Genomic DNA, 72,089 nt, shown 5'->3' with positions numbered 1-72,089 from the left:
AGCCTTTAGCTCCTCGGTTCCAAAGCTCAAATCCCTTAATTTCCATCCAAAGTTCAAGTTTAGAAATCAATCTCATCAAAACTCAAAAATCTCAAAAACAACCTCAAAGCTTACCTTAATTTGATAATTAATTCCAGCTAACCCTCTTCAATTACTTCAAGGATCAAAGTTCCAAGACTTAGCTTAGACTCTCTCTGAGTTTAAAGCTGAAAATTCCACAAGAAATGGTGAGGAAGACAACCATTCGTGAGAGAGAATGAGATATAGGTCAGGAACTCTGTTTTTCCTTCTTTCTTTCTTCCTTTTCTTTCCTTCACCTTCTAACACATTCTACAAATTCCACTAAGTCTAAAATGGCAGAAAGACCCTTAACCTTTTTTTAACCATCAAATGGCCATTTTTCCGTCCCATTAAAACCTAAGCCTTTAAACATTTTAAGGGCATTTTGGTCATTTGGTCCCAATTCCCGCTAATTCCTCAAGTGTTCCTAGTATTTACCACTTAATTCCTGTCACCTAATTAATCACCAATTATTTTCTCCAATGTCAAATAATCTCCAATATATTTCCCAAATTCCCAGAAATGCCCCAGGCTCCCCCGAGTCGGGTATAAATCCGCACCGTGACTATTTCGCTAAATCGCTCACTAGGATCACCTCGAGTCACCAGCTGCAAATATATCCACATAATAATGTGGTCTCAACAATTTATCACAAATAATTACATTTATTCCATCAACGTGCCAAAATTACAAATATGCCCCTATAAGCTAAGCAAGGCCTACACACATACTAATACTCATAATCATGCATCTCATATATCCATATAATCATATAAGCATGCTCATCACATAATCATGTATTTAACAATTTAAATCACACATAAACCAATTATGCCCTCCCGACACACTAATCAAGGCCCTTAAGCCTTATTAGTAATTTTGGGTCATTACAACTGTCCCCTCCTAATGAGAATTTCGTCATCGAAATTTACCTGAATAATTTGGGATATTGATCCCGTATCACTGACTCAAGCTCCCAGGTCTCCTCCTCGACCCTACTATTCCTCCATAATACCTTAACCAGAGGAAACGTCTTATTCCATAGAACCTTATCCTTCTGATCTAAAATCTGAACCGATCGTTCTTCATTAGAAAAATATGTCTGCAATTTCAGGTCTTCATACTTCAACACATGTGTCGTATCTGAGACGTACTTCCGGAGCATAGAAACACTGAATACGTCATGAACTCCCTAAAACGACGATGGCAAAGCTAACATGTAAGCCACTTGTCTGATCCTTTCCAGGATCTCAAAAGGTCCAATGAATCTAGGGCTCAGCTTGCTCTTCTTCCCAAATCTTCTCACCCCTAAAACTCGCAGAAACACATGGTCCCCAACCTGGAACTCCATGTCTATACGCTTGGGATCAACGTAGCTTTTCTGTCTGCTTTGTGAGGCGACCATTCAAGCTAAGATCTTCTCAATAGCCTTACTGGTCTTCTGAACCATGTCTGGCCCCAAATACTTCCTCTCACCCATCTCATCCCAATGAATGGGTGATCTACATCTCCTCCCAGATAACATCTCATAGGAAGCCACTCCAATCGTTGACTGGTAAATGTTGTTGTATGAAAACTCAATCAACGGGAGATACTTACTCCACGATCCCTCAAAATCTTTCACACACGCTCTAAGCATATCCTCCAACACCTAAATCATCCTCTTAGACTGTCCATTAATCTGAGGATGGAAGGTTGTGCTGAACTTCAACTGACTCCCCATAGCCTTTTACAAACTACCCTAAAACTTGGAGGTAAAGATAGGATCCCAATCTCACACTATGGACTTAGGAACCCCGTGGAGACGTACGATCTTCCTCACATATAACTCTACAACTGATCCACTATATATGTCGTCGTCACTGGAAGAAAATGAGCTGACTTGGTGTATCTATCCACTATCACCCACACCGAGTCATGAAGCCCTACAGTCCTGGGTAAACCTCCCACAAAGTCCATCGTAATATCCTCCCATTTCCACTCGGGAATACCCAAAGGCTGAAGCAACCTTGCTGGTTGTTGATGCTTAGCTTTCACCTGCTGACAGGTTAAACATCTGGGCACATGTTCCACCACATATTTATTCATCCTAGGCCACCAATATAACATTTGTAGATCTTCATACATCTTCGTGGTACTCAGAAGAAGTGAGTATGGCGTAGTATGCGATTCATCCAATATCTCTTGTCTAATTTCCGCATCAGTCGAAACACAAATCTGACCCTGATACTGTAGCAGACCAACCTCAGAAATGGAATAGTCCTTAGCTACTCCCGCTAAGACATTTTCTCTAAACTCCTATAACTAAGCATCTACCAACTGACCTCCCTCAATCCGCTCTAGCAGGGTCGACTGCAAAGTAATGTTGGCCAACTGGCCCACCACCAATTCTATCCCTGCTCTGGCCATCTCATCAGCTAACTCTCTCGAAATCTGGGTGGAACTATATAACTGACCCGGGCCCCTCCGGCTCAATGCATCTGTCACTACATTGGCTTTCCCTAGGTGATAAAGAATATCATAGTCATAGCCTTTTACCAACTCCAGCCAACATCTCTGCCTCATGTTTAGGTCCTTCTGTGTGTAGAAGTACTTCAAACTCTTGTGATCGGTGTATATCTCACACTTCTCCCAGTACAGATAATGCCGCCAAACCTTCAGTGTGAATACCACCGCTGCTAACTCCAAATCATGGGTAGGGTAACACTGCTCATACTCCTTCAACTGCCGTGATGCATAAGCTATAACCTTCTCGTTCTGGATCAACACACAGCCCAAACCCAACCTTGATGCATCGCAATAGACTAAAAACTTTCCTTCCTCCGAAGGAAGACTCAGCACAAGTGCAGTATTAAGTCGCCGCTTCAATTCTTGAAAATTGTTCTCACACTTGTATGACCAGACGAACTTCAAATTCTTCCGTGTCAATTCTTTCATCGGTGCCGCAATCTTTGAGAAGCCTTCCACAAACCATCTGTAGTAACCCTCTAAACCAAGAAAGCTCCAAACCTTCGAGGCATTCCTTGGCTTCGGCCAATCTCTAACTGCCTCCACCTTAGATGGATCCACCTTAATCCCATCTTCACCAACAATATGTCCAAGGAATGTCACTTCTGGTAGCCAAAACTCACACTTCTTAAACTTGGCGTACAACTGGTGCTCTCTTAACATCTGCAACACCTGTCGAAGATGTAACTCATGCTTTGCCTCTAATCTAGAGTATACTAAAATGTCATCGATGAAGACAATAATGAACTGATCCAAAAGTCCTTGAACACCCTGTTCATTAGGTCCATGAAGGCTGCTGGGGCATTGGTCAAACCAAACGACATGACCAGAAATTCATAGTGTCCATACCTCGTTCGGAAGGCCATCTTTGGTATGTCCTCATCCTTGATCCTCAGCTGGTGATAACCAGATTGAAGATAAATCTTTGAGAATACCGTCTTTCCCTGCAGCTAATCGAACAAGTCGTCAATCCTTGGTAGCGGATACTTATTCTTGATAGTTAACTTGTTCAATTCCCTATAGTCTATACACATCCTCAGAGTCCTATCCTTCTTCTTCACAAACAAAACTAGAGCACCCCATGGCGAGTAGCTAGGCCTAATAAACCCCAAATCCAGAAGCTCATGTAATTGTATCTTTAATTCCTTCAGTTCTACCGGTGCCATTCTATATGGTGCCCTCGACATTAGCTCTGTCCCTGGTGCTAACTCGATTACAAATTGAATCTCCCTATGCGGCGGCAACTCTGGTAAATCCTCAGGGAATACATCCAAGAACTCACAAACCAATCTAGTCTCCCCCGACATTGTTGGCAAAACCCTAGTGGTATCCACCACACTAGCCAGAAAGCCCATACATCCTCCTTGTTAGGAGTATGTCCTAAAAGCATGTAAAAGACATTTATTATTTCAATGAAGAAATAAATACAATGGTCTATTATTGTTATATTTATATTATTAAATTATTGTTTGACTAATTTTTTTTAAATATCAGAAAAATTCCATATTTATTATTGAGAATGTGATCTTGTATTAGTACGAGAGAATTAAGATCACATGAATGAATAAAAACAGTCAACAACAAATTGAAGTTATGGAATTCTTTAATTAGGGTTGTAAGTACGGTTTACTGAGTATCATGTTGATACAAATAATCTAGATTTAGATTATTATTGTGGTAAGACATCTCGGTAAAGGTGCTTTATATAATATGATTATATATGACAGGGACCAGTATGAATAAAAGTCTTTATCCAAAAACCATTTAATAATAAAGATTTGTAATTCATATCATAACTGATCATCATTTATAGATCAACCTAAATCCTGAGTGTTCATGAAATCCTGTTTATTTTTATTAAATCTTTTGATTCATTCGTTAAGGTCTCTTCATAGATTGAGGCTAATGACTTTTGTTTTGGAGATTTAATATCATGGATGGCTAGGAACATGTATCAACAATACAGAATCTAATCTTTCCTAATGGATCGTATATTGGTTCCCTTAAGGGTTAATTCTAGAACTGAATGATTTTGAGCTCAAATCTATTATTAGATTATAGATTCATTATTCACTAGTGATTTAATGATACTTAAGGAATAAGAAGTAAATTAGAAAGGTAAAATGGTAATTCTTCCATTCTAACTTATGAACTAATTAATTAGAGGGTTGAACTATTGTAAGATGGTTATATCAATGGACAACTTAAAATAAGATTTCTGTAAAAGTATATCTATAACATAAAGAGTTCAATTCTAAATTTATAGTGGAGAAATATCATAATTAATAAATTAACTATTATGATTAAAGAGTTTAATTATTTTGTTTTAATTTATTGGAGCTTAATGTTATAGGTCCATGGTCCCCGAAATGGCTCAAACAAACACTGACAAAGATAAATACAAAAATGGGCAAAAGGACTTATTTGATAAGTAAAATATTTTTCTACGCACTAAACATAATTATTGTATAATTATGTATAATTAATTAATTGAGAATTAGTTAATTATTTGATTTAACACAAATATAATTAATTTTGAATTAATTTATTTTTGGGATTTTTGGTATTTAAATAATGATGAAAATTGGGAAAATCACATGCCCTCCCTGGCATGGATTAGGCGTGTAGAACAGTGCACAGACACTGTGCTACAAACACAAGAAGATTCTAGAAGAATCTTGGTTCAAAAATTTTAGTTATTTAAATATTAATTAAGTAATTAGATATTTTAATATAATTAAAATATTATTATTTAAACAAAAAATATAATAACTAATTAGTTATTTTTTTAATTGTTTAAAATAACTAATATCATTTATTTTAATATATATTGGATATATTAAATAAAGGAGATCAAGTTTTTCAGAGCGATACTTTTCAGATATAGAAAATATATCGTGAAATCTCCCTGAGAGAAATAGAACAGTGCTACAAGCATAGGTCACTGTTCTTCACAAATTTAGGTCCAAACTTTATCAGATCTCATGTGTTGAGAACATCTGATAAATAGATCTTGCCTATTGTTTTATATAACAAGCCCACACTCATTCTTTGTGTGTTGAGAATATTTTGGAAGATCTTGGTGTGAGATCTCAAGGATTTTGCCGTACAAAAAGATAGCAGCAAGGAAGGACTTGAGGTAATTTTCTATTTGTCTTTTTTATTCAATATATATATATATATATGTGAAGAAGTAGATCTAGAAATCTTGTGGTATTAAATTAACAATTTTGATTGTTGTTCTGCTGCGTATAATCTCTGATTTGATCTATAAAAATCAACACTCCCTGTAATAAATCTCTGGCTTTCACTACTGATATCATGGGTACGAGAGGTCCACATACCGTACCCATGAAAATAAAGGGATCCTCGCCCTCCGGCTCAAAGGTCACCATCTTCTTCCTACAATCAATAGTAGCTCCATATCTGACCAGCCAATCCATCCCCAAAATCATGTCAAAGTCCTCCATACCCAACTCAATCAAGTCTACTGATAATTCCCTACCATCAACTATTACTGGCGGTGCTCTAATCCACCTCCTAGAAACTACTAGTTCCCCTGTAGGCAATATAGTCCCGAACCCTGCAGTATAATACTCACTAGGTCCACACAGTCTATCAATCACCTTAATTGAAACAAATGAATGTGTAGCACCAGAGTCAATCAATACAGTAAAAGGAGAGCTAGCGCTAGAAAGCTGACCTGTCACCACCAAGGGACTAGACTCAGCCTCAGCCTCAGCCTCAGCCTCTGCCTGCGTCAGGGTGAACACTCGAGTTGGAGTCAAGCTGTCCACCTTCTCTGCTTCCCCTTCTTCATTGTTAGGCAGTCTTTCTTGAGGTTTCCTACCACCCCGCACACGTAACAGGCCTTAGCCTAACATTCGCCTGGATGGCATCTTCTACACCTCGTGCACTCAAGATAGCTCCTCCATGAATCACCGCCTCCCTAATGCCAACCCTGAGTACCCCGGCCTCTCCTATCAGGACCAGGAGCGGTCGAAGCATCAAGGGTCTTCCTCTTCAGATCACTGGGGCCTCTGCCCCTACCAGATCCAGAGTGTGGAGGCACCGCCCTGCGGCCCTCCTGCCTTGCCGCACTCTCCCTCCAAATCTTGTTCTCTGCTACCTCAATAGTAAAATCCTTCTCAACAGCATGGACATAAGTTGTCCCCCTAGGAACTGTTGTAATCCTCACATCTCGGGCTATCATAGCATTAAGCCCTTTGATAAATCTGTCTTGCCTAGTTGCATCAGTAGGCACAAGATCTGGTGCAAACTTCACAAGTTTGTCAAACTTCAGGGCTTATTATGTAACTGTCATATTACCCTAAACCAATCTCACAAATTCATTAACCTTCGCTACCCTGATGGCAACATTGTAATACTTCTGGCTGAACAAATCCTTAAATCCTTCCCAACTCAAAGTAGTAACATCCCTGGTCTGTGATGCCACTTCCCACCAGATGCAAGCATCCTCTCTCAACATATATGCAGCACAGGCCACTCTGTCATGACCGTCTACCTTCATAAAGTCCAAGATAGCAGTGATCATACTCATCCACTATTCAGCTTTCAATGGATCTGGTCCCCCTTCAAAAGTTGGAGGATGTTGTCTCCTGAACCGCTCATAAAATGGCTCCCATCTGTTCCCAACCTCTACTGGTTGTACTATTGGTACACATGTAGGTGGAACAATAGGGGCAGCACTCCCTGACGGAGCCTGCTATCTCAAAAGTCATAATCTGCTGCCAGTTCTCAGGGACTGGCGGAGGGGTCTAGCCCTGGTCATCATCCCTTGCCTCAGACCTACTGCCGATAAGTCGTACAGATCATCTTGGACGCATAGTTATCCAAGTTAATCTGCAATCAACGACTCAGCAGTCAGACTATGATGACAGGGTAATAATCCTTCCATAATCAACCATTGGAACTCAATCATTCACAAGCAATCAAGATATAACAGTTTATTCAAGTATTCATTCACATACACGACAATGCTAATAAGCATGCCTCGATATCATCACACAGCAGTCAAGGGCCAGGCCCTATCAGTGTCTCATGCTCCCTATTAATTAATTAGATATCAACATTCATATTTCATTCCATTCATTTAAGCATATAAACATGTATACATAATTACCAAACCTTGAGTTGAGCTTGTCGTTACCAGCGAATGTACATATCCAGCCAGTCTTCAGGAACCCTTAAACCTAGGAGGCTCTGATACCAAATTGTAACGCCCTGGGTAGCCAAGGTTGTTACACTGTGTGTTTATAAGGTGCAAGACTTGTTAATCAAGTCATTTAGTTAGAAACGTGTTACTGAAGCTATAATTGAACTAGGGTTAAAAGATTTTGGTCATAAAAGATACAGTTCATTTAAATAAACATTTCATACATGGGATCCCAAAAGAAATAGAGTTTAAGGACAGTTTACAAAATTCCAGGAAATATACAACTACTGGCCATTATAAGGGCAAAATAGACATTTTAGGTTCTCCTGTCCCTACACCAATCCTCGTCCGTGGCGGCCGTTCAGCTGACTATGTACATTCAACCCCAAAGCTCTCCAACTCACGACTGGTCCACCTTGCCCTTGCCTTTACCTGCACCACGTAGCACCCGTGAGCTAAGGCCTAGCATGAAAACTATAATGCATAGCATAAGCGACAACCAACAAACAGATAATTCACAAATCATCAATCAGATATAGAACGGGTCATATTGCTCACATAAACAATGATACCAACCTACAAGCCAATAATCAGTTATTCAAATAAAAAACTCGTCACAATCATTAGTTTAAACAACAATAAACATATCACACCAAAATCCAGGGTCGACGCCTTTAGGCCGCACCCTCTGATTATCCCACTGACTCCAGCTCGCTTAGGTCGAGCTCAGTGATTATGTACTTAACCTCAGCTACCAGTGGCCGAGTCGCGCCCTGTGCACAAATATTGATTTCGGCACTCTTAGGCCATTTATCACATGTTCCCATGGAATAACACCATCTTATGATGTCACATACAAATATAGGGAACTCTTAGTCCCAGCATAATCATATAACCGGGTGCAATTTCTTACCTTTGATTCTGAGCACTTTTGTTAATTGAAACGATCTTCGAGCACGATCCCTTCTGAGCCCTAGCGTGCACCTAGTCACAAGCATAACATAGAACCCTCATTAACATTCAATTTTGTAACCTAACCTTCGGACCAATCTCGAGCCCTCGGGAAGCCCCAATTCCACCAAACGGGGTGGTGGAATCAAACCCCGAGTCCCCGAGTGAAAACCCTAAGAAAATACCTAAAAATCCATTTCTGAAGCCAGGGTAGCGCTACAGCATCACAAGGTGGGCGCTACAGCACTACAAGCAAAGGAAAAATCCCCCAGAAAACCCAGGCATAGCGCTGTAGCACTCTACTGCTAGCGCTACAGACAGTACCAAAAATCCCCTGAGTTTTTCCTTCGAATTTCCCTGAGCTAAATCTCCCTAAAATCCCTCCAAACCTCAACCACACTTCAAATTAAGCCTTCCATCCACTACATCTCATCCCATATGGCCCAACAACATCAAACTTCTCCACATGCATCATTAAACACAGAAAAATAAGAATTGAGTTTGAAACTCAAGAACTCATCAGAAAAACCAGAAACAACCCAGAAACTCAAATGATTAAGTCCAGAATTGTTACCTTTAATGGAGAATTCGACCCTAGGTTGCCCTCTATGCCCTTCTAGCCTTTACCTCCTCAGTTCCCAAAGCTCAAATACCTTAATTTCCATCCAAAGTTCAAGTTTAGAAATCAATCTCATCAAAACTCGGAAATCTCATAAACAACCTCAAAACTTACCTTAATTTGATAATTAATTCCAGCTAACCCTCTTCAACTACTTCGAGGATCAAAGTTCCAAGACTTATCTTAGACTCTCTTTGAGTTTACAGCTTCAAATTCCACAAGAAATGGTGAGGAAGACAACCATTCGTGAGAGAGAATGAGATATAGGTCAGGAACTCTGTTTTTCCTTCTTTCTTTCTTCCTTTTCTTTCCTTCACCTTCTAACACATTCTACAAATTCCACTACGTCTAAAATGGTAGAAAGACCCTTATCCACTTTTTAACCATCAAATGACCATTTTTCCCTCCCATTAAAACCTAAGCCTTTAAACATTTTAAGGGCATTTTGGTCATTTGTTCCCCATTCCCGCTAATTCCTCAAGTGTTCCCAATATTTACCACTTAATTTTGTCACCTAATTAATCACCAATTATTTTCCCCAATGTCAAATAGTCTCCGATATATTTCCCAAATTCCCATAAATACCCCCAGGCTCCCCCAAGCCGGGTATAAATCCCCACCATGACTATTTCGCTAAACCGCTCACTAGGATCGCCTCGAGCCACTAGCTGCAAATATATCCACATAATAATGTGGTCTCAACAATTTATCACAAATAATTATATTTATGCCCTCAACAAGAAAAAATTACAAATATGCCCCTATATGCTAAGTAGGGCCTACACGCATACTAATACTCATAATCATGCATCTCATATATCCATATAATCATGTAAGCATGATCATCACATAATCATGCATTTAATCATTTAAATCACACATAAACCATTTATGCCCTCCCGGCACACTAATAAAGACCCTTAAGCCTTATTAGTAATTTTGGGTCGTTACAGTAAAGATCTGGAGTGACTTAATCCTACCTCACCACTAAATACACAAGATAAGAAGTATAGGGGTAAATCAAATTGTATTGATGTATTCCAAGCAAGAAGTGAGGGTCGCAATTATGAGGTCGAGTACAATCCTTTTGGTCGAGCGACGGGAAAAGGGGGGATCAAGATGAACAACACCATCGGTCTTCTATCACGCACAACCCTTCCTTTAGATATCGACAATTGGAAACAAATGCCAAAGGATAAAAAGGAGACTTTATGGGGTCAAATACAGGTAAGCTATAATATTAACTATTAAATTTATCATAACAAATTAATATATTGAAAAAAGTTTAATATTTTTGGGTTCGTTTGTACAGACTACGTTCAAACTTCCAAAATCTTCTAAAATAGACGTCATCAAAGAAGCGGGAAAAATATGGAGAAACTGGAAAACAAGACTAACAAAAAATCTTATTTATGTATATAAGAATTTAGCTCCTGAGCTTCTTGCCAAGGCGCCATCAGACTACATCAAGTATTACAAACCTGAAGATTGGAAAAAATTTGTTGCGAAAAGACTAACCCCAGATTGGGAAGAGATGAGAAAAAAAAACAAGATGCTCGGGCTCAGAACAAGTATCCACATCACTCAGGGCATGGTGGTTATGCACTGGTAGAGCAACAAATTGAAGAGGAATTGGGTCATGTGATGACCGAACATGACAGAGCTGAGATGTGGACATGGGCACGAATGAACAAGAAAGGAGAAGTTATTGATGAAGAAGCTCGAGAGGTGGTGAAGAAGATTGTAAGTGTTCTTCAATTTTTTAAAATAATTTTAATGATTAATGTGTGTGTTAAATTCTAATTTATTTATTTACTATGTATATAAGCGGAATACAGGCAAAACGTAGCAGAAGGCTAGTTGGTGGAAGAAGGTTCAAATGATATACTAGCAATGGCATTAGGCACTCCAGAGCATGGGGGACGTGTTAGGGGGATCAATGCACATGTCGCTCCCTGTCAATTTTTTCATGTCCCACCGCCAAAAAGACTCAATCACAAACAAAAAGGTGTGGAAGATGCTCGTTATAAAGACCTTGAAGAGAAATGGCATCAATCTGAAGAAAGGGCACGTCAACAGAGGAAACGTTAAACCAGTTGATGGCGCATATTGCATCTCAACAGAGCGGTGCATTTGGATCATCAAATGCATCTAGTTTGGGTGTAGGAGGAGCCTCAAACACACCACACGCACCATATTCCCCTCTACCACCGACATAGGCACAATATGCTCCCCCACCGCCGACATGGACATCATATGCTCACCGACCACCCTCACAGCTACCATATGCTCCTCCACCACCGACACAGGCACCATGTGCTCCCCCACCACCACAGTAAAATTTTCCTGATGAGGTAATAGTTTCTTATTAATTCATTATTTCCTATATTTGATACAGTATAAATAAATTAGTTTATCAAAAAAATCTAACAGATTAAATGTAAGTTGTGTCTTTGTTCGACACAAAATAAAGTTGCAGAGGGAAACTTTTAAGTACCCGTTGCACAGAAATAAATAGTGTTCAACTGCCTCCTGGAAATTATCGTGTGAGAGTTGAGGTAGCCATTCAAGAGAACGCTAGTTTACCATATCCGCTTACAATGGAAGGTTATACATTGGTTGGACAAGCAGTCGGGTATGATGTTCGATGGCCACAACATTGGGTTCTTACTAATCAATAACCGAAAGAGCCACTTGCGCCCTCTACTCAACAACCAAGACAATCAAAGAAAAGAATAGAGGCATTGACACAGGAGCCTACAGAAGTTCCTATTACAAGAATTTTGAAGTGTTTGTTGAAGTTTATTGATAAATGGAAAGCTGATCGCGTGGTAGAAATTCCAATTGTTGAAAGAGTATTTGGATTCCAAACTATCACTCTGCTAGCGAAAGATGATATCCTCCACTTTTGCAACTATGAGACGATTGGACAAACTGAGCTAGCATTATATATGTGGTACAATGGTGTTTATAATCCTTTAGTTTATTTAGTTTAACTTGAAATTTAATAGTTTATTGACTTTTTTAATTATATGTAGCTTCCTCGATGATTTAGAGCAAATGAAGGGGATGAACCACATGTACACTTTCATGCATCCCTCTTTAGTGTCCACTAATGCAAGAACCAATGAAATGCGTGCTAAAAATATCTTCGATCGGTTTCTACATATGGAGCTAGAGACACAGTTTCTAATTTGTCCTTGGAACAACAAGTAAGTCAACTTAATTTTATATTCATATATTTTGTTTATTGATAAATATCTTACACAATTTTTTTTAATGTAGCTATCATTGGATGTTAGTATTAATTCATAAACACAGTCATTCGGTAGCTTTTTTGGATCCTGTAAACTCACATTTTCGTCCGGAAATCAAGAAGATAATTATCATGTAAGTTATACATATTACTTAATTAATTTATGATTTCATTTCAAACTCATATATGGGTAAATATTAATATTGTGTGCAGGGCATTGGATCAATATGATACACACCGAAGACAAAAAGAGTCAATCAATCTAAAAGTTTGTGTTCCTAAGGTAATTAAATAATATTACTTATTGTATTAAAGTTTTTGACATATATTTATTACAATAACTTGATAAATATAATACTTAAATTTGGATAACTATGTTGTAATAGTGTCGAAACCTGACTGGGTCAACCGAGTGTGGCTTTTACATTATGAAGTTTGCTAGAGAGTTGATTTCACAGCCTTGACCAAAGACCTACTTGAAAAATGAGGTATTGTTTTACCTTTTAATTTTCATTTAAACTATCGTTCATGATTTTATTTGGATGATTTCTAACTTATTATTTTAACTATTTTCTAATTAGTTTACGAATACGACACCATATTCGGCTGATAAAATCAATGAGATACAGGATGAGTGGACTGAATCAATTATGGCGTATCTCAGTTAGGAAATGAGAAAGTTGGTGAGGAAATTTTAGTTTAAGTAGGTTTAATACTTAAAAATTTAGAACACAAAAGTACCTATATATATTAACTTTGAAATCTGAATAACTTTTGTAGTTTTGATCACAAATGTTAACTTTAGATAAATGTTTAAAAAAATTTATATTGTTGTTTTTCTGTTTATACTGTTGTTTTTCTGTTTCTGCTGCTGTTTTTTAATCAAAATAGGCCAGGGAAATTGGCATAAACATTTGCAATTTACCTGGTTAATAATTTATGTGACAGTTCCCAACTGACGCAAAAAAAATCATTTTTAACATTTGTGGCAGTGCCCCACTGACACAAATGCCAGTGTGGTTTGCGTCATTAGATTCCGCGTCACATATAAAACTGACACAAACACTCAATTGTGGCAGTTATAAACTGACGCGAATGACCTTTTTTGTTGTAGTGAATGGTACTTAAAGATCAAGAGGTAATTATAAAGGTAAAACGGTAATCTTGACCAACTCTAATTAACGAACCAATAAATGGATGACAAAACTACATTTATTGATTATAGCAATGGACTGCAAGAGACAACTCTGTAAATATAATTCTATAAATACTTAGAGTGCAATTCCATATTTATAGTGGAGTAATCATCGAATTAATAAATAAAATTATTAGATTAAAGTGTTTAATTAATAATCTGGTTTATCGGAACTTCGTATTATAGGTCCATGGTCCCAGATCACCTCTGTCCTACACTGTCAAGGGTAAGGATGTCAAAAGAAATATTTGTAGACAGAAGGACGTAATTACAAAGGAATTAATTAATTATTTAACTTTATAGTTTTTCAAAATAAAAACTATATATTAAAATAAATATTAATCATTTTTGAATTAATATAAAGAGAGAGAATAATAATTATGTTATTTATAATAAGATATTTATTTATTTATAAAAAACTGGTATTTTAAGACAAAGTTAATTTTGAATTAACATATATTTATTTTGGAAAAAATATATTGTCTGAAATGTTGATTAAACAAACAAATGAGAAAATTAGGGAGAGCCCTAATAGTGTGGTGCGACACACTCACTGCAAAATAAGTGTGGCGCCACACATAAAGATATTTGTATCCCTGGGATTTGAATTTTGAATTTTAAAATTATTTGTTCAATCAGTTATTTAATTATTCTTTTTAAATATGATTTAAATTAAATAATTAAATAGGTTATAACTGATTATTTTTATTTTAATAAAATAAATATTAATTAATTAATTTAATTATCTTTATAAAACTGAAAGAGCGATACTTTCAGAAAGAAGTTGTTTTAAGCGATTAAAAAGTTTAGTCTGTCAGACTCTCTCTCAGAAAGAAAGTGTTATGCTTTGGGATGAATGCTAAGGAAATAGCGATACTTTTAGAAAGAAGTTGTTCAATCTCAGAAACAAGAATGCTACGGATGCATATGGTGGAATTTGGCCTGAGATTGGAAAGTTCCCCATCATGGACTGGATCGTATTCATGTCCAAGTTAACATTTTAAAATTGTGGGACAAGAGTGTTTGGGTTGAAACACTACTACAAAAATTACACGATAAGTCAGTTCTGTAAAAACCGACTTATGAATGTGTGTTAAGTCAGTTTAAGCAGAACCGACCTCTCATGGCCGATGGCTGATGTCCAAATTGTAGTAGTGAAAGTTTGCATAAATTGTTGCAGTTGGAAAAATTTGTTGTTCTGGGTCATGATGTTGAAGTGTTGAACCATTGTCTGGAAAGCCTCAGCTGGTACCATTGCAGGGCCGACTGTGGTCGACGGAAATGGTGATTCCTCTGAGTGAGAGGAGGCCTTGGTGGCAAGAGAACTAGTTCTCTTCAACTTGCGTCCAACACCTCGGTTGTGGCCACGGCATTAATCAAGTACCTTTGTGACAACTTCCGTCTCATCGATAGAGACACTTCTTGCTGAAGATGAGGATTGGGATTGCGTCTAACTTTCTTTCTGCAAGGCCTTCTGCAATATAGAAACAATACAATTAGTATATAATAAAACACTTAACAAACATATATACAAAACTTAGAAAGTTACTTACATATACATCCTTAGCATTCTTGTTCACCCATCCACATGTTGGATGATTGTGCTTATCATGGAACGTGGTAATCAAGTTGGGTAATTCCTTAGTTTCAGGATTCATCTTTGGAACACATAATATGACAAAATATCAATTAAAAACTAAAATTATTAATAAGATAACTGAAAATACTTAAAACTATATACATATTATTACTTACCTTCTTAAATAAAGAAGAAGCGTAAAAGGTCAGTCCAAGAAAACTTGGATACTTCTCTTTTGCTTTGTTGGCAGCATTTACCTTTGAACGTGTCATGTGCTATTCAGAGCTGATGAAAAGGTCAACACACTTCTGCCAACTGTCATTGTCCATCCCCTTCGATGGATTCTTCCTAGATGTCTCGATATCATCAAATCTGCCATGTTCATCAAAATGTTTTTTCTTTCGACCTTTTCTATCTTTGTAGTGATCCTGAAACTATTGCTCAATACTGGTCTCTATCTATCGCCACTCAGGGAGATGTCTAGGGAGAATGAAATTGTAACGTCCTGCGTTTTTGGGTACCTTTAAACGACTTGGGTCAGGATTTTTTCCCTGAGTTAAGAATATTATTTTAAATAATATTATAATTTTTTTGGAATTTATTTCCATGAGTTATTGCTAGCCAAATTATGAATTTTGTGTTTAAAAGTCAAGATAAGACTTTCGGTCTTGGACCGACACAAAAACCCTAATCGGGACCGAGGGTTTAAAGAGGAACTAGGGTTAAATCCTATTTTGCCGCTTAGGTCGGCTAGTTGTAAATATTTTATTGTAATTAACCTTTAAAATATATTTTTTGGATCCCAATGTATGTGGTAAACGTTTTAGTGAAATGTTGTATCTTTGACCAAATTTTTTAACCCTAAACCAATAATCATACTTAGTTACATGATTATGCCCAAATGACTCGGTTAGCAAGTTTAGCACTGTTTAAAATGCACAACGTAACGGTCCATGGGTAGTAGGGCGTTATAGTTAGGGTTTTACAAGCCTGGAAATTGCCCATAGTATCTGCACTATTAACCTTTCATTAAAGATTCCTTATTTTAATATGTTAATGACTATTTTATTCAATATATATGATCTTAATTCTCTCATACTAATAGAAGATCATATGCTCATGAATGAATAAGGAATTTTCTTAATATTATTTTATAATTAATTCAAACAATAATTATAACATTAAAATATATTAAAATTATATTTTTATTTAAATTAATAAAATGTCTTTACATACTTTTAGGACATTAATGATAATAAATTGACTTAATTTATTCAAAGTGAAGGAGATGTCAAGTCGATTGAGATTTAAGTATTGCAACCCTTTGGTTATGCTGTAGAACAGTGTTACATTTTCAAAGAGCTCAATGTAAGTAGATTTAGTTTGTACTTTAATTGTTGGATTGAAGAGTACAACAGGCATACGATGCTGAGATTTTTTTTTATATTTATTATTGGACAGAAGATTACGATATATAGGAGAAGGAAACAAGCTAAAGCAAAGCAATAAATTAAAACATGTTTTAACAATTCTTTATTAAATGTCGTATAATAAATAAAGAACGCATGATGATCCTTAACCAATTACATAACACACTATAAATAATAGTTAATTAAACAAACGCAATATGAAAACACAAGTACTAGAGAACATTTCACTGTTACATTTAAGGTTTTAAAATAAAGTACTCTACTCAAGTTCCCATAGCTTGAAAGATCCATTCACAAAATCATAGTATCCACCCCTAAGTGCTATCTTTTTCTCTTCAACTCCTCTTTGAACAAATGGATAAGAATGTAGATTCTTTAGAGACACATTCACTGCTTCCTACACATTTAATTATTCAACAACAATAATATATTAGCTCGTATCGTTAAGATTAATTTAACGTTCGTTGGTAAATTGGCTAATTAATTAAAATTAATTATTACCTCAACACATATTTCACATTGTTCTTCAAATGTCAAATTTTTGTGTTCAACCTTGACTTTATTCTTGGCAGCTTGAGCAATGTTGACCCAATCATCAATGAAGTCACTGTAGATTTAATCAATAAGGCTAGATGAGTCACTATGATGAGTAAAAATTATCATGATGAACTAAATTATTAAATATTTATGTGAATAATTCAATTTATAAAATGTTTCAATCTTACAAGGGAGCTGAACCATCTTCAGGATAAGACATAAGCCTTTTTACGCCACCACAACGACTATGTCCAATCACTAAAATATTCTCAACATTAAGCTCCTCTACCGCATATTCAATAATTGCTCCAACGTTTGAGTATTTCAACTGTGAAATTAATTAGATAATTACAAAGATTAATAGTGAAGTAATTTATATACAATGAATTAGGATTAGGTATTTCAAAATTTGATTAAATTGTCGTTAATTATTAAATAAATTACTTGGTCAAAAGTTGGAATCAAGTTGCCAATATTGCGGGCCATGAAAGCTTCTCCGGGTTGAAAATTTAAGATATGGGAAGGACTCACTCGAGAATCCGAGCATGCAAATACTAAAAACTGTTCATTTGATCAATTAAGATGAATTAAATATAAATCAACAAATATATATTAAAAATAAAAGAGAGATATGTGGATGTGGATGTGTATTTGTTTTTCTTTTCTTCCACACAAAAAATGCATGTATTTAATTAGGGTATGCGAACGTACCTTAGGATGTTGGGTTGCGGCAAGTTCATTAAATAAGCATGGGCACTTGCTGCAATATCACCCCATCAAATAATTAGGCAAGTGTTTTTTTTAATTATAACTTCTACCATCGTAAATGATATAATTACAAGGAATATATATAAATATGTTGTTTTTATATATTCGCTCTTACTGAAATTTATTGGAGAGAAAGTGCTTAAATCCATGAACAATTTTCTGAACAGGATCAAAGTAACAGTCATTGGGATCATGCTCAGGTTGCACTTTGTCAAAGCTTTCATCTTCGTCACTTTCGCTTTCGCTTTCGCTTTCGGCCTTCTCACTATTCAATCAATTTTATAATATAATAATTATTATATATAAAGCTACATATTCATTGTAAATATATATATATAAAGCACACATAATATCTAGTAAATATTAATTAATTACCTGATGATCGCCTGATTCTTCTTCACGCTGCATTCATAATTGGCCAACTGGGAAAACTGTTCATCGGCCATTATATTCTGTTTGCTAATTTATGTAATTTATTTATGCAAATTCAAGTAATGAAGGAATTGTTATTATATATTACTACGTATACTCGATCGTGAAGATTCAGTGTATAAATATTATATAGATTGTATACCTTCCTGATTTTCCTCAAGTAGTGATGAGTTTAATTATATACGCATGCAAAGAGAACTCACTTAAAAAAACTAATTAAATAAAAAATATATAGACATTCAAATATAAACCATATATATTCATTAACGGTAGCGTACTTATATTTTGAAAAGAAAAAGTGTCTGGCTAGCTATATAGCTAAATTATAGTTCTAAATATATTGTACTGCAGTCTGTATATGTAAACTAACCTTTCTGAAGAATCGATAATATTTTCTTTCGTTCTATATGAGTAAGAGTGGAATAACGAGAACAATAGTTTGGAATTGGAGCAAGAACAATAGTTATGAAAACCAATTAGAATTATCAGAGATATATGTTTGAGGGCACGTAATCTCTTCTATTTATAAGCCAAACTTTCTTTCAATGTGCATACGTTGACGCGTGCACGTGTTTTTTTCTTTACAAAAAATTATTACTATATAGCAGGCTATTTATTAATAAGTGAAATATGCATTAATTAGCTTTTTACACATTGACCAGCTCAGCATTCAACGTAGAAAGTATAATACATATACTATATAATTACATTATAGGTTTCGGTGGACCCTAGGAGTCAAAAATGGACTCCTCATGGTCATCGATATATAACTATAATATTCAACTTTAAGATGTTCTGTATATTATATTTTATTGGATCAGATTTAAGAAAAGCGTTGCCGTTGGTTCCTGGAAGATATATATATTGATCTTTAAAATTTAGTTATTGTCTAGAAGCTAAGAAACATGTGTTTGTTTAAATGGATTCCGGAGTTCTAATCAAAACTTATACGAATATTATGACAGAAATAGAAAAACAAGTAAAAGTCAATAGATGAGAATTTTTACGTGGCTCAGAAATTCTTTCGGATAACCTATATTTACGGGGGCCACACCAAGAGAATAAACCAATTAGTAAAAAAATAATGTGTACAAATGTGTACACCCTAATTTCAGCATGAGTCTTTTACTCAGCTCGTGTACAGCTGGCAAATAAATACATAGAAGAAGTAGCCAAGGATTCCATTTATTATCCACGTAGACATCACGGTTTTCGTATGACTTATACGAGCTAGGGATGTATAAGTCGATGTAAATCCTATAATTGGCAATTTTATAGAAATATCTTTTTTCTTAAAAGAGAAATTGGTTGATTTAATTGTTTCCTTTTATTATAATTTTCGGAAATATTTGTTTTCCTTTTAATATAATTTTCGAAAAATAGATGTTTTCCTTTATTATATTTTTCGGATTTGTTTGGAAATATTTGGTTTCCTTTATTCCAATTTTCGGAAACCCTCTTTCCTTATGTGTGATTTTTGGTCAATAATATGCTTCCTTATTTAGCATATATTGTCTCATTTTGTTTATAAAGGAAACAAAGTTTATTGCAAATATTCGGTACTTACCCAAAGTTATTTTTGGTTTATTTGCTGATATATTTTCGTGCAGCTCAAGGATTGCAATCAGGAAACTGGTTCTTAATGTCATTAATTATTGTTTCCTTTTTGAGCTTGTTTTGATCCGACACAGGTCTGAGCTGTCCCCTCCGATATCGCATCTGTCGGATCAGCATCTTCTAAATAAGGCAACTCTTCGACAATCAAGATTAACTTCTGTGATTCTTGCCTTTATTAGAAGAATTCTTTCTCCACCTTTGTGAGCACGAAAAAGACTCTATAAATAGGGCTCTAAAGGCAGTGAGAAAAGTGAACTCTTTGGTGCATTATTCGTGAGTTTTATTGTAATATTTGTGAGAGTTCTTCTTTGTATTCAAGATAATAAGTATTCATGTGATCTTGTAGAATTATGTGTGTTTAGTTTTTAGTGGTGAGTTTATACCATGTTCATGAGTGAATACACATTGTAATTTGAACACAACATTTATAGTCTTCGGGAGAAGATTTTTACGAGCCTTGCGTCGGGAGGATGCAAGCACTCGCTGGCCATTGAAGGGAGTTCAAGTGGTTGAGCGTTTCAATCAAGATCAGATTAGTGAAGAGAAGTACAACAAGTTGCGGCAAATCTCAAGAGGGAGTCTTGTTTTGTTTAAGTCAATGTTTTTGTACTTGTGATTCTTTATTAATTGGTTTTATTCTCTGGGCGTGGCCCCAAGGAGTAGGTTATCCGAAAGGGTTTCTGAACCTTGTAAAAATTCGTTGTGTTCTTTATTGTTTTGCACTGTCTTTTTATTGTATTCAGTTTCTGTCGTGACAAGTTTGGTTTCTGTCCCGACAGAACTGTAATCTGTGTAAACAGTTAATTACCATTCCGCACTTTAATTAATTTACTTGGTTTAATTAATTTGGTAATTACTAAAAACGGAATTTCAGTCGAGAAGCGCAAGATTATGATATTCATAAGACACGACCTCCATAGTACGAGCTCGAAGACATGTCCAGTTCGTGGTAACTTGAATATATGACGTATCTGCGGATTCCTAAAGACCCGTAATTTTATACGATCATTTATGGCCAGCCAGTAATAGTTAATGTCCTAGATATTAGGAGACCATTTATTTCGTGATCAAATCATATTCTAGTATTAATGGGAATATTTCATATTAAATGTAATAAATATGTAAATCCGTGATTGACTCACGCGGTTACCCAAACTTGTCCAAGGAATTTCTCTATAAATACTGAGAATATTGGACAGGAAGAGGGACGATTATTCTGTAATACTGAAACTCTGCATAAATAGAGAGAGAAAAACAGTAATAATATAGACTCGTGGACTAGGTGGATTTTAACCACTGAACCACGTAAAAAGATCTGTGTTCTTGAGAGTTAATTTCTTATTTCGGTTTATTATCAAGCACTAATTCAACCTTGTTATTTTCTTAATTCACTGTTGGCGAAAAACTTCGTCAATAGTTTTGTGCTTTCATTGAGAGTTGAGATTAGTGCTTTCATCAAAACCCAATCAAATCTCATCATGTTGGTCACTCACTCAATGCATGACAATGATATGGAACAACCTGGTGGGCAGGGGGCCCATCATACCATTGTTTCAAATGAGCATGGCCCTGAAGTTTAGCAACGACCGGGAAAGCAACCGGTGGGCCATGTCGATACAGGGAGTTCGGCGTCATTGCCGCCGAATCCAAACCCAGACTACTTAACTGCGGTAGAAATGGAAAACATGCAGTTAAGAAGCCATCTTGCTAAGGAAAACAGGAAAATTGAGGAGGTTTTGGCTCGGTTACCCCCTCTTCCAACCGACGTTAATGTCGGAAAGAGGCAAAGTGGGTCTCATAAGTCCCTCAGGAATAACCGATCCAAACCAAGTCAGTGAGTCAGAACTACCACCCCAAGTTCTATGCCTACAGCATGAGATCGCTAAAATTCTCAACCTAGTGGCCCTCCCAGGGGTCATCAGCACGTCAATCGATCAGTTAGAACCACGACCCCAAGTTCGATACCTTCGTCGCACGCGCCGTGAAATACCCATGGCAACCCAGGAGGAGTGGCCGGAGCAAGTTCATAGAGAGAAAATGTTCCAGCCAACCCTCCTGCATCACGATCGAATCGCCAGACGCAAAGATCTAGAAATGGTGAGGCTGAGCGAGCACGGGCTAATCTAGTTCGCCCTAAAGGGACGAGAATTGCCTCGCCAGTCAGGCATCCCCCATCACCCATAAGAAATCCAACACCTCCTCATTCTGTACGGGACATTCCTGCATATGGAGACAGCAGGAGAAATACTCCTCCGTCTGCCCATACCTATGTCCCGCGGACACATTTCAATAATCCAGATCCTCAGCCTCAACCGCGATCAGTAAGCTTCGAAAATGGAAGTTATTGGACTGAAAGTCATCGAAGTGGTAGGTCCGAGGGCAATCTGAGAAACTATCTAAGTTCGGCTCAGAGTCCTCAATACGATCCACAACCTGTTCTGCGAGATCACCTAAATTCATAAAGAAGAAATTCAGCCCGAAATGAAGGAGTCAGTTACACTCATCAAGGGGGGAGGTCCTTCTGAAGTACGTGATAACGGGAATGTCCCACAAAACCAAGCTTGAACTTAGAGGGACAACAACCTGTCGAACGCGTACGATAGGATGGGAGCTGTTGAACAGCCCCATAATAACCTAGGAACTAGGGATCAAACCCTCGAAAGGCTAGCCCAGATGGAGGAGCTAATGAAGAAGCTTCTATCAAAAAAAGAGAAAGATGTGTGTGACTCAGAGGATGAGCTCGAGATTTTTGCCTCGAATATTGCGACGATTACATATCCAGCGGGTTTCAGGATGCTACATTTGTCAATGTTTGATGGAGATGGGGATCCGTCTGATCACTTAGGGATGTTCAACACCATAATGATGGCCCACAACATCGGGCCCAAGCTAAGATGCCTTATATTCCCCTTGACTCTAATTGGACCAGCTAGGAAGTGGTTCAAACAATACAAGAGGCATTCAATCAGCTCGTGGAAGAGTTTCTCCACTGATTTCAAGAGAGCATTCAGGGCTTCCTAGGCAGCTCGAATTAAGGTTGTCTCTTTGGCTAATGTAAAGCAGCAGCCCGGTGAACCGTTGAAAGCATATCTAAGTAGGTTTGCCAATGTTGTTGCGCGAGCTAGAGATGCCGATGAATGTTCTAAGCTCATGGCAATGAGGATGGGAATTCTTGTTGTAGGTGACTTGTGGAAAGAGCTACAGAGGAAAGGAGTTAATACTGTGGATGAGTTCTTGAAACGAGCTCAAAGGTGGGTTAATCAGGAGGAGGCGCGAGCTTCCGTTGCAGGAACCAACCAAGTCTATGTCTAGCCCGTTGGAGCAGTAACGGATGTTGCAGCTACGGCTCAAATCATTGCCAGAATAACCAAGGGGGAAATAATAAGAGAAAGGGAAATGGTGAAGGCGACCAAAGCGGATCAAAGAAAAACAAGTCCATGGAGAAATTTAATCGGTTTACACAACATATACCGATCTCGCAGATACTTGAGAACGCATCTTCTTAGCTAACTCTACTCGCCTTCAATGGAAGAAGCCAGAATCATTAAAGAATCAAAGAGCGAAGAAAGATACTTCGAAGTTTTGCCAATTCCACAATGATATCGGTCATAATACTGATGACTGTAGACAGCTGAAGGATGAGATCGAACTCTCATTAGGGCAGGATCTTTGGCTCAGTACGCCCAGAATCGAGCAACTCCTAGTCAGCCTACTGGACAATACACTCCGTCAACTCCTGAAGCTCCAGTGAATCAAGACGGAGCTCAGATGAATCAGAACAATCCTTATCTGATAACAAGAGGAGATATAGCCACTATTTCGGGAGGACCTCATCTGGCAGGTACGAGCAGTGGTGCCCAGAAGAGGTATATCAACGAACTGTAGTCCCATAATGGAGTGGAGTTCATCCCGGAGCAACGGTTATCAATGCAATAGTGAGTGGAAATACAACCAATCATTTTTACGGAGGAAGATGCCAGCCATGTCCAGTTCCCACATAACGATCCTCTGGTCATAATAGTTCAGCTCGCCAACCGGAGAGTTAGGAAGACACTAGTAGACAATGGAAGTTCTGTAAATCTACTTTTTAGGTCCACCTTAGAAAATATCGGATTGTTTATAACCGAGCTGAAGGCAACTTTGATGATCCTATTTGGTTTTTCTGGTAAAGGGTTGGTTGCTATCGGAATGATAGAATTAGTGGTAGCATTGGGTGAAGGTCCACGAACTGTCTCCAAGCTGCTTGAGTTCATGGTCATCAATTGTCTAGCCGCGTACAATGCGATTTTGGGCCGACCTGTGTTGATGGCATTTGAAGCCATAACCTCTATTCGCCACCTAGCAATCAAATTCCCCTCATCTGCGAGAGTATGCACTGTCAAAGGCGATCAGCTCGCTGCCAGGGAATGTTATAACATTTCTATGAAGGGAAAATCACAACCCGGGCAGCAAACTATGGCCATAAGTGACAGAGGTGAGGAGTCCCAGGAAGTGGAATTTTCCTGCGGGACGGAAGAACCTCAAGAAACAAAGGATAGTGATGTCGCCTCAAATGATGATATCGACCAACGAATGGGTGAGGAAAAATTAGAGCTCCAAGTTATTGAGGATCTCGAGGAAGTAAACATAGATCCCAAAGACGCTTCAAGAGTCATTAAGATTGGGAAAAATCTTTGTGATGGTAGGAAAAATGAGCTGGTTAAATTTTTACAAGGGAATCTAGATGTTTTTGGTTGGTCCCATGAAACTATGGTGGGAATAAGCCCGAGTGTGATCATGCCCACTCTAAAATTGGATGAAAGCATGTCTGCAAAATCCCAGAAACAGAGGCGTTTGGGAACAGTCTGAACTGAAGCACTGGAAGAAGAAATAGCTCGGCTATTAAAGTGTGGGTTTATTCGTGAAGCAAAATATCTGATTTGGGTCACGAATCCTGTCCTGGTCTCGAAGCCAAACAGAAAGTGGAGGATCTGCATCGATTTATGTTATATTATTTCATACAATATAATGTTAGATTAAATAATGTGACAAAATGTGATTTTTCACACAAATGTGATTTGTCACACCTTGTAACATATTATTGAGAGTCACAAAAATTAGACACATGTGTGTGCCCAAATGTGACATATTTTGGAGTTACAAATTTGTAACTCACAATAATATTACCCAATAATGTGTATATTATATGTTACATATTTGAGATTGGATTTCACAAAGCCATGATGAAATATTGTTGTTGGAGACATGTTTTTAACTCCCAATAGGTGTTTGGAGGTTACCAAATCATGTGGGAAAGGATTTGGGACGTTTTGGAAAAATGACTTTTTTGTGCTGAAAATGGCCTATGGCCACGGCCACTGAAAAGTCGTGGCTGTGACCAGTGAGGCTAACAGCCTATATGATTTTTCAATTTTTTCCAAATTGAACGGTTCTAACATCCCAAATAACTCCCAAATCTCCATTTTTATTCCATAAACATCCAATTAAACATTGGTAACAACCATGGGGGTTGGTGGAATTTGAAATTCAAAGGGTATCTCAAACTCTATAAATAGGAGCCTAATGCTCACTTGTAAGACACACCATTTTCAATCCACAAAGCACTTGGTTGGAAAATACACCATAAAAGCTTGATAATTCCAGATAGCTATTTCCTTGAGAGATCCCTTAGTGCTTAGAGAATAGGGGGAAAAGAGCTTTTGGACAACGGTTTTGAACATTGTTCAAGTTGGTAATCCCCACTACTCTACACTTTGGTTGTGTGAGAGTTTATTTTTTCCATTGATCTTTTCATTCTGTTGTTCTTCTTGTATTATTAGTGTATTGAGTTTGTAATCCTCTACTTCTATTTCTATTTACATATTTATTGGTGTCTTTTGTTTTAGGGTTTTAGTTTTTATAATTCTCTTCCTTCTCTTATTTCTATTTACTTGTAGTTTGAGCAATTGAGTTGTAATAATTATTTAATCAATTACCTTGTCTATTGTATTTTTGCATAGAGTTGTATTTTGGTTTTTCCACTTTTCCATTGAACAATAACATATATTCTCTAACAATTTCTCCGACCTGAACAAAGCTTGTCCCTATGGTTAGTCAACAAAATATTCATTGGTCAGATCGGGAAAAATATGAAAGTGTATGTCGAAGATATGCTAGTCAAATCCAAGATTGCAGATAACCATGTATCCGTTCTAAATGAATGTTTGGAGATCTTGAGGAAGTATAATATGAGGTTGAATCCCCAGAAATGTACTTTCAGAGTGGTGTCGGGCAAATTTTTGGGATTCATAGTCAATACAAGGGGGATAGAGGCGAACCAAGATAAAATCAGATCATTATTAGAAATGCCTTTGCCTAGCTCGCGTAAAGAAGTTCAAAGCTTGACTGGAAAGGTGGTAGCCCTGAACTGATTTATTTCAAACTCCACTGACAAGTGCTTGCCGTTCTACAACTTGCACAGAGGAAACAAGAAATTTGAATGGACGTAGGAGTGCAAGCAGGCATTCCTCGACCTAAAAACGCACTTGGTCGAACCCCTAGTATTGTTTAAGCCTATGTCTGAAGAACCCTTGTTCCTTTATTTGGCTGTGACAGAAAATGCAGTCAGTATTGTGTTAGTTCGAGAAGAAGACCGCACTCAAAAATTGGTGTATTATATAAGCAAGAGACTTCTTGGAGTTGAATCACGGTACGCACTGATAGAATATGTAGCATTATGCCTAATATTAGCTTCCAAGAAGCTCATACCATATTTCCAGTCCCATTCAATCCACGTCATGACCGACCAGTCTTTAAGTCAGGTATTGCAAAAACCTGAAACGTTAGGACATCTTTTAAAATGGGCGGTTGAACTCAGCCAGTTCGAGATACTGTACGTACCACGAATCTTGATCAAAAGATAGGCCCTTGCTTATTTTGTGGCTGAATGCACCGGATTTCAAGAGGAGCTTTTGAAGGAACCAGTCCAGGAGCTGTGGAAAATATTCGTAGACGGCTCATCAAACGAGAATGGATCCGGAGCTGGGGTCATATTGATCTCTCCAAAAGGGCATCGATTCCATACAACTCTGAGATTCAGATTCAAAGAATCTAACAACGAAGCCAAATATAAGGCCTTGCTAGCCGGACTTAAAGTGGCAAAGGAGCTGAAAGCAAAGGTCGTCTAGTGCTATAGCGATTCCCAGCTCATGGTCAATCAGGTGTTGGGGAATATCGAGCTCGTGGTACCAAGATGGTGGCTTACCTGGCTAAGGTGAAGGAGGAGCTATCAGAATTTGAATACAGTACTGTTGAATAGATACCTCATGAGCAGAACTCTAATGCTGACGCCATGGCAAGGCTTGCTACCACCAAGGAAGCTGAGACTTTGAATGTAGTACCAGTGGAATTCTTGGAGAGTCTGAGTGTGGTAGAATAAACAGTAGAGGTCGAGATGATTGACATGAGGTTGACCTGAATGACCCTCATAGTTGAATACCTTACAACAAGAAGGCTACCTGAGGAAAGAAAGGACATCAGAAAAATACTCTATCAAGCTCTGAGGTATGTCATTCACTGCCTCTTCTAAGGTGTGTTCTGCCTGAGGAGGCTAAAACCATTCTGCTAGAGGTGCATGAAGGCTTTTATGGAGATCATGTTGGGGGGCAAAACCTAGCCTTAAAAATATTAAGGCAAGGCTATTTTTGGCCAACTTTAACAAAAGATTCCATCTCCCATGTTCATAAATGCGACAAGTGACAATGCTTCGCCACATTCGCCCGAGCTGCTCCAGTCGAGCTAATGATGATCTCATTCCCGTGGCCATTTTCATTCTGGGGAATTGACCAAATAGGATCCTTACCTATGGGAAAAGGAGGAGTTCGTTACGCGGTGGTGGCAATCGATTATTTCACGAAGTGGGTAGAGGCCGAGCCTTTGGCAACCATCACTTCAAAGAGAGTCCTGGACTTTGTGGTGAAAAACATTGTATGTCAATTTGGGCTTCCTAAAAAGATCGTGTCAGATAATGGAACCTAGTTCAACAGTGATCTCTTCACCGACTTCTGTGAAAAGAACGACGTTAGTAAGAGTTTTTCTTTGGTAGCATATCCACAGGCCAATGGACAGGTCGAGGCTGTGAATAAGACCCTAAAGGAGAGCCTTAAAAAAAGGTTAGATGAGGCCAAAGGAGTCTGGCTAGAGCAGCTCCCGCAAGTACCTTAGGCATACCGAACTTCCCACAGGACCTCCACAGGACACGCTCCTATCTCCTTGACCTTTGGAAGTGAGGCCGTCCTTCCCGTTGAAGCAAAGGTAGCCACGCACAAACTAAGGACATTCAGCCAGGAGCGGAATGATGAGCTACTTAACGCCTCTCTCGACCTGATTGATGAGAAACGAGAGGATTCATAGTTACAGATCGCACATGACCAACAGAAAATCACTCGTTACTTTATTTCTAAGGTCAAGAGACGTAGTTTTGGATTGGGCAACCTGGTTCTCCGAATGGTCTTTTTGGTAAACAAGGATCCCAAGGACGATGCTTTAGGCCCGAACTGGGAAGGACCATATTAGATTGTGGAAGTTTTGCATGAGGGAACTTTCAAGTTAGCTCGGCTTAGTGGAGAAACAGTCCCACGGACCTGGAATGCCATGCACCTAAAGAAGTATTACAAGTAGTACAACCATCCATGTAAGGCTTAATTATAAAAGCCATTTAATTAAATAATAAAGGATTATTATGTAATTTTTCTTGTTAACATTGTTTTAAATAACTTTTCTTTATAAGGTTATTTATAAATTAGCTCGTGTATTGATGTTTGTAAAAGCAACCAAGAAAGTCTTTACATTCTGGTTACTTAGGGGGCATATAACCCGAGGTTGATCAGAACAAGGCTGCCAGATGAGTTTAAATTACTTAAATTTTTGGATACAACCAGGTACAAAACTATTCTGGATACAACCAGGTCAGAAACTTAGAAGCTTGGAAAATTGATTATTCGACGGCTTTTTAAGAGCTCGAGGTGTCAATAAACCTAGCACGAACTAAGTTTAAATCACTTAAAACCCTGGATACAACCAGGTCCAAAACTTAGAAGTCAGCAAAATTGAATATTCGATGGCTTTTCTAGAAGCTCGAGATGTCAATAAACCTAACACGAACCAAGTTTAAAATTTTAAAATCCCGAATATAACTGGGTCCAAGGCCTGATTCTTAACAAGTATGATATAAATCAACACATTAAGTTTGGATATGACCAAACTCAAAATATCTATCCTGGTCTAAAAATCGATTCCTAAAATCTCGAATGTACAAGTCTAAGAAGGCATAAATATGAGAGATACTCAAGGAAAAGACAAATAGATCAAAAGTTAGATATATAAATTGATATTCAATTTGTCCTGAGGAGAAAAACCTCGAACTAAGCCCAAGGGAAATTTTTTACAAACAATTATAAAAAATAAACAAAAAGACTTTATTGAGCCCCTCCAGGACGCTCTGAGGACGTGACCTCCTCGATCTCCTACTCGCCCGCTGTAGAAGTGTCCCCCATTTTCGACGGCTCTTGCAAGATCTAGGCCTTGAATTTTTCAAGGTATGGATCCCACAGCTCGAAAGCCATGAAAGAAAAGTTGCCATCCTGGTTAAAAGCCCAACAATGGTACAACATATCTTCCATGGAGGACAGTGAGGCTGCCTTCTCTTCTTTAACTACCGCCTCAGCCTCCAGCTATTTTGCTTTGGCCTCAGCAACCTCAACTTGGAGAGCAGCTAAGCCAATCTTTGCGGCCTACTCGCTTTCTTGAGATGATGCAAGGGCGAACTTGGCATTGTACTCACTCTTTTGAGCAGCCGCAAAGGTAGCTATGGCGGCTTGCTCGCCTTCTTGAGTAGCGGTTAGGGCGGTCTTGGCGGCATTGAGTTCAGCTTGGAGTAGCCCTGGCTCGGGCTATACTGCGGTGCTGAGCCAGGGCAGACTGCAAAATAAAAAGGCAAGTTAGGTGTATCCTTTGGCAAGATGAAGTGAAAAATGTCACTAAGGAATGAGATCTTACTGTGAGGTTCATCCCTAAGGCAGACTCCAAGACGTTCTCCAGGCTCCGTTCCTCTATCATCCTCAAGTCCCTCGAGCTGGCTTTGTAAGTGTGCCCCACCATGTGGCTCGTTGTCTCGTAGAGGATTCCCCGAAAGGCTTCGGGGATCTTCTCCAGAACCTGGGGATCAACTGGTATGCGCACAGTAGCAGCTGGGGCAGGAAAAGCTGGGGGATCAGCTTCTATTACATGTTCCCGAGAAGACGTGAAGTGAGGTGGAGGGGGAGGATGAGGGTTCTTCTTCTCAGTCACAGTAGACGTCGGAGCTGTCGAGCTCGCGCCTTTCCCCTTAGCAGGGGATTTGGATGTATGTCCTGCCGCAGGAGGGGGTTTCTTTGTAAATTGTGGCCTCTTTATGACAGGACTTGAGCCAGATTTCCTACCCTGGAAAGCTGTACAGAGGTCAGGAGCTCCGAGTCATTCCATCTCATCGCCTGAAAAGAACAAAAAGGGGAATAGTTCATAAGTAAAGTCAGAAACATACACAAAGGAAATAAATAAAGGTCTCACCTTCCAGGCTGGGGGAGGAGTCTATTATCACGACCTCCATCCTTGGGACTATTAGAGGATAAGGAGAATCTAAGTCTAATATTTCTTGGGCTCTAGGAGGTTCATACTAAGGTTCTACTTTGGGGCTAGACTCTTCTACATACTGCCTAAATCTAGGGGCAAAGGCACCCTAGAGCAAAGAAGGCCATGACCTACGATTGATCCCATACTCCTAAAAAATGGCGAACCTAAAATTTAAGGTGTTATCTACAACAATAGTGCCCTTAGGGTAACTAGTACCATGGTGCAACACTAAGTGGTCCACACACTGGAGCATGGTAATATTACGGTCGGGATTGTTATGGTGATGGTGGATGAGCTGATTTGGGTTAAATCTAACTAACCTAAAATCGGCAACAACCCTATCTAGTTCCCTATAAGGGTATGGATTACCTTGGTCGGAGGGGCCGGCTGCTGCCCCTGACACAACTCGTTCTAAATTAGGTTCACGAGCAGCCTCAGGAACCTTCCTCTTCCGCACAAGAGGCACCTCGTCCTCCTCTTGCTCCTCGCCTTCGATAGCCAGTGAATCCTCTTTTGAGAAGGCGAGAGCTCGTGGACTATCGGAATGGTAGCCCGGGTCCTTCTTAAGGCCAACGTCTGGCCTTTTCCAATCAACTTACACGCTAGCATTGTGGCATCATTCATGAGCTGGCGATAATCCTTCTCGCTGGGTGGGAGCTCAAACAACGTTTCATACTTACCCCAGAGGGTCACTGACTTCCTCGTCCTCGCGAATATAGCTGCACAAAAAATAAACTCAATTAGAACATGCACAAGGAATGTGTCTTGAAAAGAGAATAATTTTACAAGCTGAGATCAGGGAAAAAGAAACTTATGAGGACAGTTTAAGTATCGATGCTCACAGTTTTGGAACCCATTCGACATAAAGAACTGGTCCTTGTAGTTGTTGGGGTGGCTTAGGAGCTCGATGACCGAAGCAGAGTTCGGGAATCTGGTGAGGTAGTAGAATCTGTCACCTTGACCCTTTTGCTCTGGGCTGGCTTTAAGGTAGAAGAAGGACAGAATATTTGCCGGAGTGGGGACCTCCCACTCGTGCTTCAAAAATAGGTATTTTAGCCCTGCCAAAAGTTTGTATGAATTTGGGGGGAACTGAAAAGGTGCCAACTTCACATAATTCAGGAAGTCGGCAAAGTACTGATCTAGGGGAAGGAAGGCCCCCGCCTTCAAATGCTCATCACTCCAGGCCGTGAAGTCATCTTGTAGAGGTGCGCAGCTCTGTTCCCCTTCAAGCGGAGGTCGGGCAATAAGGACTCCGAACCTGACCTTGATATTATGCCTCAACATAATTTTGGTGGCCCTTCCTTGGGTCATAATCTTGGAGGCAATTGTCTCTACCTCAAAGAACGTGTTGGGGTCAACTACAACTTCCCTCTCCACCACTGGGCCGAAGTGAGGAAGGGAAGATTCTGAGGCGATCTCTTTCCCCTTGTTTGTTTGTTGAGTAGACGAGCTGGGTGCATTCTTCTTTGGTGCCATTAGATCGCCTAATGAACAAGAATGATGAGTTACTTAGTAGGCGACCTAAGATTTGTAAAGGTTTTGACACGAAAGTACGGAGGAGAATGATGTCTTTGATATACGAGCTGAGTTAGTCTCAGCCTGTTGTGTGATGCCACGCGCTACCCTACGCTACACGCCTCGATTTCCCAACAAACCCCTGATGTTTAGGGATCTATGTGTCAGAAAATACGGCCACTACTGTCCTTGGGGGGGCCGATTTATAGAAAAACCACCCAAGAAGCGTGTCCCCTAAGTAAGTGGGAAGGTTTCTCAGAACCCGAAACGCTACAGGATGACATTACAAGAAAAAGACTCTACAGCGACAACATCTATTGCGAAGACTCCAAAGTCATCGTTGTATGGAGTCGAAATCCACAAAAAATTCTTTTTTTTAATTTATTAAAATAAATAAGCTACAACGATGATATGTCATTGCTGTAGGGTTGTCAACAACACACGACCAGGCCTTCCAAATTCCTGGTACCCTACAACGAAGAAATACCGTCGTTGTAAGGTACCAGGAATTTGGAGGGAACAAGAGGCGGAAACTAACTCTACGATGAAGACATGCCATCTCCGTAGAGTATTCAATGAAAAAAGAGGGAAATATCTTTGTCTATAGTGAGGACATGTCATTGCTATAGGATATGGAGGGAACTAAACCGCCAACAGTTGGTTGTCAATTTTCACTCCCTATAGTCGTCACTATAGAGTCTAATTTGATCCACTAGGCATTTAAATTTTAGTCTATAGCTAGTAAACGAAATGATTCATGTACTATTCCCTTATCTATAACGACGACATGTCATTGGCATAGGGTCTAATCGTTTGAGTTAAACAGTGCGTTCAACCTCGGCGACGACTTACTTATACTCTATAGCGGGTGACATGATGTCGCTATAGAGACCATCGATATAACTTCCCAGGCGTCGTCTGTAACGACCCAGATTTTTAAGACTCGATAATGCAGAAATATAAATGTTTTTATTTAACCAAATGTCTCAAAAACCCGTATAAAAAAAACTTCGTATGGCCATACTTAAAATTTAATACAAACATATTTTATAAAGAGTAGAGTGAGCCTAGTTTAGGAAAATAACACAACATTTCCAAAAATAAAATGGCTTCCCAAAAGGTTGGTCCACATGTACATTCGCAAGGTAGACTCCAACGCTCACTGCTCTGCCTTGCCCTTGTTCTTACCTACAATAGGAAACTACTAGGTAAGCGAAAACGCTTAGTAAGTTCATCTTTAAAAAAGAAGCATGCAGAGAATTAGGGTTCTGATCCATCCAGACCCTACACAATCAATTTCAAGAACGCAAAAGCGTCTTGGCAAACTTATGATCATGCTTGATAACCAATGACAAATTATTTCATATAAACAGATAAATTCCTCCACTCAGATACTTGGGCTCAGGTATCGCAATAATATTTTCCCACAATTCGCTAAAAATATTATTCTTTAAAAGTATCGCTATTAACCTGTACTTTCAACAAGTCGGTTAAATATATGAAAGATTTTAGCTGGTATTATATCCAGAAAATACTAATTAAAGTCCTTAATAAATTTTCAAGAAATAAAACCATAGTTTTCTATTTATTTTTCTTAAGGTTTTAATATCTAAAAAATGTTTTAAGAAAAAAACCTAATTTATCTTAATTAGGAAAACCGTTAAAAATTTATCATTTTGACTAGTAAATTTTTCCGAAGTCAATTAATCAAATTTACTTACTAGAAAAATAATTCACTTTATTATTTTCTCAAAATACAGGACTTTAAACCATCTTTTAATTTATTAACTTATTAATAAATTAATTCTTTTATTTTTAGAAATAATAAAAATTCTTTAATAATTCTCACTAAACTCAAAGTGGTATTTTAGGTCAAAATATGTTTATAAGACTTACCAAGCTTTTATCTTGCAATAAGCAAAATTTTACTTTTTACCTTAAGTTCCAAAATGTCATTTTTACACTAAGTGTGAAAACCTCATTTTTTACATTTTTAACTAGATACTTTGTTAGGTTTCCCAATTCCATTTTTGATATGTCATTTAGGTCTTTGTAAAATCTTAGATCAAAAGGAACAATTTTTATTGGTGAAAATATTTTCCAACAATGAGGTAAAAATGACCTTATTTTCAAGTACTTTATTTTTCCAAACTTTAGCACTTAATAACTTTCAAACCATTCAGTATTTTGTTACCAAATTTTACAGTGGAATACTAGGTTATGCGAAGATTAAGTCCACCAAAATTTAGAAAAAACTGGGTTCATTTTCCCTATACAGTGGCTGTCCAAACTTGATCTCGAAATTAAGAATGCGAAAAAACAATTTTTGCCTAAAATTTGAAATAGCATAACTCACTCATTTTTAAACATTTTTGAGTGTTTGAAAAGCTCAATTTTATGTACTCAATCTCAACAAAATCACAACCTAATTAAATTTTACAAAATCAATATAGAGTGGATGCTTGACCCCTTAGAAGTCACAGCTCAAAACTTGTATTTTGTTTTAGGGTTCTCACCAAAAACCCTTAGGGATTTTGGTCCCTATTTTCAAAAATCAAAACACAAGCATCATAAAAATTATAGAGAAACTACCATAGCCTTATTACATAACCAATAAGAAAATTTAAGCATTAAATATACAAAATAATGCTTAGAAATAAAAATCAAACAATAACAACCATAAAAAGTAAACATTTTACCTCTTGTTGTTCTTGCTCTAGGTTTTGATGTTCTTACTAGATTTGAGTCCTTCAACATAGATAGTGAGCTATTGAGAAACCTATGGTTAAAAACTTTACGAAGTCATGTTTTTTGAAACTTTACCTTAGGGAAACCCTTCCTAGACCAAAGTTTAATGCTTCCAAGCCTTCTTAGTGTTCTTGAGGTTGAAGATGGAGAGAAAACTTGAGAGAGAGTTTTCAAAAAAAGATGAGAGTTAAAGTGAGAGAGAGTGGTCGGTTTTTTTTGGGGGGGGGGGGGGGGGGGGGGGGTTCGAGGGGTTTAGACTTCTCTAAAATATCATAAAAACACTTGCGTATTTTACTATCAACTTGCGTATTAACCCTAATATTTAAAAATTGGATTAAACTTAATTAATTTGGTCTACCCAATATTTTTCCCTCACATGACCGGCCACCCTTTATTTATATATGTGATTATATATATATTTTATATAAAGGTTAATAAATATTTCCTAAGAAGAAAAATCCAATTTGACTTCCTATAACCTTTTTTCCACTCTTATGAAGTTTTTTTTAAAAAAACTTAACACATAATAATTAAATTAAATCATTACTACAAAAATAGGATTTCCCGACAGTTTTTAACTATCACTATTCAGCAACGACGACAGCCAACTAACTGTCGTATTTTCCTATGCCAGAGTAAGGGTAGTTACGCCGACAGTTATTAAGTGTCGCTGTTGCTTGCAACATTGACAGTTATTACGCGCACCATTGCTGGCTACGCCAACGGTTATTAGGTGTCGCCGTTGTTGGCAACGCCAGCAATTATTAGATGTCGCTGTTGCTGGCAACACCGACAGTTATTAAGTGTCGTGATTGGCTATCTATGGTGACAATTATTAGGTATCATGATTGTATACAAAAAAGGCTTTTTAGAAACGTTTTTAGGACTCGCTAGGCACGAGTCCTCTATTTGAGAACCTTAAAAAATGAGGTTTTTTTAGAGCTTTAAAAATTATGATTTACATGAAACATTTATTTTTATAAAAATCTGAAAACTTATAGAGTAAAATAACAAAACTTATAAATTCAATGAGATAATTACAAAACTTATACTCAATGAGATGTCAAATAGTATCCAAGATTTATTATACATTTAATCAATACCAAGAAAGAAACAAATATTCCTAACTTAATGAACAATATAGCCCAAAGTATGATCAATCTGAACAAATGTATCCCTAGCTTCCTTGCAAATAAAAAAGATGAATACATTGAGGCGTGGCGTGGACACCACAACAATATTACTCCATTGAGGCATTTTCACTGACACCTGATTTGCATTACAAGAAAAGAACCCAATAAATACCTGAAAAATAATTAAATCTACTAAGCAAGCTTAAGAACAGTAAGGTCAAAAGTAAGGTCAAAGACTTCTTAAAATATTAATTAGGACAACCAAACCCAGTACACAGTTAAAATACACACATTCAAAGCCTAATCAATGCAGAAAGGAAACCATAAATAAAAAAAGCAAAAATTTGCCAATATAACACTCATATTTATAAAATACACTCAAGAGCCCACAAATCAGAACTAAGGAGAGAATACACTATATAGAAATATTCATTCTTTTGTAATTATTGCATAGAGCAAAGCAGGACAGAGAGTGCTCCTAGAAACTTTTATACTTTCAGTACATGCAAAACAATCACAAAATGAAAAATAAATTATATACATATTAATATCATATGCCTTATGCATGATCTAAGAGAGTATTGTGGCAGAGGTTTAATTAATAACTTAGCAAACCAATAGACAAAAATCATTTGTGAGTTACAAAGCAACAATGACAATTCTAAAAAATGCTGCCCAAACCTTCATGTTCGTCATTCTGTAACAAAATTTCCACACGAGGCAATACTGCAACACCATAAATATATGTATATGTATATTCATATTCATATAATCCAAAGAACAAAGAAGTTTTCAAAAGCAATACCTTGGCTGAGCCCATGTCATTTCTCTTGGCAGCATCTTTAATGGCTTTCTCCACACCCTTCTCTCTCTGAACATCTAGAAACAATCAAGCAAACAAACCCATATCAAAAAATAATAACCTCAACCACTAAAAAAGAAATTTACCTTGGAGAGAGAGAGAGAGAGAGAGAGAGAGAGAGAGAGAGAGAGAGGGCATTGCCTCTAATTTGGTGTTCGATGTCGTGGCATTCTTGGCAGAGACGCCTCTGCTAATCTCTCAATTGCTGTTAAGGGTTGGCAAGCCCCGTTGCACCACCAACCATGCCACGCACCACCACAACTCTGTTGTATTATAACTAATTTAAGAAAAATAAGTAAATAAAATAAAGCCAATTTTATATGTTATATTATAACAAATCCTTGTTCATGACAATATATCTTTAAATCTCTACTGTACTATGCCCAAAACGGGGGTCAACGTGGGTATTAGAAGAATTCACTTACCTATACATACAATTATATGGTTAATGATATGCCCCTTTTACAAATTAACTTTTTTTGAAACAACATAAATATATATCGATATATATTTACCAATATGAATATTGATGAACTTCTTGATTTTGAGAACAAAGGTGAGAATCGGGACTAATTCTTTTACATGGAAATTATGACATGTATTTGAAATCATTAGCTTCAATGCCAAACTTATAACTCTACCCACAAATTTTTTTTCTTCTCTAAGAAAAGCTGAAACGACATTAACAAACCGATACATAATTAATCTTTGTCACCACCATCCAAGAGTTCATTGAAAACAATCATTCTTATCGATTTTTTTTAGAACCACTCCATTCTTATCAGTATTAATACATTTCAATTAAGCAACAAAACTCGTGAGCACCTACGTATATACATATTAAAATCTTACAAGAGATCCAAGCAGATAACAGAAGCAACCAATATATATTATACCATCAACTTAAATATATAATTCATATTCATTACTTAAACCCATATATACATAAAAATTGACGTAAACCCAACATATAACAAACAAACTGAAACAGGAGAGAAAAAATAGACAGATCAAAAAATAAAAGACAGGTCTAAAATTTACCATCCTAAGCCATAGCCTGCTGCCACCACCACTCTGAACCACGGCCACCCAGAACAATCACCACCAACATGAGCACCATCTGCAAAAAGAAAAAAAAAATGAACGAGAGAGAGAGAGAGATGGGAGGACGAAGGACTGAGAGAGCCGAGACCCCTGCCTCTGCCTCTGTCTCCGCCTCCGCCTTTGCCTTTGTTGTCAAGCCCACCACACCGTCGGCGATGCCTGATACAAAGAGAGAGAGAGAGAGAGAGAGAGAGAGAGAGAGAGATAGAGATAGATAGACAGAGTGGGGCTGAGAGATGGAGATGGTGAGTCATCGAGAGAGACCATGGGAGAGAGAGGGATGGGAGACAGAGATTGAGAGAAATGGAGTAGGGGTAAGGCGGCTGAATGAGAGAGGGAGAGAAAAAGATGTGAGGGTTAGGTGTTTTGGGTCGATGGCCCATATTTATTTTCAAAATTACAAAAATTAAAAAAACTAGTATTTATATTAAAAACAAATCGTTTCTCTTAAGCCAAGTAATACAAATTTTTTAAATATGTTAAAGAATAACATAGTTAATTTTATAAATATGCTAAAGAATAGTAAATTTAAGTTTTGATATAAAAATTATTATAAATACAAAAGTTAAGAATATGAAAAATTTAGAAAAAAAAATCTAGTTTTAAAAGTTTTTAATAAATACATAATTTTTATAAATATATATTTACATAATTTAGTTTATTTTTAAAATTATACTATTCATTAATTATAACTTTAGATTTGAATTTTGGCGACATTTTATGACTGTTGGCATTGAACTTTTATTAACTGTCGGCGTTGGGGTCAATAGCGACAATGTTTAACTGTCGGCGTTGGTCTTCAATTAACGATCGGCGTTGGCGTCAATAGCAACACCTTTTAATTGTCGGCATTAGTCTCAAATTAACTGTCGGCATTGGGGTCAAAAGCGACCCATTTTAACTGTCGGCATTGGTCTCGAATTAACTGTCGGCGTTGTGATCAATAGCGACAGTGAAAAGCAACGGTGACAGTTATTAGCTGTTGGCGTTGGTCTCTATGCCTACAGTTTTTAACTGTCGCCGTAGAGTCCTGCTAAGCAATTACGACAGTCAACAGAGTTGACTGTCGTGGTTGGGTGTCGAGAAAGCCCAGTTTTGTAGTAGTGAATGTTAGAGACATTTAATTTAATTAATCACACAATAAAATTTAACCTAAGGTCCATTCATGGAATAAAATTCCCTAATTCGGTAAAATTAAGCATTTAACACAAAATGCCCTAAAATTTCCATTTTCCCTTAGGTTTATTATTTTTTACCACACTTTAATTTTTATGAATGTATTTTATGCCCAAAATAAATTTGGTATAGTTTTTCATTTTATTTTATGAGATTTTTACCCGATCAGGGTTTTTGTGTCGGTCCAAGACCGAAAGTCTTATCTTGACCTTTAATCACAAAATTCATAATTTGGCTAGCAATAACTCATGGAAATAAATTCCAAACAAATATAGTATTATTTAAAATAATATTCTTAACTCAGGGAAAACAATCTCGACCCGAGTCATTTTAAGGTATCCAAAACGCAGGACGTTAGAATACCTACAATTTATAGAGGTTTCATCTTCGAAACTTAAAACAAATTAGGATACAGCTCCCTCATATTGTCTTTAGTTTCCCAGGTTGCCTCTTCAATGCCATGGTTACACCACTGCACCTTTACTATCGACACAATCTTGTTCCTTAACATTTTTTCCTTTCGGTCTAGAATCATCACCGGCTTCTTCTCATAGACGAGTTGAGGATCAATACTCAACTACTCATAGCTGAGTACATGCGAGGGATCCCAGATGTATTTTCTCAACAAGGATACATGAAGCATGTCATGCACCTTAGGTAGGGCGGGTGGAAGAGCTAAATGATAAGCTACTTCCCTAATCCTCTCTATGATTTCGAAAGGTCCAATGAACCTTTGGCTAAGCTTTCCTTTCTTCCCGAACTGCATAGCCCCTCGTAGCGGACCTACCTTCAACAACATATTATCACCAACCTCAAACACCAGGGGTCTCCTACATCAGTCGGCATATTTGCGTTGTTAATCAACCGAAGTTTGCAAGCGTTGCCTTATTTGTCGGATGTCCTCGGTAATCTGATCAACCTCATCTAATCCGAGAAACTTTCTTTCACCGGTCTCATGCCAATGAATCAGTGATCGACATTTCCTTCCGTACAAAGCCTCATACGGAGCCATCTAGATGGAATCATGATAGCTATTATTGTAAGAGAACTCCATCAGTGGAAGCTTCTCATTCCATGACCCTTGAATGTTGAGCACACAGGCTCTTAGTATATCTTCCAAGGTCTGAATTGTTCGTTCACTTTGACCGTCTATTTGCGGGTGGAAGGAAGTGCTGAACTTCAGTGTAGTACCCAACCTTGTTTGGATTCTATTCCAGAATGTCGAGGTAAAACGTCTGTGGCGATCTGATAAGATGGAGTTGGGTACACCATGCAGTCTCATTATTTCTGCAATGTAAATACCTAATAACTTATGTGCCCCATAAGTTACCTTGATCGGCAAGAAATGAACAAACCTAGTCAGCCTATCTACGATAACCCAAATGGCATTGTGCCCCTTGGGAGTGGTTGGTAGACCTGTGACAAAGTCCATAGTGACCATCTCCCACTTCCATTCCGAAATTTCTAAGGGCTATAACAATCCGACTGGTCGTTGATGCTCGGCCTTTGTCTGCTGATAAGTCAAGCAGTGTGCCACATATTCTTCCGTCTCCTTTTTCATCCTAGGCCACCAAAAGTACTTCTTCAAGTCTTGGTACATTTTCGTGGTACCCGGATGCATGGAATAAGGAGCATTATGTCCCTCGAAAAAGACCTGCTTCTTAATTTCGTCATCGTCCAGAACACATATTCTGCCCTCGAACCCCAATACCCCATCTTCGGAGATATGGAACCAATCCTTCAACCCAAGGATCAATTAACTACCCGCCTTTTATAGCTTCCATAATGGTAGGCTCGATATAGAGGTTAGCCAATTGACCGAATACTATCTCTAAATCCATGGTAGCAAGGTCGGCTCATAACTGTGGTGAAATCTCTTTCACTCTCATCACGTAAGCACTTGGCTGTCGACTCAATGCATCTGCCACCTTGTTTGCTTTTCCTGGGTCGTACAGAATGTCGCAATTGTAGTCGTTGAACAACTCCAACCATCGACGTTGTCTCATATTCAATTCCTTCTAAGTGAAGAAATACTTCAGGCTTTTATGATCAGTGTAGATGTTGTAGTGTATCCCATAAAGGTAGTGCCTCCAAATTTTCAATGCAAAAGACCACTACTGCCAGCTCCAGGTCATGAGTGGGATAGTTCTTCTCGTAATTCTTTAGCTGTCGAGAAGCATAAGAAATTACTTTTCCGTGCTGCATCAACACTACTCCCATCCCTCGGCCTGAGGCATCACTATAAATAGTATATCCCTCTGTGCCATTTTGGATTGTCAGCACTGGAGCAGTCGTCAATCTAGTTTTCAGCTCCTGAAAACTCTTTTCACACTTGTCAGTCCATTCATACTTGATGTTTTTGCGGGTGAGGGCAGTCATTGGTGCAACTATTTTGGAAAATCCTTCCACAAATCGCCGGTAATATCCCACTAACCCAAGAAAACTTCTAACCTCATGAGCATTTTTCGGAGGTTTCCACTGCTTAACAACTTCTATCTTGGCGGGATCTACTGAAATTCTGTCTCCCGACACTATGTGCCCCAGAAAACTAACTTTCTCTAGCCAGAATTCGCACTTCGAAAACATAGCGTAAAGATTTTCATCTCGTAGACGCTGAAGGACCAGTCTCAGATGCTTTGCATGCTCTTCTTGGCTTTTCGAGTATATTAGAATATCGTCAATGAACACGACGACGAACTTATCCAAATACTTGTGAAATACGCGATTCATGAGATCCATGAATGGTGTAGGCGCATTGGTTAGTCCAAAGGACATCACTAAGAACTCATAGTGACCGTAGCGCGTTCTGAAGGCCGTCTTTGGTATATCTGTCTCCTTAACCTTGAGCTGATGATAACCTGATTGCGGGTCTATTTCGGAAAATACTGACGCTCCTTGTAGGTGATCGAAAAGATCATCAATCCTGGGCAATGGATATAAGTTCTTGATCGTCACTTTGATCAGCTCTCGATAGTTAATGCACAGTCTCTTCGAGCCGTCTTTCTTCTTCACGAATAAGATCGGGGATCCCCACGGAGAATGGCTTGGCCTTATGAACTTCTTGCCCAGTAACTCTTGCAATTGCGACTGCAACTCCTTGAGTTTAGTTGGCCCCATTCTGTAAGGAGTCTTTGAGATTGGCGCAGTTCCCTGAATTAGCTCTGTCTCAGACACAATCTCTCGGTCTGGTGGAATCCCTGGGAGATCATCAAGAAATACGTCGAGACTCTTGCACACAGCCGATACATCAGAAGGTTGTTGGCTTGTCTCTTTATCCTTATCCACTATGTTTTCCAGAAAACCAATGCATCCGTCACTCAAAAAATTTCTCACCTTCATCGCATAAATCATGGGACACTTCTTTTCTCTTGACATACCCTTGAACTCGAATGGTTTTTCTCTCGCTGGGGTGAAGACCACTTTTCTGCACTTGTAATTGATAACAACTCCATATCTGGTTAACCAATCCATCCCAAATATGACGTCGTACTCATGTAGGTCCAAGACTAACAGATCCACCGTTAGCTCACGACCTTTAACATAACTGGTACGACTCTAACCCATGTTCGCACCAGCATATCCTCTCCCGAAGGCAAGGATATCCCACAAATAACAGGCATAGGTTCATGCATTCTATTTAATTTTCCACAAAGGATGCAGATACAAAAGAATTTGATGCACCAGTATCCATTAATGCATATGCCGAGGTTTCGGTGATAGAAATCTAACCTGACACCATATCAGATGGTCCAGCTCCTTTGTCACTTTGCGTAAGTGCATAAACTCAAGGCAGAGCTCCAATTTGTTTCTGCTGGTCATTTCTATTGCCCTTGGCTGGCATTCGACACTCTTTAGCAAAGTGCCCTGGCCTTCCTTAGTTATAACATACCCCACACTCTCCTCGATGGCGTCGGTTACACTTGCTGCACAGTGGCCATTATTCAAACTCACGTCTCGGCTATTTTTTGGGACTAGCCATTGCCTGATTGGGAGGTCCCCCTTTTCTTTTGTTATTTTCCCCAAAAATCGGCCTTGTGCCTCTTGGATTGTTTGCTCGCCCCGAGTTCTAGCCGAACCTTGGGTTGAACATTCCCTTTGGGCCATTCTGATTGGCCTGAAACTGTCCGTGGTTGTTGGGAGTGTACCTCCTATCTCCATTCTTCTGTGGTTCATGCATGTCTGACATGGCCCAAGAATCTTGGCGAAGAGCCCGTTCCACAGCTTCAGCATACGTCTTCGGGCCAATTCTACCAGTGTCTACACACCTGGTAATATCTCTACATAGGCCCTTCATAAAAGTCCAGGTCTTATTCTCCTCAGTGTTCACCTGGTTCTTCGCAAACCTAGACAGCTGGTAAAATTTTCGAACGTAGTCCTGCACACTCGACGTTCCCTGCTTCAGATTAGTGAACTCATTCACTTTGTGCTCGATCACTACCTTTCTAAAGTACTTGCCATTGAACAAGGTCAAGAACTCTAGCCATTACATCTCGGCAACATTATGCCTTTTCCTGGATGCGTCCCACCAGATGTAGGCATATTTTATCAACATATAGGTCGCACAAACTACCTTCTCTCTCTCGGTAGTTCCAATGAAGTCGAAGATCCTTTCTAAAATACTGATCCATTCCTCTGCCATTGATGGGTCACTGTTCCCCTTGAATATAGGTGGATTCTTGTTGCCGAACCTTTTTTGTATAGGTTTCGGTCGGGTAGCTCTTGGTGCTTCTACTGGCATTATTGGTTGCTCAATGACAACCTACGGGCCAGGGTTCTATTCTTCATTGTTTTCAGGTGGTATTTCATTGTTTTGAGCATTATTGGGTAGCATGGGGAGTCGTCCCAAATGGATGTTAAACCTTTCTTCTTGGAGGGCATTAAAGTCCTTCTGTCTCTTTTGCCCTCTTTAAATTTGGGCTCCCTGCGTCTCCACTAGCCTTTACAGATTATTCATCTGCTCGGTTATCTCACGGACTCTAGCAGCTTGGTTTGGAGCTCTTGCAGTAGGCGCATTCTGAGTCTAGCAGCAGCTGCTGCTTGGCCTCCGCCAGCGGCACCCCTTCCTCTTTGAGCTCTTGTCCTTACCATTTTTTTGATTTAAAGTCAAAAAGCTCATAAGCACATAAGGACAAGAAGTTAATATCAAAACAGATAGTTAATTAACCTAGCAATAATTAAGCATACCATCTTTTCTCATAAACAAGAAAGAAGAACCATAATGATTTCACTCAAAATAGGTAGTCATAACATTCAGAGATATAAACTAGCAATACAAAATGTTCATGAAAGATCATGCCATAGGATTTTAGTTAGCAGAACGATAAATCCAAAAGGAGAACCCTAACTTTTAGGAAAAATAGTTTTTTCCTCAATGGAAATAGGTAAGAATATTACAACTCTAGGCAATATATTACTGTAGCGTCCCATAATTTTATTTAGTTAGCTAGATAGTAGTAGTTGCAGTATTTTAGATTTCGTGGATTTTGGTTCAAACCGGGACTTAGTTGGAAACTCCTAGCAATAGTTATGGATTTTATAAGTTTAACCTATAGTTTAAGAATATTAAGTATAACATAAGGTTTGATTAATATTGATTTTCCTAAATATATTTATTATTATAACCTATGGTTTAGATGGAGCCAATAGGAATATGACACTTGTCATAAGCATGATTATTAAGAAATTATTATTTTAATGATAAAATAAGGAAATATGAGACTTAGTCTTCACCAGAAACTGTTAGGGTCATAGTTTGACTCAGTCAAAGTAGTTATCCAACGTTAATTATGTTGAAAAAGTGCAATTACGTGTTTAAAGTAATCATGTATGTCGATATATCGCAGAAAGGAGCCGATATATCGCCTGACGAAGAATACGGAAAAACACATTGACGTTGCACGATCATACAAACGGAGACTCGGAACTAGGGGGCAGCCGATATATCGTCACATACGGGCGATATATCGCCTATATTAATAATTTTTTTTTTAATTTTTAAAAACCAACTTTGACTCCTTAGACTTACTTCTGATAGTTTTGACCGAGTCTTCAGCCTCTGATTGATGAATATTCAATTATTTTCTATTAAAAACATTATTTTATTCAAATCAAAATGGAGTTAGTTTCACTCATTACCTCTATAAATAGGACTTAGAACCCAGCCCTTTCACTTGCTCTTCAGATGTGATCAGACTCCAAGGTGCTAGTGATACCATAAGAGTGATAAACACTTTGGGTTGGGAAAAAGCTTTGCCATTCTTAAGCTTTATTAAACATTTGGGAAGTGAGGATTAGAGTGTTTTGGTATTGGAGATAGACCAATACATAAGGTCAACTAAGGTATCCTTATTCTTAAGTTCAATTCTGTTAGATTCCTTAGTTTCTTTAGTTTTCATTCAGGTTCTAACTTTTGTTATGGTTTTGTGGTTAGGATTTTAAGTTCTTTGAACGTAAGGTGTCTCTTCGGTAAGTTTCCTCTTGGTGGTTTAGTTCTATTCCTTTAATCTCTTTCCTTTAGAAATACTCACCATTTTTATTTTTATTGCTGGTTTTAGGAGTGTTCCAAGTCTCGCATTAGTTCTCAATTATCCCGGTGTTGGTATGGAAAATTAGATAGTTTAGTATTATGATCTAGTTTATGTAATGTATAATATAGTTTATGTTTGTATGACCTAACATTTTAGGTACGATAAAAGGGTAAGTGTGTCTGGACCTAAGGTGTCCAATGATGTATGACGGGCTATGTCCGGTAGGCTCGGTTGCCAAAATTTTATGACGGACCTATGTCCGGTGTATGACGTACTTTTGTCCGGGGCTTAATTGCCACTGCTATATAAACACTTATCTTTTTATTATATCTGACTTGTTATGATAGCTATGATTATGATATATGACCTATAGTTATGATTATGATCTATGATTTATGATCTATGACTTATGACCTATGACTTATGACTTAGAGTATGATTTATGATTTATGACTTAGATTATGATTTAGAATTATGACTTAAGTTATGATATAATCTAGAGGTTTGTGTTTGTATGACTCTTGTGAATTTATGTTATGTTTGATTATATGACTAACCCTTGTTTGTATTTTCCTTACTAGGCTTAGAAGCTCACTCCTTATGATGTTGTTATTTCAGGAAATTAAGGATAGAAAGGTCGGTGGCGAGTGGGACCTAAGAGCTTTGTGATGTATTCGTTGGGGACCATATACTCGAGCAAGATCAAGCGGGCCAAATTATTTATTTATTTTAAGAAAGTTATTTTTAATTTTTATTCAAATGTTGCTCATATTTTTATGTTAAAGACAATTATTTTGTTTTTTGTAAAACCATGGATCCATGTATTTATTTTTAAGTTTTTATTAAATAAAAGAGCAATATTTACGATTATGACCCAACGCTGTGTTCTCGGTAATCTATGAGAAATTAAGGCGTTACAGGTGGTATCAGATCCCACGGCTATATTGGTCCTGAACGTTCACACGAAATACACACGATAGCTACAAAGGACCTACTCGTTACCAAGTAAGTATATACATTGTTTTTTTTAAATATGTTTGTAATGTTTTTCTTGTGTTATTTTAAGAAATCAACCCATTGGACAAAGGTTAAAGCTATAAGAAAAATACCAAACCCTGAGTATAATGATGGATCCGATGTGGAAGATTAGACGCATATAAGAACACATTTTTAAATTTTATTATATGTTGTTTTAGAATATTTTCATTAGTTGCTATTTTTTTTTTAAATTTGTTATTTGCTTTTATTATTGTTTCATTGTTTAGTAAGTGTTAAGAAAATTTTGGATTCTATTGAAAGTGTAAAGTTTAAATTCCTCTCTTATAGGTTAGCCCATTTGTGAAGGCCCATTAGTTCTGAAAAAGATTTGTGGCTCGAAGCCTAGAACCAGGAAATGGAGTCCATGTACTCCAAATCCATTTGGGATCTTATTGAAGCACTGATGGACTTTAGGCCCAATTGATGTAAGTGGATCTGCAAGAAGAAGAGAGGCATTGATGATGGTAAGGTCGAGACATATAAGGCTTGACTCGTGGCAAAGGGTTATACCGAAAGAGAGGGAGTTGACTAAGAGGAAAATTTCTCTCCGGTTTCCATGTTATAATCTATTCGCATACTCTTATCCATAGTCGCAACTCTTGATTATGATATTTGTCAAATGGAAGTCAAGACAATATTTCTCAATGGATTTCTTGATGAGACCATTTATATGGATCAACCAGAAGGATTTGTAGTAGCTGGACAAGAAAAAAAAAAGTAGATGGACTTAAACAAGCTTCGCGCTCCTAAGACTTAAAGTTAAATGAAATAATTAAGACCAATGGTTTTGAGTTGAACGACGATGAACTGTGTAACGTCCTCCTAATCCAGGACCGTTACACTGTGTAATTTAAATAGTGCCAGACTTGTTAATCAAGTCATTTGGTTATAAGCGTGTAACTAAGGTTAACGTCAAGGGTTAGGGTTAAAATTTTTGGTCAAAGGAACTGTTGACTTTTCATTTAAAAAGTTTCATACATACATGGTATCCCAACTATTACAAATAAACGTTTAAAAGGGTGTATATATGTTAAAAGTTACAACTGGTCAACCTAAGCGACAAAATCAGGGATACAACCCTAGTCCCTCAGAGATATCCTCGGTCGTGGTGGACGAGCAGCTGCATATGTACACGCTACCACCGAAGCTCTCCAACTCATGGCTGGTCAGGCTTTCCTTTCACCTTACTTGCACGACATAACACCTGTGAGCGAAGGCTCAGTAAGAAAACTTAAACTTGTGCATAAACAGTAAATACAGGTTCTACATACATATCTAGCATGCCCAGCAGTAATAACCTACTCATGCATGCATAAAATTACAAATAAATGATCATTGGATCATTCTGGGGCCCGTTGCCCTAAATGGTTGACCATAGAGTCAACCCCGTGGCCCTATGCCCTAGCTATGTGACCATAGAGTCACCAGGGGCCCTTGCCCTTAGCTCTGAGTAACTAGCCATAGAGCTAGCAAACATTTTGTTTTCCAATGACCATAGGGTCGGCCAACGTAATAATACGTTGCTAATTAGGCCTAAGCGTTTCGACCAACGTGCAACCCGCTAATGCTACCCTTGACTGATAAGTCAAGCCCTAAACCAAATATTCAGATACAGATACATAGAAGCATACTTCAAACAATACAAGTATGCATACATATTAATCATATAACACCATCAATTAAATGGAAAGACAGTAATATCCATGTTCCTTAATGGGGCCGAGCCCTAGCTACACAAACCATGCAAACAATCATATAACACTTAGCCAGAAACAGAATATTCAAGTATGTTTAATCAACAAGTGAAATCATAACTCAAACACATATAGTCTCAAGGGCCCGTGCCCTAATCAAAGTTACAATGAGCAATTGGGCCAAGCCCTGTTCACATATATCACGTATTGGGTGCAGTTTTCTTTCCTCAGGTCCGAGTATAGCTTAAAATAAGGATGACCCTCGAGCACGATCCCAGTTCCGAGCAACTAGCGATAACCTAGTCAAAACTACATTATATGATCCCAACAATAACAAGAAAATAAAGGCTTCCAAACTTAGTCCTAGCCTCCGAGACCTCGAACTCTACTAAACTAGGTAGTAAAATCGATCCTGACCCTTATGTTAAAATTCTCGTCACCCACGATAGCCAAAACAGCCCAGGCGAGCCGTGACGCACCTCCCAGGTTAGAGGCTCCCTCCTGCCTAGAACTTGGACACGGGCTGAGACCTGTCCTAGAGGGTCGCGGTGCACCTCCTAGACAGAAGCCCCCCAAAGGCCTTAGGTTTGGTTGGGTCGCGACGCCCAAAGAACAGGGTCGCAACCTGACCCGGCAAACCCATAATTCTCTGTTATTTTCTACAGCCAAACTTAATCAAAACCACCCAAATTCAATCCTAGAACCACAATTTAATCCCCAGAACTGATTCAGCATAATACCAGCAACAAAATCCTAGCTCAACACACTCAAAAATCTACACAAAACTCAAATTCACAACCTTGAGCCTCAAAGCTCAAGAACAACCAAACATAAATAGAATTTCAATGAAAAACTAATTCTAAAGCTTACCTTAACCGGTAGAAAATTTCCCTTAGTTGTAGTTAATCTAATGCCATGTTTATGCCTTTAATTCCCAAGCTTTCAGCCTAAAGATCTCCTTATTTATCAAGGAATTCCCTTAGAAAAGTTGAGAGAGAATGAGAGAGAGAGAGAGTCGGTTGAGAGTTGCTGCTAACAAAGTGTTTGAGTGTTTTTTTTTTTTAATTTCTTAAGGTTTAAGTAATCTTAGCTAATCCTGAGGCTCGGGGTACCAAAAATTTCCCCTGGGGCAAAGTGGTAAAAATTTCTGACATCCCCTCCTAATCTCACTAACTCCAAATACATCCTAAATTATTCATCCCCGTTACCCGAGAACCCGATAATATATCAATTAACCGCAGTACCCCTTGACTCGCCCCGAGTCGGGTATTGGGTCTTGTTGTGACTTTCGCGCTAACTTCCCTAGGATCGTCTTGTGCAGAGTAACCCAAATAACCCACATAATAATGCGGTCTCTCACATTTATCACAAATATGCACATATATACAATTATGCCCATAACTGGCAAAATTACGAAAATTTCCCTTCTAATAAGAAACGGGCCAACATGCATATTTAATACTCCTAACACATGCATATCTAGTTATATTATCATACAACTCACATAATAGCATAATTACACACAAATATAACTCATATAAGCATATAATTCAATATATTGCCATCCGAGCCCTCGAATCAAGGCCCTAAGCCTTATTAGGTAATTTGGGATGTTACAATTATCCCCACCTTATAGAAATTTCTTCCTCAAAATTTTACCTGAAATGCTCGGGATACATAATCTGCATATCTGCCTCCAGCTCCCAGGTCGCTTCCTCGACCTTGTTGTTCCTCCATAATACCTTAACTAAAGGTATAGTCTTGTTCCTCAGGACCTTGTCCTTCCTATCTAAAATATGAACTGGCTGCTCCTCATAGGAAAAATTTGCCTTCAGTTCCAGATCCTCATCACTCAATACATGAGTCTCATCTGATACATACTTCCTCAGCATGGAAATATGAAATATATTGTGCACACTAGACAGTGCAGGAGTTAAGGCCAACCTATAGGCCACCTAACCGATCCTCTCCAGGATCTCAAATTGTCCCACAAACCTCGGGCTCAACTTGCCATTCCCAAATATCTTCACCCCTCTCAGTTGTGAAACCTTAAGGAAGACGTAGTGTCCCACTCGGAACTCCACATTCCTCCGATTTGGGTATGAATAACTCTTCTGTCTTCTACGAGACGCGAGCATCCAAGCTCTAATATTCTCAATAACCTCGATGGTCCTCTGAACCACCTCAGGACCAAAATATTTCCTCTCCCCCATCTCATCCCAATGAATGGGCGATCTGCACTTCCTACCATATAACATCTCATAAGGTTCCACTCCAATAGTCGACTGGTAGTTGTTCTTATAGGAAAACTTTATCAGAGGCAAATATTTACTCAAGGAACCTTCAAATTCAAACACATATGCTCTCAGCATATCCTCCAATATCTGGATAGTCCTCTCAGACTAACCATCAGTTTGAGGATGATAAGCTATATTGAACTTCAGCAGTGTACCCATTGCCCTCTATAAAATTCCCCAAAACTTGGAAGTAAAGATAGGGTCCCTATCAAACACGATAGACCTCGATGTCCCATGAAGGAGAAATATCTCTCTCACATAGAAATTTGCATACTGGTCAACTGTGTAATTCGTTCTCATTGGTAGAAAGAGCTGATATAGTATACCGATCCACGATGACCCAAATTGAATCATGCTGGCCCACTGTCCTGGGCAATCCTACCATGAAATCCATCATGATGTCCTCCCACATCCACTCTGGGATATCCAGAGGCTACAACAGCCCTGTTGGCCTCTGATGCTTTGCCTTGATATGCTGACACATCAGGCACATTACAATGTACTCAGTCACGTCTCTCTTCATCCCAGGCCACCAATATAAAACTTTCAGATCCTGGTACATCTTAATGGTGTTCGGGCGTAGAGAATAACGGGTAGCAAGAGATTCATCCTGAATCTCCCGTTTGATCCCAGTGTCCATCGTAATGCAGATCCGATCCTTATATCTTAACAAGACCGTGCTTGACACTGTATAGTCCATAGCTACTCTAGCTAGGATGTCCCCTCTAATCTGTCTGTAAAACCCTGGATAACCAAGGCCGTTACACAGTGTTTATAAAGGTGCAAGACTTGCTAATCAAGTCATATAGTTGAAAATGTGACCCTAAAGTCATAATCAAGTTAGGGATAAAAGATTTTGGTCATAAACAGGAAATTTCTCATTAAAATAAACGTTTAATACATGGGATCCCAAAACAAGTAATAAAGGAAAGTTTACAAAATTTCAAAGTTTATATACGACCACAAGCCACTCTAATGGAAAAATAGGCACTTTAGGTTCTCCTGTCCTTGTGCCATTCCTCGACCGTGGTGGTCGAGCAGCTGACTATGTACATTCTGCCCCAGAGCTCCCTAACTCAGGACTGGTCCACCTTGCCCTTGCCTTTACCTACACCACGAAGCACCCGTGAGCCAAGGCCCAGCAAGAAAACCATAATGCAGAACATAAACGATACAGACAAACAAATAATCCACAAGACTACTAACCAGATAATCAGCATGTCATAACAGTCATCTACTCAGAGAGGTGAAATAATTATTAATAAACAAATCTTCCCAAAATTAAACAAGTCATAATCATTAGACAACAATAACAACATAACAATGTTCATCCATCAATTCTCCGGGTCGACACACTTAGGTCGCACCCTCTATTTAACCCACTGTCTCCGGCTGGCTTAGGCCGAGACTAGTGATTATTTAATTAACCTCAGCAACCAATGGCCGAGTCGCGTCTTGTGCGCAGATATCGATTCCGGCACTCTTAGGCCTTTTAATTCATTCCCACATGGTATAACTTAATCATACAACAATCACATTCAAACATAGGGAGCCTTTAGTCCCAACAATCACACACGGGTAAATTTTTCTTACCTTTGATTTTAAGTGCTTTGCTAATTGAGACAACCCTCGAGCATGATCTCGCTCCGAGCCCTAGTGTACACCAAGTCACATTCCACAAAATAGTACCTCAATAAGTTTGAATTCCAAAGGACAATCCCGGGACCAAACTCACGCTCTCTGGACCCCAAGTTCTACCCAACGAGGTCGGGAACCCGTCCCCCGATCCTCCAAGCGAAAACTCTAAGAAAATACCCAAAAACCAATTTCTAGAGGCAGGGCAGCAATACAGCGCTATAAGGTGGGCGCTACAGCGCTAGAGTTAGAGACTCAAGCCCCCCAGAAAACGCGGCCTAGCATTGTAGCGCTACAGCGCTACAACCAGCACATGTAAAAATCTGGGTTTTCCCAACGAACTATCCCAATCCAAAGCTCCATAAACCCACTCCCAACCTCAACTAAGCCCCAAATTGAGCCTACAATCCACTATATCTCATCCAACATAACCTAACAATATCAAAACTAAGATAATAGCATCATCAAACACAGCAAACTAGAATTGAGCTTGAAGCTCAAGAACTTCATCTGAAAACCAGAAAACTCAAATGGTCAAGACCAGAAATTGTTACCTCAGTTGAGTGAATTCGACCCTAGGTTGCCTTCAATGCCCTTCTATACTTTAATTCCTCTAATCTCCAAGCTCAAGTCCTTAAATTCCCATCCAATATTCAAATTCAGAGATCAATCTTAACAAAATTCAGTAAACTCACAAAAATCATAAACCTTACCTTAATTGAAAAATAACTCCAAATGAATCCCTTAGCTACTCCAAGGATCAACACCCTAAACCAAGCCTAGACTTCCTTTGATTTCACAGCTTCAAAATCCTCAAGGAAGAGTGAGAGGAGAAGAAATCGTGAGGAAGAGGGAGATAGCTCTGTTTTTCTTCTTTCTTTCTTTTTCCTTTCCTTTCCTTCAGTTTCCACCACTTTCCCCTTATGCTCTAAAAAACATCAAACAAATCAAGTATATCCCTTAATAACCCAAAAGACCCTTTTTCCCTCCCAATTAAATCCATGTCTTTTAATCAATCTAAGGGTATTTTGGTCATTTGCTCCCAATTCCCACTAATTCCTCAAGTGTCCCTAACATTTACCACTTAAATTCCATCATTTAATTAATCAACAATTATTTTCCCCACTGTCTAAAATATCCCCAATATATTTCCCTAATTCCCATAAATGCCCTCTGATTCCCCCGAGCCGGGTATAAATCCCCACTGTGACTATTTCACTAAACCGCTCACTAGGATCGTCTCAATCCATAAGCTGCAAATATATCCACATAATAATGTGGTCTCAACAATTTAACACAAATAATCACATATATGCCCTCAACGGGCCAAAATTACTAATATGCCCCTATAAGCTAAACAGGGCCTATATGCATACTAATACTCGTAGCATGCATTTCACATATCCATATAATCATATAAGCATGCTTATCACATAATCATGCATTAAATCATTTAAATCACATATAAACCAATTATGCCCTTCCGACACACTAATCAAGGCCCTTAAGCCACCTGTTTGATCCTCTCCAGGATCTCAAAAGGTCTAATGAATCTAGGGCTTAGCTTGCCCTTCTTCCCAAACCTCCTCACCCCTCGCAGTGGTGAAACTCGCAGAAACACATGGTCCCCAACCTAGAACTCATCGTCCCTACGGTTAGGATCAACATAGCTTCTCTGTCTGCTCTGTGAGGCGAGCATTTGAGCTCGGATCTTCTCAACAGCTTCATTTGTCTTCTTAACCATGTACGGTCCCAAATACTTCCTCTCGCCCATCTCATCCCAATGAATGGGTGATCTACATCTCCTTCTATGCAACATCTCATATGGAGCCATTCCAATCGTTGATTGATAACTATTGTTGTATGAAAATTCAATCAACGAGAGATACTTACTCCACGATCCCTCAAAGTCGATCATGCATACCCTAAGCATATCTTCCAACACTTGAATCATTCTCTCAGACTGTCCATCAGTCTGAGGATGAAAGGCTGTGCTGAACTTCAACTGAGTCCCCATATCCTTTTGCAAACTACCCTAAAACTTGGAGGTAAAGATCGAATCTTGGTTTGACACAATAGACTTAGGAACCCTGTGAAGACGTATGATCTCTCTCACATACAACTCTGCATACTGATCCACTGTATAAGTTGTCTTCACTTGAAGAAAATTTGCTAACTTAGTGTATCTGTCCACTATCGCCCACACCGAGTCATGAAGCCCCACTGTCCTTGGTAATCCTCCCACAAAGTCCATCGTAATATCCTCCCATTTCCACTTGGGGATACCCAAAGGCTGGAGCAACCCTGCTGGTCGCTGATGCTCAGCTTTCACCTACAGACAAGTCAAACACCTGGCCATATACTCCACCACATCCTTCTTCATCCCAGGCCACCAATACAACATCCGTAGGTCCTGATACATCTTCGTTGTACCCGGATGCAGTGAGTACGGTGTAGTATGAAATTCATCAAGTATCTCGCGTCTAATCCCCACATCAGTCGGAACACAAATCCGACCATGATACCGTAATAAACCAACCTCAGAAATAGAATAGTCCTTAGCTGCTTCCGCTAGGACATTCTCTCTAACCTACTGTTTCTGTGCATCCATCAACTGACCCTCCTTAATCCACTCTAGTAGGGTCGACTGCAAAGTAATGTTGGCCAACCGACCCACCATCAATTCTATCTTCGCTTTGGACATCTCATCCACCAACTCCCTTGATATCTGAATGGAACTAAATAACTGACCTGGGCCCTTCCGGCTCAATGCATCTGCCAATACATTGGCTTTCCCTGGGTGGTAAAGAATATCACAGTCATAGTCCATTACCAACTCCAGCCAACACCTCTGTCTCATATTTAGAACCTTATGCGTGAAGAAGTACTTCAAACTCTTATGATCGGTGTATATCTCGCACTTCACCCCATACAGATAATGTTGCCAAACCTTCAGTGCGAATACCACCAATGCTAACTCTAAATCATGGGTAGGATACCGCTGCTCATACTCCTTCAGTTGTCGTGATGCATAAGCTATAACCTTTCTGTTCTACATCAACACACAACCCAAAACCAACCTCGACGCGTCACAATAAACCACAAACTTTCCTTCCTCAGAAGGAAGACTCAGCACAGGTGTAGTAATAAGTCGTTGCTTCAATTCTTGGAAGCTATTCTCACACTTGTCTGACCAGGCAAACTTCAAATTCTTCCGTGTCAATTCTATCATCAGGGCAACAATCTTCGAGAACCCCTCGACAAACCGTCTGTAGAAACCTGCTAACCCGAGGAAGCTCCAAATCTCTGAGGCATTCCTTGGCCTCGGCCAATCTCTCACTGCCTCCACCTTAATCCCTTCTTCGCCAACTATATTTCCAAGGAATGTCACTTCTGGTAGCCAAAAGTCACACTTCTTAAACTTGGCGTACAATCGGTGCTCTCTTAACCTCTGCAAGACATGTCGAAGATATAACTCGTGCTCTGCCTCTGAACTGGAGTACACTAAGATGTCGTTGATGAAGACAATCACAAACTAATCCAGAAAATCCTTGAATACCCTGTTCATTAAGTCCATGAAGGCTGCTAGGGCATTGGTCTAACCAAATGACATGACCAAAAACACATAGTGCTCATACCTCGTTAGGAAGGTCGTCTTCGGTATGTCCTCGTCCTTGATCCTCAGCTGATGATAACGAGATCAAAGATCAATCTTCGAGAATACTGTCTTTCCCTGCAGCTGATCGAACAAGTCATCAATCCTTGGTATAGGATACTTATTCTTGATGGTCAACTTGTTCAACTCTCTGTAGTCTATACAAATCCGCAAAGTCCCATCCTTCTTCTTCACAAACAAAACTGGAGCACCCCATGGCGAGTAACTAGGCCTGATAAACCCTAAATCCAGAAGTTCGTGCAGCTGTATCTTCAATTCCTTCAGTTCTGCCAGTGCCATTCTATATGGTGCCCTCGACACTGCCTCTGTCCCTGGCGCTAACTCAATGAAAAATTGAATGTCCCTGTGTGGCGGCAATCCTGGTAAGTCCTCTGGGAATACATCCATGAATTCACAAACCAACCTAGTCTCCCCTAACCCTGTTGGCAAAACCCTTGTGGTATCCACCACACTAGCCAGAAAACCTATACATCCTCTCTATAATAAGTCCCTGGCTCTCGGCGCTGATATCCTGGGTACGCGGGGTCCACATACTGCACCCACGAAAACAAAGGGATCCTCTCCCTCCGGCACAAAGGTCACCATCTTCTTCCTACAATCAATAGTAGCTCTGTATCTAGCCAACCAATCCATCCCCAAAATCATATCAAAATCCTCCATACCTAACTCAATCAAGTCTATTGATAACTCCCTACCATCAACCATCACTTGGAGTGCTCTAATCCACATCCTAGAAACTACCAGCTCCCCTGTAGGCAATATAGTCCCAAACCCCAGTACAGTACACAGTAGCTCTACACAGTCTATCAATCACCTTACTAGAAACAAATGAATGTGTAGCACTAGAGTCAATCAATACAGTAAAAGGAGAGCCAGTGCTAGAAAGCTGATCTGTCACTACTGAGGGACTAGCCTTGGCCTCTTCCTTAGTCAAGGTGAACACTTGAGCTGGAGTTAAGCTGTCCACCTTTCTTCACTATTGGGCAGTCCTTCTTGAGGTGTCCCACCACCCAACACACATAACAGACCTTAGCCTGACATTCGCCCAGATGGCGTCTTTTGCACCTTGTGCACTCTGGATAGCTCCTCCATGTATCACCGCCTCCCTGGCGGCCACCCTGAATACCCTGACCCCTCCCATCAGAACCAGGAGCTGTCGAAGTATCAAGGGTCTTCCTCTTCAGATCACTAGGGCCTCCGCCCCTACTAGACCCAAAATATGGAAGCATCGCTCTACGACCCTCCCGTTTTGCAGCATTCTCCCTCCAGATCTTGTTCTCTGCCTGCTCAGTGGTAAGAGCCTTCTCAACAGCCTTCTCAGTGGTACTGTAGCAATTCTCACATCTCGGGCTATCATAGCATTAAGCCCTCTGATAAATCTGTCCTACCTAGCATCGGTAGGCACAAGATCTGGTGCGAACTTCGCAAGTCTATTGAACTTCAGGGCATATTCTGTAACTGTCATATTGCCCTGCACCAAACCCACAAATTCATTTACTTTTGCTGCCCTAACGACGACATTATAATACTTCTGACTAAACAGGTCCTTGAATGTGTCCCAACCAAGAGTAGTAACATCTCTAGTATGTGAGGCCACTTCCCACCAGATGCAGGCATCCTCTCCTAGCATATATGTGGCACAAGCTACCCTATCATGACCCTCTACCTTCATGAGGTCCAGGATAGCGGTAATCTTACTCATCCACTGTTCAACCTTCAATAGATCAGGTCCCCCCTCAAAAGTTGGAGGGTGCTGTTTCCTTAACCGCTCATACAACGACTCATATCTGTTCCCAACTTCCAATGGCTGAACAACTAGTGCCACTGCAGGTGGCACAATAGGGGCAGCACTCCCTGACGAAGCTTGCTGTCTCAGTAGACAGATCTGCTCTTCTTGGCTCTGAAGCCGGGCTTTCATGTTTGCCATAATCTGCTGCCAGTTCTCAGGGGCTGGCGGAGGGTTCTAGCCCTGGTCATCATCTCTAGTCTCAGACCTAGTACCAACTAGTCATGTAGATTGTCTTGGAGGCATAGCTATCCATGTTAATGTGCAACCAACGACTCGGCGATCAGACTATGATGACAGGGTAATAATCCTTCCATAATCCACCATTGGAACACAACAAATCACAAGCAATCAGGATATAACAGTTCATCCAAATATTCACCCACATGCAACACCAATGCTAATAAGCACGCCTCAATATCATCATACAACAGTCAAGGGTCAAGCCCTATCAGTATCTCATCCTTCCTATTAATCAAACAAATAACAACAATCATACTTGATTCCAGTCACTTAAGCACAAAAACATGTATACACAATTACCAAACCCTGAGTCAAGCTTGTCTTTAACGGTGAATGTACATGTCTAGCTAGTCTTTAGGAACCCATAAACCTAGACCGCTCTGATACCAAGTTGTAACACCCTAGATAACCAAGGCCGTTACACTGTGTGTTTATAAAGGTGCAAGACTTGCTAATCAAGTCATATAGTTGAAAATGTGACCCTAAAATCATAATTAGGTTAGGGTTAGGAAATTTCTCATTAAAATAAACGTTTAATACATTGGATCCCAAAACAGTTTTTAAAGGACAGTTTACAAAATTTCAAAGTTTATGTACGACCAAAAGCCACTCTAATGGAAAAATAGGCACTTTAGGTTCTCCTGTCCCTATACCATTCCTCGGTCATGGCGGCCAAGCAGCTGACTATGTACATTCTGTCTCAGAGCTCTACAACTTAGGACTGGTCCACCTTGCCCTTGCCTTTACCTACACCACTTAGAATTCGTGAGCCAAGGTTTAATAAGAAAAACATAATGCAGAACATAAACGATACAGAAAAAAAAAAAATCCACAAGACTGCTAACAAGATAATCAGCATGTCATAACATTCATCTACTTAGAGAGGTCAAACAATTATTCATGAACCAATCATCCCAGAATTAAACAAGTCATAAGCATTAAAAAACTATAACAACATAACAATGTTCCTCCTTCAATTCTCAAGGTCGACGCCTTTAGGCCGCACCCTCTATTTAACCCACTGTCTCCAGCTCGCTTAGGCCAAGCCCAGTGATTATTTAATTAACCTCAGTTACCAATGGCCGAGCCGCATCCGGTGCGCAGATATCAATTTTGGCACTCTTAGGTCGTTTAATTCATGCTCACATGGCATAACTTAATCATACAACAATCACATTAAAACATAGGGAGCCCTTAGTCCCAACAATCACACACGGGTGCGATTTTCTTACCTTTGATTCCGAGTGCTTGGCTAATTGAGACGACCCTCGAGCACGATCCCTCTTCGAGCCCTAGCGTACACCTAGTCACATTCCATAAAATAGTACCTCAATAAGTTTGAATTCCAAAGGACAATCGCGGGACCAAACTCGCGCTCTCGGGACCCTAAGTTCCATCCAACGAGGTGGGGAGCCCGTCGCCCGAGCCCCTAAGCGAAAACCTTAAGAAAATACCAAAAAACCAAATTTTGGAGGTAGGGCAGCGCTATAGCCATACAAGGTGGGCGCTACAGCGCTAGAGTCAGAGACTCAAGCCCCCTAGAAAATGTGGCCTTGCACTGTAGCGCTCCCAACCTAGCACTACAACCAGCACATGCAAAAATCTGGGTTTTCCCAACGAACTTTCCCGAGCCAAAGCTCAATAAAACCACTCCAAACCTCAAATAAACCCCAAATTGAACCTACAATCCACTATATCTCATCCAACATAACCTAAAAATATCAAAACTTAGCTAATCGCATCATCAAACACAGCAAACCAGAATTGAGCTCGAAGCTCAAGAACTTCATTTGAAAACCAAAAAACTCAAATGGTCAAGACCATAAATTATTACCCCAGTTGAGTGAATTCGACACTAGGTTGCCTTCAATGCCCTTTCAGACTTTAGTTCCTCAAATCTCCAAGCTCATGTCCTTAAATTCCCATCCAATATTCAAATTCTGAGATCAATCTTAACAAAATTCAGTAAACTCAGAAAAACCATAAACCTTACCTTAATTGGAAACTAACACCAACTAAATCCCTTAGCTACTCTAAGGATCAACACCCCAAACCAAGCCTAGACTTCCTTTGAGTTCACAGCTTCAAAATCCTAAAGGAAGAGTGAGAGGAGAAGAAATCGTGAGGAAGAGGGAGATAGCTCTATTTTTCTTCTTTCTTTCTTTTTTCCTTTCCTTTCCTTCAGTTTCTACCACTTTCCCGTTATGCTCTAAAAAACATCAGACAAATCAAGTATATCCCTTAATAACCCAAAAGACCCTTTTGCCCTCCTAGTTAAATCCAAGTCTTTTAATCAATGTACGAGTATTTTGGTCATTTGCTCCCAATTCCCGCTAATTCCTCGAGTGTCCCTAACATTTACCACTTAAATCCCATCATCTAATTAATCACCAATTATTTTCCCCACTATCTAAAAAAATCCCCAATATATTTCCCAAATTCCCAGATGTACCCTCTGGCTCCCCCGAGCCGGGTATAAATCCCCACTGTAACTATTCGCTAAACCGCTCACTAGGATCGTCTCGAGCCATATGCTGCAAATATATCCACATAATAATGTGGTCTCAACAATTTACCACAAATAATCAAATTTATGCCCTCAACTCACCAAAATTACAAATATGCCCCAATAAGCTAAACAGGGCCCATATGCATACTAATACTCGTAGTCATGCATTAAATCATTTAAATCACACATAAACCAATTATGCCCTCCCGACACACTAATCAAGGCCTTTAAGCCTTATTAGTAAATTTTGGGTCGTTACATTGTCCCAACTGTGGGTCATCTATATGCTTCTCCTTAATTCTCTCCAAGAGAGTAGATTGCAGGGTGATGTTGGCTAACTGGCCCACCACTAACTCAATTTCTACTCTAGTTATATTGTCAGCCAACTTCCTAGATATCTGCTTGTCACTATACAACTGTCCTGGACCCTTCATGCTGATGGCATCTGCTAGCACGTTGGCTTTCCCAGGGTGATAGAGGATCTCACAATCATAATCCTTTCCTAGCTCCAACCAATGTCTTTGCCTCATGTTCAGATCCTTCTGGGTGAAGAAGTATTTAAACTCTTGTTGTTAGTGTATATCTCACACTTCACACCATATAAGTAGTGTCGCCACACCTTCAGTGAAAAAAACAATAACGCAAGTTCTAAATCATGTGTGGGGTACCTCTGCTTATACTCCTTCAGCTGACATGATGCATAGGAAATAACATTCCCTGTTTGCCTAAGGACATAACCTAGGCCCTGCCTCGAGGCGTCACAATAAAACACAAACTTGTCTTGATCTGTAGGAAGACTCTGAACCAGAACGGTGATCAAACTCTTCTTCAACTTCTGGAAGCTGTCTTCACACTTGTTTGACCATATGAACCTCTAATTCTTGCGTGTCAACTCTATGAATGATGACACAATCTTTGAAAACCCTCCACAAAGCATCTGTAATAACCTGCCAATCCCAAGAAACTTCTGATCTCTAAAGCATTCTTCAATCTTGGCCAATCTCTGACCACCTCAACCATTTTTGAATCCACCATAATTCCATCCTTATTGACTATGTGACCTTAAAAAGTCACTTGTGGTAAGCAGAAGTCGCTCTTCTTGAATTTCGTATACAGCCTGTGTTCTCTCAACCTCTGTAGTACCAATTTGAGGTGTTTCTCGTGTTCTATCTCTGACTGGGAGTATATCGTCGATAAAGACGACCACAAACCGATCCAGGTAATCGTTGAACACCCTGTTCATTAGATCCATAAATATTGCTGGGGCATTAGTCAGTCCAAATGACATCACAAAAAACACATAATGCCCGTACCTGGTGCAAAAACTTGTCTTCAGTATGTCCTCCTCCCTGATCCTCATCTGATGATAACCAAATCTAAGATCTATGTTGGAGAATACTGTCCTACCCTGCAACTGGTGAAATAGATTATCAATCCTTGGTAGAGGATACCTGTTCTTGATAGTCAACTTGTTCAGTTTTATATAATCGATACACATCCTTAGAGAACCATCTTTCTTCTTCATGAAGAGATCTAGTGCATGCCATGGTGAGAAGCTGGGCCTGATAAAACCTAAGTCTAGTAACTCCTGTAGTTGAACCTTTAGTTCCTTCAGCTTAGCTGGAGCCATCCTATATGGTGCCCTAGACACTGGCTCTGTCCCTGGTGCCAATTCAATCACAAACTCTATTTCCCTCTGTGGAGGTAACCCTGACAAATCGTCTAGAAACACATCCAAAAACTCACAAACTAATCAAGTCTGCCCTGGTCCCACTGGCATGACCTAAGTGGTATCCACCACGCTAGCTAAGAACCCTATGGATCCCCCTGCAATAGGTATTTAGCTCTAGGTATAGATATCATAGGTATACAGGGTCCATGCACAGTGCCAACGAATACAAAAAGGGTCCTCACCCTCAGGCTCAAACGTTACCATATTCTTCTTGCAATCTATCGTTGCCCCATACTTCTCTAGCCAGTCCATACCCAGAATTATGTCAAAGTCAGTCATCACCAACTATACTAAGTCAACTGAAAATTCCCTGCCATCAACTATAATTGGTAGTGATCTCACCCATCTCATGAAACCACTAACTCCCAGTATGCAGCATAGTACCAAACCTCATAAGATAAAAGTCACATGGTCTACACAATGCATCTATAATCCTACTAGCAACAAAAGAGTGCATAGCACCGAATCAATAAAAACAATATAGATGGTTCCAGCACTAAAAGTTGACCTATAACCATCCGAGCTGGCGTCAGGCTGTCCACCTTCTTGGGCTATTCCTTTCTGGCGCTCGGGTAGTCCTTTTTAAAATGCCCCACGCTGCTGCAATCAAATCAGGCCTTCGCCCGAAATTCCCCAATATGGTGCCTCCTGCACTAAGTACACTCTAGGAATGCTTTCCAGGTCTCACCGCCACCCTGGCGGCCCATTTGTATGCCCCGTGGCCCTCCTATATGGCCCTGGAGCTGAAACTGTATCTATAGTCTTTCTCATTTGGTTACTGGTGTAATGCCCTACTTCCTTAGAACTGTTACTATGTGAGTTAAAAATGTGCCATTAGCTCGCTAATCAAGGTTTTAGGTTAAAAGTGTGACTAAATTGAAGTTAAACTCGTTTAACGAATAAAAATTATAAAATTTGGACATTCATTGAAATTATAGAAAGTTATACTGTTGGGATCCCAAAAATATTGTTTAGAAAGTTCTATTACAACTCAAAATATACACACGGTCAACCTAGGCGAAAAAACAACCATTACAGTACATTTTCCCGAAAATAACCCTGGCCATGGCAGCCAGGCAGGCCGAACATGTACCCGTCACTCCACACTCTCCGTACCCATGGTTGGTTGACCTTTCCTTTGCCCTTACCTGCACCATAGAGCACCTGTGAGCTGAAGCCCAGCTAGAAAACTCAACATATAACATAACATTCAACATTATACAGCAAAGCAGTCAACAGGCTAAACACATAGCGGCCTAAGCCGTCCTAGGCGCTTTACCAGGCCCTGGGTTCACGGTCTTCACCGAGCAGGTGGATACAACAATCCATGATGGTCTCGCCCTAGCGGCCTGCACTCAGTGTGCTCAAAGCCGATCCCGACCTCTTGCCATACTTGGCTTCTTGCCGTTCTCAACCTCGCCGTTCATTCATAAACACACATAATATTAACATATATTTAAATGCATACAAAACATAAACATTAGGGTCACGCCTCGTAATACAAACAACAAGGCCATGCCCTGCTCTACTGGTACAACAATTTTTTTACCTGTGTCTCGAGCTATCTAACATTGCGATCCCGAGCACAGTCCTCTAACCCAAGCCTCGTTAAAAACCTAGTCACAACGCATTCATAATAACCATCCATCAAGTTCTAAACCAATAAATAACTTCGAAATATTAATCTAGCCTTTGAGACCTTGGATTCTACCAAACCGGGTAGTAGAATTCTTCCCGAGCCTTAACATTCGAGTTCCTGAGCCTTAAAACCTTAATTCCCCCTTTTTCCCATTTAGGGTCGCGACATGCCCTTAAGGGTCGCAACCCACTACTTGGTTAGAGGGCAAGGCCCTCCCTGCACCACCAGGGTTGTAGCGCACCTAGGCAAAACAGAGGCCTTCTAGCCTCTTCAAGCACACGGTTCGCGGCGCCTGAAGAATAAGGCCATGACCTGAGCCCCCAAACCCAAAAAATCAACATATAAACAATTCCTTACACTCACCAAAAACCCAAAAGCAGTCTCAGAATCCATTTTCATGCAAGCTTAAGGTTCTAACAAAATTAAGCAATATTCAATAGATTCAATGGGTGAAATTATTTACCTTGCTGATATCTTTACCCTTGAGCTAATCCCAACCACAACAAGCTTCCAATTCTTCAAAGAACTATGCCTAAAATCCTCCAAATGATCCAAGCCTTCAAACACCAAAAGAGAGTGAGAGAGGGAAACGAAGGATAGAGAGAGAGACTTGGAGCTGAGGTTTTGTTTTTGTCTTCTTACTTAATTCTAGTACTTTCTCAAGCCATCAGTTGCCTAAGTGTTTAAATCCTTGCCTAGCCAAAATTGCAAAATACCCCTTAAGTCTATCTAAATCCTCAAGCGCCACCAAGGGAAATTTCTTCTTATGCCACATCCCGTTAAATCCTTGAGTATTCTCATAAATCCTCGTTTATTCTCGGAATGTCCAATTAATTGCTAAATTATTACCCGTTACCCGATAAATCATGAACACCAACTGTGTTCCAAAAATACCCCTAGGCTCCTCCTGAGCCGGGTATTCGACTCCGTTGTGACTATTTAGCTAAGCTGCTCCCTAGGACCGTCTCGGATCACACATTACAAATATATCACCAATCACTCGTGGTATTAATCACAATAAACACAAATATCACAGTTAGGCCCTCAATGGGCTAAAATTACAAATATGCCTCTAATAACCAGATGGGGCCCACATGCATAATTAATTCACCTAAACATGCATTTCTAATCACATAGTCATTAAATCCACATATTAGCATAATTAAATCAATTATTGCCCTCCCAGCATGCTAATCAAGGCCCTAAGCGTAATTAGAAAATTTGGGACGCTACAACTATCCCCTCCTTATAGAAATTTCATCCTCGAAATTACCTAACTAACTCGGGATAGCGATCCCACATATCTATCTCATGTTCCCAAGTCGCCTCTTCCACTTTGTTATTTCTCCATGACACTTTTACTAAGGCGATGGTCTTGCTCCGCAAGACTTTATCTTTTCGGTCGAGAATCTGAACCGACTTCTCTTCATATGATAAATCCTGATCCAACTCCAAGTTCTCATAACTCAACTAGGCATAGAATATGATACATACTTCCAGAGCATGAATACATGAAACACATTGTGAACCCCTGACAGAGCTGGAGGCATCGCCAATCTGTAAGCTACTTCTCAAACCGTTCCAAAATATTAAAGGGACCAACAAACCTAGGGCTCAACTTACCTCTTACTCCAAACCATTTCACCCTTCTCAAGGGAGAAAATCTGAGAAACGCATGGTCCCTGACCTGAAACTCTACGCTCCTGCGTCTCAAGTTTGAGTAACTCTTCTGCCGACTGTGGGAGGCGAGCATTCGAGCTCTAATCTTCTCAATCGTCTCATCCTAATGGATGGGTGATCTGCATTTCCTCCCATATAACATCTCACATGGAGCCACTTTGATAGTTGCCTGGTATTTGTTATTGTACAAAAACTCAATAAGAAGGAGATACTTACTCCTAGATCCCCCAAAATCTAGCACGTAGTCTTGTAACATATCCTCTAGGATCTGAATCGTCCTCTGAGACTGTCCATCCGTCTAAGGATGATAAGTGGTACTAAACCGCAACTGTGTGCCCATAGCCTTCTGCAGACTCTCCCAAAACTTGGAGGTGAAGGTGGGTTCTTTGTCGGATACTATCAACCTCGAAGCCCCATGCAGTCGTACAATTCTACATACTGCTCCACAGTCTAAGTTGTTTTAATAGACAAAAAGTGGGCTGACTTGGTGTACCTATCCACATTCACCCACACTGAATCATGTTGTCCCAAAATCTCCGGTAATCCAATCACAAAATCCATGGTGATATCCTCCCATTTCCACTCCGGAATCCCTAGAGGCTGCAACAACCCTACTAGCCCCTGTTGTTCAGCTTTTACCCGCTGACAAATGACTTCTCAAAGTGGTATTTGATTTTAAGTAAATAAAAGGACATATTATTTCACATGTTAATGGTGTCTTTATCAAATTAATACATGCCAACTTTTTTGTATATTTTATGAAAGAAAATATAGTTTTAATCCAGGTCTGTAATTTTGATTGAATAAATAGTTGTTGGAATTTTTGGTTAATAGTAAGAAAAGTCTTTTATATGGGATAAATAAAACTAATGCATCAAATAAGTTAAACACTAAGCTATGTATAAGATGAATGTGGTATTCTCAAAATGTTAATATGTATTTTTCACACTATTATTTATGTGCAATTTTTTTATTTATTTAAAATGTGAAAAGGATTATGGTTTAAATCCATTTGTGATTTTTAAACAAATTATTAATTGCTAAAACTTTGGGTATTAAGATAAAAATGATTATTTAATTTAAGATAAATAACTCCTACACCCCAATAAATTAAGTCTTAAATAATATATATGAAAATGTAATTTTCCACACCTTATTTATGAATTTTCACATTTAAAATACATGCAGATTTTTTTAAGAGATCAGTAAAATTATTTTCTAAAGGAAACAAGAAACTTATTTAGTTAGTCTAAATAGCTACAAATTTTGTCACATTTTTTATGCAATTTAAATAATAAATAAAACTAACTATTATTTTATGAGAAATTAGAAAAGGCTTAAAGGATTATTTTATAAAGTAAATATGTTCCATTAAAATTTGTTAAAATTTTGGAATTTAGAGAAACAATTAATGGTGAATAAATTATGTTGCTGAATTTCTGATTGAGAGGCAAGAAATAAGCTTGTAGGAATTATCGTTTTAAAACATTAAATTTTAAGAACACTCACACGTATGCATGTCGCATGCAATTGTGGGTTCAAACACATAACTTTTACCTTTTAACCATGAAGGGGTAATAGGTAGAATTAGCATTATTATTTTATGATTTTATGTGAAATGTTGTATGCTTACAATTATTGAGCAGCTTGTGCCACGTGTGCATGGCCTATGCACACGTGGGGTATCTATATATGTTGGGCATGAGTATTCTTACATGATTCTAAGAGACGAACGTTTGATTATGATTATAGGCTCGTTGTGACGTATTCTCATTTTTGCTTTGCTCGGACCTGAGGTAAGGAACTAAGATAGAATTTCTATGTTATGCTATGAAATGGTAAGACTTGTATTCTTCAAGAAATAATGTACTATGTAAATGGTGATGCTATATTTTGATGATAAACCAAGTGATATGGAAAAATAGAATTCTATCTTGATATGTTATGACAAGTATGATGCAACATGTATTTTCTTTATTTTGATGTGAACTGGATTATACATGTGTTTGTATGATGAATGAAAAGAGAAGGTTGCTAGCGTGCTGAACGCAACACAACAAAGGAGTTACTAAGGATATGACGTAACTCAAAGGGTGGACGCGCCAAGGTTATTCAAGGACCTGAGATCCTATTTACCTCATAGAGGAGGTTTTACTAGCCTAGTTATACTGGTTACCTCAAAGTTGTGACATGGACAATGGAGGTGCCATGATCACAAAGCATATGCTTACGTTGTATGAATGTGATGTATGACTATGTTTTCTTTTATGATTATGAACTATGAGTATGATGATGTTATGAACTGTCCTGTTATATTATACATTTCTTTCTTGTCTTATCTTTGATTTTGTTGTACTTCCTTACTGGGCTTTCAGCTCACCCCGTTACTTTCCTCCTTTCAGGTAATAAATAGGGTTTCTCTCTGTCATGCACTTTGATGTGGGGAGTTCCGACGTTTGAGTGTGTATGGCATGAGGTTTTCCTTGAACGAATAAACGATCATTACAAGCTCCGAGATTTAAAGAAACAATGTTATGGGTTTTATTTTTAAATATGCTAGTGGGACTTAAACTTTTATTTTCTTTAGACATTGCATATGAATACTTTTTTTTTAAAACTATTAGGCTAAAACTTCCATGTTTTATCAAGGCCCCACTGAGTTTATCTTTTAAGTGGTATCTTTCTAATTATCTGTGAGATAAGTGACGTTGTTACAAAGTAATAGAATAGGGTGTTTTACATATGCCCATAATAAAACCATATTTCTCATGTAACACATTTTTATTATCAATAAAAGAAGTTCAAATCGTTTTATTTATTCAATCACATAATTCGCCTATTCCATTACAAGTTTATTCAATTAATACAAACATTCATAAAATCTTGAACATATGGATATTTACAATTATAGTGACTAGGTCACAATGGATTATAGTAGTAATTATATGTTCAAAAGAATGAGTCCTATGATTAAATCAATGCATTGGATTTTCATTAATTTGGTAATCTACGATATGATCTACCTTCACGTTCGGGGTGTGATGTCTTGTCCAAGTAGATAAGATCGGATGTATTCGGTTACAACGGACTGGGACTGATATTGATTATTGATAGATAAATAAGTATCGTTGTTATCGAATCTAATCAATGTCACAACGTGGACCATAGGTCAAGCCGATATTAATTATGAGTGATAATATTCTACTAATTATATTATTTAAATATTTTGACTTGTTCGTTACCAGCTTTCCCTATGGTCTAGCCCATACATACATCTTGGAGATTTAGTAGTGTAATTGAGTGAGAGTATTATTCATAGATATAAATTCTATAACTTCTGTATGAGAAGTGAAATATGATTTCCTTAATTTCTTTGTTCAAAATGTTAAATGATTGATATCTCATTTCTGTGATTAAGTTCACAGAATTATCATTTATAAGGAAGTTAGTGAGAGTTAAGGATAAAATAATGATGAGTAGTAAAGCAGTAATTTGAACTCAACTCGTTAGTAATTCATCAATATAAGATTGACTAACTGTCATGGTTATAACAATAGATAAATATTTGTGGTTTTGAAAATACGTTCTATGAATTCAAGAGTTCAATTCCGAAGTTATAGTGGAGTGATGAGGAATTAATAAATTGTTAGATAATTTATTTAATAAATAAACTCACGGGAATTTATTGAAGCTAGTATTCATGGATCCATGGTCCTCATGTCGCCTCTTATCAAATCAAGTTTAATAGTTTGAAATAATTGATTTAATTACCAATTACAAATATCAAATTGAATGGGTCAATTTAGTAATATTTACATGTAATAATAATTTGGGAATAAAAGAGTCTTTAGGTAAATTTATTAATATTGATAAATTGGTGTCAATATTAATAAATAATATTGAATCTAGTTTCAAATTATAATTAGTTAATTTGAATAAGGATTTAATTAATTATTTATTTAATTAATTAAAAGATAAATAAATAAAAAGGCTTTGAATTTAGGCCCAATTGGGATTTAAATTCAAGACAAAGAGATTGGGCCCAAGTCCATGTGTGGGACCCCAAGGGTTTGCATTTTTTGTTTATTATTTTAATTAAAATAAAGCCCATTAAGTTGCATATATAAGTAATGTGATGTCTAGGGCTTTCACAGAAGAAGATAGTCTCAGTTGATTCATTTGGGTAAGTGAAAACCTAGACAGTCTAATCCCTTATTGGTCGGTCATTCTCTTGTTCTTCCCTCTCTAATTCTATCTCATGTGTTGAGAACTGCCCACTCTTTGTTGGACTTGGTTTAGAGATAGGCTTGGAAAGCTTCAACATAGTCTAAGGGATTAAATTCTTGACAATTCCTAGCATTCATAAAGGACAAAAGGATAGACAATCTAAAGGAATGAGATATTGTTCCGTTGCGTATTCATAAGTTTCTAAATCTTTGTGTTTGTTTTAATTTACGAATTTGGTGTGGAAACATAATAGTGAGCATGCATCTAGATTTAAATTTCAAGATCCTAAAATTGGCCTCAGAGAATAGGTTGCCCAGATCTAGATGTTTTGAATGCAAGTTTATATGTTTGTGAATTTTGACATGTTTAGAAAATTGGATGGTTGCATGTTGTAGAAGCATGTGTTAAGTTTTATGTGTTTTTGCCTAAAAATTGATTTTTTTTGTGTTTTTAATTTTTCTGTGTTCAATTGATTGTATAAAATCTCTAAAAATTATTAGAACACTACAACAAAATAGGCATTTAATGGCTACATGGGGGATACATTATAGACATTTAATGTCTCCCCCTAAGGGAGACGTTGTTGCAGGAGCCATCTGAAGTGGCCCTATGATGACTCCCATGGGGAGACTTTGTAGACATTTAACGCTCTCCCTGGGAGTCATCATAGGGTGTACACGTACACCCTATGATGACTCCCAGGGAGAGACATTAAATGTCTACAAAGTCTCCCCATGGGAGATGTTTTAGGTACCTATGACGTCTCCCATGGGGAGACTTTGTAGACATTCAACGTCTCCCCTTAGGAGTCATCATAGGTTTTTGTGTTTTTTTTTAAAAAATAATTAAATAATTATTTTCACTATATTAATTAATAGAATTAAATATATTAATTTTTTAAAATATAATTAAATATATTAATTTAAAAATCTAAATTATATGCAAATTTAAATTGTGAATTTTCATTAATAAAACAAAAATTTGTATATAATATGCTTTTGCTAGCTAAATATACACAAATGTAATATTTGTTGTTAAACATACACAATTAACAAATATTATTCTAGATAGCTAGACATATAGTAAGAAATATAAAGTAAAAAAAACCTAATATGTGGGACGATGACTTTGAATTATCGGTAGCATATGGTTCACCCAGTGTTGTCGCATTTCATTAATCTGTGTTGATGTATATGGCGTAGTGTTTAGCTACAAAAAAAATACAAAGTAAAATATATTAGTTAATTATTATTTAATTATATATACTATAATAATAAATAAATCGTTAACTTTGTATAAATTTATATACATACCTCTTTCTTCAAGTAACGTCCAGGTCGTGGTGTTTAATGTAATCCTTCAACATCCTCATCACATAATATCCAAATGGCACATTGTCTAGTTGGTATGGACACCAATATTTAAATAAAAATACTTAATATAAAGAATATTAGTAAAATTCAACTATAGATTTTCAAAATAATTGAAGTTGTAGTTAGCTACTTAAGGTTGCACAATTTCTATATTATTTGGAATCTCGGGATGTTTTGGTAGACTGGTCAGAAAAAAGTTGACCCCGTTTTTATATTCAACCTATTCGCTGACATCCATTTTCTATCCATATCGTCTTCTATGTTCATGAAAAATTTAAAAAAAAAAAAACTAAATTAGCATACGAAAAATTGGGCAGCATTTCTCCTATATTAGTAACCTAATCATCTGTCAATCTAATCAAATCCAATCGAATAAGCACAACACAATACAAATATAATAATTGAATAATAAAATACATAATTCTAGACAAAACCGAGCAGCATTTCCCCTATAATAGTGATCTAACCATCTGTGAACAACAAGTCAAAAAATTCAAACAACACACAATAAGTTTATTCCTTGTAGCTCCGCAGCACACAAACAAATTTTCCAAAACCTACTTCACTAAAACACACAGTTCTCAACATTCTGTTATCACCGAAACACACAATTTTAATCTCAGAACCTACTTCACTATGGATGAATATTTAAGATATTTAAACCCCTCTAACAAAAGTTTAATAATGCTAAAACAAGAAAGAAGATAATGTATGTACCAC

General features: G+C 38.5%; 1 protein-coding gene and 1 long non-coding RNA gene across 3 annotated transcripts; both read right to left on the bottom strand.

Annotated features, from left to right (window-relative positions):
• Nucleotides 1-16,972: 16,972 nt before the first annotated feature.
• On the bottom strand, nt 16,973-18,981 carry LOC133830331 (carbonic anhydrase 2-like). The gene is made up of 8 exons (XM_062260307.1): nt 18,882-18,981; nt 18,455-18,538; nt 18,195-18,344; nt 18,023-18,071; nt 17,756-17,872; nt 17,500-17,639; nt 17,276-17,381; nt 16,973-17,171 (listed from the first exon to the last, which is right to left on the bottom strand). Exons 2-8 carry the CDS (start codon nt 18,523-18,525, stop codon nt 17,034-17,036), a joined length of 771 nt encoding a protein of 256 aa, XP_062116291.1. The 5' UTR covers nt 18,526-18,538; nt 18,882-18,981; the 3' UTR covers nt 16,973-17,033.
• Nucleotides 18,982-36,055: 17,074 nt separating this feature from the next.
• Nucleotides 36,056-38,512, bottom strand: LOC133830330 (uncharacterized). Of its 2 annotated transcripts, none has more exons than XR_009891994.1 (3): nt 38,075-38,512; nt 36,977-37,310; nt 36,056-36,307 (listed from the first exon to the last, which is right to left on the bottom strand). It is a non-coding gene; the product is annotated as an uncharacterized LOC133830330 (long non-coding RNA). The 2 variants fall into 2 exon arrangements; XR_009891995.1 differs by having other exon boundaries at nt 36,977-37,296.
• Nucleotides 38,513-72,089: the final 33,577 nt, after the last annotated feature.

Source organism: Humulus lupulus, chromosome 4, assembly GCF_963169125.1.
Source record: "Humulus lupulus chromosome 4, drHumLupu1.1, whole genome shotgun sequence".
NCBI classification, from domain to species: Eukaryota; Viridiplantae; Streptophyta; class Magnoliopsida; order Rosales; family Cannabaceae; genus Humulus; species Humulus lupulus.
This window is presented reverse-complemented; position numbering and strand designations above follow the sequence as displayed.

Excerpts from the sequence above, each read along its gene's own strand:
- LOC133830331 (XM_062260307.1), bottom strand. The coding sequence starts at position 18,525 with ATGGCCGATGAACAGTTTTCCCAGTTGGCCAATTATGAATGCAGCGTG. Across the intron at positions 17,873-18,022 it reads CCGCAACCCAACATCCTAAG|TTTTTAGTATTTGCATGCTC; the intron begins GTACGTTCGCAT and ends TCAAATGAACAG. Across the intron at positions 17,382-17,499 it reads GAAGATGGTTCAGCTCCCTT|TGACTTCATTGATGATTGGG; the intron begins GTAAGATTGAAA and ends TTAAATCTACAG.